We start from the raw sequence: 72089 nt of genomic DNA, 5'->3' as shown, positions 1-72089 counted from the left end.
CCGGGCCATCTGGTCGTTGACCGCCTTAATGTCACCAAGCGCGGCCTGCAGGTCCGACACATCCGTACCAAGGGTGGAGGTCCGCACATCGAGAGCCTGTACCCTCTCATTTGTTTTGGAGAGATCTGCCCGAATTAAGGTGACATCGATCGCCACCGTGTCGATTTTACGGGCCAGGGCCTCATATTGCGTGGCGATGGTTTCCCTGATGCCCTCAATGGCGCCCATGATGTCCTGCAGGGAGAGCTCCGGAGAGACGGTCGTGCCACCACCGACGGCATCCGGGGGGGGGCCGGTCGCTCCAGGGGACCCTCTGCCCTGAGTGTAACGGTCCATGTTGTTGGCCTGGACCGGTCCCCCGCGGAGGGAGGCCTTAGTCTTACGCCCCTCGGGGCCCCCCTTGCCCCCCATGTGGTCACGGACACCGAAGGGGATCGCCGATCAAGAGTCGTAGGGGGACCGGCACCGCAGACCAGCGCCTCACCATAGACCACAATATAGCGGTGCGGGGGGACCCAAGGCGACGGGCACTCTAGTGGCAGGTGGAGACAAGGCCTCGCGCAGAGGCCAGGGGAATACCCCGCCACATCAATTGCATTCGCAGGCCAGCCCCCTGAAGTACGAAAGTGAAACCGAAAGTGATAGAGCGGCCACTGGCACCGCACTGCAGCCGCTGTTGTTCAATTACGACACGGCTCCACGGTTCACCTTCGCCCCGGGCACCTCCGTCGGGTGGGTCCCAAAAGTTCGAACGACGACAACTCAGGATTCCCAGGTCCGATTCGAGTTCTGAAAAGAGATACGTGCTCAGCCGGTCTTCATCTGCCAGATTCCACAAACCACATCAGGATATTCTCAGGATAAATTCCGAGGAGCAGCAAGGGTCCGGGGAGCCCTGTGCTCACGCGACCATCTTGGATGCGCGCTAGGCTCCTCCCCCAAGCTTGATTAGTTTTAATGTGTCTGGGTAAAGAGGATATGATGAAGAATCATTGTGGCAGAAAGCAGGTTCTGTGGAGGACATGCCGGGCTGGACATTAGAGTCTTCATGAGTGTAAGATTGCTTTGATAGAATAGTCAGAGGTGATGGGAAAAGGATGATACAAGGGAGATATGGGCAGTGGAAAAGTAAGAAGTTACTTCTTGGAAAGGGATTTGAGGTGGTCTGTTCTCGTTGAGTTCGCTAAAGGATTGTACTGTGGTTTAGGTGTAGGTAAGGGGGATATTTTTGAGTGCTTTTCAGGTTACGGGGAGAGATTGGAGGAGTGGTGATTGTGGTGGAGTGGGACAAGGAGGCAAAGGCAATGCAGACAGGGTTGAGATTAGTGAGGAGAAGGAGGAAGTGGAGAGAGCAGTAAAGAAGTGGAGGAGTGACTTAATTTTGGAGCCAAAAAGTGCCAGAACTTTATCTGTGGATTGAATAATTATTTTGTGATTTTTGAAAATTGAGATTGATAGCTTATCATTGAAGAATGTTGATTGAGGAATAACTCACTTTTTTCCATGAGGATTTTTATAACCACTTCCAAAGGCATTTCTTTGAAGATAATTTCTTCCCAAAGGGAGGGGTGGTGAGTGAAGAACAAGAGGCCTGTTTTAGGCCTCTTTTATGACCAAAGTGATATTGGTCAACAAAGAGTATTTCCAGTAATTTTCTCATGAGATTATGTTTAAATTGTTTCCAGCGTTCTTTGAGAGATTGTGAGGATATTGAATTTTTTTATTAGGATTAAGCCATTTTAGAAAGTCTTAAGTGGGGGGGACAAATGGTAGCTAAACAGGCTTATTGCTCAATATTGGGGAACTGCTACTGATGCACATGAGTGTGGTTAACCTGAACCCTATTTATATTGGTGTCTTCTAAAAGCGTGATGCGTTTTTTGTAATAGGACTCTATTAGAGTAATTAAGAAATCATCCATCTCTGGTCCTGAGGAGATCCTATAATGATTGTGGTTCGAAATGTGTAGACTATTTTATTTGGGGTCTTCATGTTCAACTAACACTAATACGGAGGATGATTAAGGACTTCCTATGAAAAGCAATTAGGTCTTTCTTTGTCCTGATTGGATGCTAATGGAACCCTAAACTGACTACAAGAGTGTTCAAAAATCGCTATGGCTAAGAACTTTGGACTGGTTGAACATTGATCTGTTCTATTTTTTGATTTGTGTTCTCATGTTCACTAATGTAATTTAATTTGACTTGATTCATTTTTAATTTGTGAACATTGATTTGTTTTATTCTTTTGGTTTGTGTTTTCATGGCCACTAAAGTGATTTAATTTGCAATGAAAAAAATGTTTGTATAGGTTTGTAAGTCTTTAGGTATCACTCAATACCTCAAAATATTGAGTAACGTATGTCAGCATGTTAGAGTGTCTTAATCAATTTACAGGCCATGTTTATTAAATAGAATGATCTTGTGAAAAAAAGAACAAAAGTAAAAAACGAAAATAAATTCAGTCACATATTATTTTCGATATTTTGCTTGTAGATTGAGGCCCATGGTGGTTGCAGAGAGAGGCCCAACCCCTAATTGTTGTTCATTAACCTTTAGAAAGTTAGCATTTTCCTGCCCATAGCCCCTTGTGCCTGAAGGCTGTCTTGGGTCACATGGTATAGCTGACTGTTAGACTTTGTGAATTCCTCCCAGACAGTCACACAATACAGGGATTAGGTGTGCCCCAATAGGCCATCTGCTAGTTGGATGGGGGGGGGGGGGGGAACTGAGCATAGCAACTGAATCCCCTGTGCTCTGCCTGCACACAAAGGCCGAGCAACCCCACATGGTCACTGCAGCCAGCTTGAAGTCAGGGCAGGAAAGTCATGAATTCCGTGCAATTTGAAGAACGTTTCCAGAAACTTCTCCCATCTTCCACTTGAAAGGAATCTGAAATGTATGTGTTTATGGGCTAACCAAAATTCAAGCACATGTTCTGAGCTCATGGGAGCTTAGTAGTAAGATAGACTGCTATTGCTGATCATGGCTTTTCAAATAAAAAAATATAGTTATACAGAATTCTAACACATAGTTTATGTGCAATGAAATATCAGAAAAGTAGTCCTCTTCCAGTGACCATGACCAGTCAAGATTTACAAAGTATGCATATTTAGAATTTAGGCACAACAAGGAGTCAGCCAATGTAGGTGGGTGAGCAAGTCCTCTTTCTATTTCTAAGGATTGCCTCATCAAGAAAAAGCCCCTATGATGGATGGCCAAGCAAGTTCTCTTTTTGTTTCTAAGACTTCAAATTTCATGAAGCCTCAAGATGGCCCTAGGATTCCCAGTCATCGAGGGATATTATGCACAAGGTTGGCGAATGACCCCACAGAAGCAGCTCAACCAGCGGATGAGGCACCTTCCACTGGGGTGCTCCTTCTAGTATGCTCCCTAAAACAGGGCACAGATGATGCTGCAATCTGATTCAGTGGTGCAGTAGGTGGATTACATTAGTTGCAGTCTGTCTGTGCAGGCGGGGCAGAGTGTTGCACTCTGGGGCCCCTCAGGACAGTGGCTTGATCATTCTGTTCTGTTGTAAGGGCTGCTGAGAAGCAGTCAAGGCATCCAGGTACCCAGCTTGTAGCTTGGCCCAGACTCCATCAACTAGGCAGATCGGGACTTTGCTCTACTCGACCAAGGGAGACGGGGTCCAGATGGAAGGGCAAGGGGGTGAAGTGGAGGCCTGAAGGAAAGATTTACACCATCAGTTGATCCCCAGCCAATGGAAAACCTTGAGAAGTGCTTAGTAAGCAGCCATTTTGCCCTTGAACTATATATCATCCCTAAAACCAACATCTTCATTTTATCAGTGTGAGAAGTCATCCTTTTTGCCCTGATCACCCCCATTTATTTGCTTGTTACTGGTGGTAACTGACTCTGACTGCACCCTGTTGTTGCCAAAATCAGAAGCAAACAGCCCTGCAAAACAGAAATATACAGCAGAACCAAAGTAGAGAAAAGATTCGAAATGTGTGTAAAAATGTGCAGCTGTAACGTAACAAAAAGTATAGACATGCATTAAAACACCTAATATATTTTACATAGTTTATATACAAACTTTACATTATGGAACTCACAGATAAATGAAGCAGCAACATATGTCAACTTCCTCAAATGAAAGCTGTTAAATTATGTGGGATATACTTATAGCAAGGAGAGCAGCACAAGTGAAAATGCACAATGGAAATGTACCAAATATTATTCAAGCGCATGCTATGGCAGGACTACCACTATAAATAACATTGTAAAATGCTAGGGAACATAATCCTCCCCCTAATATTTCAGAGTTCGAAGTAGGAATGTTCTACAGGGCCTGAAAGGGCCAGTACAAGCTCTCAAGTTCAAACAAGAATAAGACTTAAAAATATTGTTCTAGACAGGTAACAGGCCAACTCCCTGGCATATATAAAGGAAAAAAGGGGAGATAGAAGGGTTTTACGGTGGCCAGATCCTCTTCCCAAAGTACATAGAAAACAATAAAGAATTGGCCCCCTGTCACTACATATTACGAACTGGAAATCTCATATGTTAGTTGTCGCTTTCATACTCTACTCATAGGTTACCTTTGGCTTGGTAAAAAGGTCCTCGCCTGCAGAAACTCGGTGGCATGCTTCATCAGGAGAAATGCTATCCCTGGATGGGCATAACCTCATGAGATGGAGCTCTTGATTTTTTGATTTATTGGACCTTGGGAAAGTAAAAATCCAAATTACTTAGTAGGATACCCCGTCTTCAATAGTTTTATTCTGGGATTCCCCTGGTAAGATTAAAAATGTACTAGGAGGAGGAGCCTAGCGCGCATCCAAGATGGTCGCGTGAGCACAGGGCTCCCCGGACCCTCGCTGCTCCTCGGAATTTATCCTGACTTTATCCTGACTTGGTTGATGGAATCTGGAAGACGAATGCTGGCTGAACACTAAACTCCTTTCGGAAATCAAATCGGACCTTGCACTCCTGAGCTATGGTGGTTTGAACTTTTGGGGCCCAACCGATGGCTGTGCCCGATGCGAGGGTGATCTGTGGAGCCGGGGCGTAGTTGAACAACAACGGCAGCGGGGCTGTGCCAGTGGCCGTCACATCACTTTCGGTTTCACTTTTGGATCTCTGAGGGGCTGGACAGTGGACTTGCTTGGTGCGACTGGGCTTTCACTTTGCCTTCGCTTGATGCCTGTGTCTTCGCCTGCTACCAGTGTGCCCATCGACGGTGGTCCCTTCGCTCCGCCACATTGCGGCCTCTGGCGCGGCCCGCGTCTGCTTGGCCTGTGCCCCCTCGACGCTTCCTTGGTGGTCCCCTTCGGTGAACGTGGTTCTCATGGGAGGCAGGGGAGACCCCGAGAGGCGTAAGACCAAGACATCCCTGCGCGGGGGACCGGTCCAGACGAACAACATGGACCGCTACACTCAGGGTAAAGGATCCCCTGGGACGGCCAGTGTCCCCCCGGAAGATGCCAGTGGTGGCCCGTCCGCTTCTCCGGATCTGTCCCTGCAGGACATCATGGGCGCCATTAATGGCATCAGGGAGACCATCGCTACGCAGTATGAGGCCTTGGCCCGTAAAATCGACACGGTGGCCATTGATGTGACGCTAATCCGGGCGGATCTCTCTAAGACCAACGAGAGGGTTCAATCGCTGGATGTGCGGACGTCCTCCCTTGGTACGGACGTGTCGGACCTGCAGACTACTCTCGGCGATCTCAAGTCGGCCAACGATCTGATGGCCCGGCGGCTGGAGGACTTCGAGGGACGGGCACGACGCAATAACATCCGCGTCATAGGCGTTCCGGAGACCTCCGACAACCGCCCGGTTGATCTCATGGTTGAGGAGCTCATCCTCGAACAGCTTGCCCCCGCTGGCCTGAGTAAGTTCTTCGCCGTGGAGCGGGCCCATCGAGTTCCAGGTGGTCGGCCGCGACCGGGGCCCCCCCCGAGGCCTATTGGTGCGAAACTTTTTCATTACAGAGACCGAGATGCGATTCTGCAGGCCTCACGGGTCCATGGCCCGGTCCGATATGAGAACTCGTCCATTAATTTTTTCCCGGACTTCACCCAACTTGTCCAGAAACAGCGGATGGGCTTCCAGGGGGTGAAGCGTCGTCTCCGGGACCTCGGTCTTAAGTACTCTATGCTTTTTCCTGCAAGGCTCCGAGTGGAATATGAAGATCGGACTACCTTTTTTGACTCTCCTGCGACTGTGAGTGACTGGCTGGATTCGCTCACGGACCGGGGTGACCGGACTGGGCCCTCTGCCGGTACCGAGGGTGGTGGGTCTCCTTCGGAGTGACTTTTGGTCCTTGACTTTGCCATTTTGTACTGTTCGGCTGGGCTCTACTTCTTTTGTGCATTTTGTTTCATTATGATCTGTGTGGGGGGCGGGCGGGGATGGGTCCCTTTCCTCCTCCGGGGTCTTTTCGTAGAATGGGGTTTGTAGGGCGACAGGCACACTGCAAGTTGGGGTGGTTTTTTGGACCGCAGGGGTGCAGGGTGGGGGGTGTTGGATTCGGGGGGGGGGTTGGTGGGTGGGTGGGGTTGTTTGGATTTGTGTTTTTTGTTTTCAAGGCGAAGTATTGGCTATGGTTCAGTTTCGGGTGTTGCGCTATTTGCTAGGGGACCTTTGATCTACTGGAGGAGATGGGGGGGACGGGTTGAGATTGATGTCTTGGAACGTCAATGGATTGGGGGACCGTATCAAACGTGGTGTTGTGCTGCAATATTTGCGTCGTCTGACTCCTGATGTGGTGTTCTTACAGGAGACGCATCTGGTTGGTAATGTTTGTCATGCCATGAACAGGGGATGATACCGACTCGTGGCCCATTCTGGTTTCACCACTGGTTCGAGAGGGGTAGGCATTCTCCTGCGATCTTCACTTCCGTTAGAGATCACCAGGGTAGTCCTAGACGATAGAGGGCGCTATGTGGCTCTGACTGGGAGGTGGGAGGGGCAGTCCCTTTCCTTGATCTCGGTCTATGTTCCCCCGGGCCTCCAGAACTCCACCTTCTCAGACTTGGGTCGTATGCTGCTTGGGCTTCCTGACAGTCTTTTGCTTATGGGTGGGGACTTTAATTCGGGTGTCTCGGGTGACCTGGATCGCCACCCGCCCAGGGCCCTCCCTGCTGCCCAGGCGTGGCTCGGCGGACTCCTGGAGACCTTCGGTCTGGTGGATTGTTGGAGGTTAATGCATCCGACACAGTGTCAGTACACATTTCACTCTGGGGCCCATGGGAGTCTCTCCAGATTGGACTATTTCCTTATGCCCGCGGTACAGGCTGCTCGGATTCGAGAGGTTAAACACCTGGCCCGGGGTATCTCTGATCATTCCCCACTGTGGTTGCTTTTTGACACTGGGACGCGGTCCGCCGGGCGGATCGCTCCTATTAACCCTTGGTACCTGCGAGACCCCAAGATCCGTGATAGCCTAATTAAGTCGATTGATCAATATTTTCTTGAGAATGAGGGGTCGGTGTTGTCCTCGGTGTCCCTGTGGGAAGCTTTTAAAGCAGTGCTCCGCGGGCATGCCCTGTCCCAGATAGTGGAGGCTAAGAGGGTTAAGAGAGAGGCGGTGGTGACGCTGGAGACTGAAATATCGGGGCTGGAGTCAGCCTTGGAGGCGGGTGTCACTCCGGATGGGCTGCATGCCCTCAGCCTGAAGCAGTTTGAATATAAGTCTCTTGTTACTGACGCTGCCAAGACCATGTATAGGGAGCAGCAGGGTAGGTTGTATGATGCCGGAGACAAGGCGGGTAAGCTGATTGCCTGGTTGGACAAGAAGGAGAGAGTGAATCGTGTGGTCCCGGAGCTTCGGGCTTCGGATGGAGTGTGTGTGACTGAGCCTGGTGAGATTGTGGAAAGTTTTGCTGACCACCTCCGGGCGGTGTACTCCCCGGTGTCTGATAGAGATGAGGACGACTCTCGTCTTCTGCTGCGGGATATTGCCCTGCCCGGCTTATCCGTCGAGGACCGCGAGCTGATGGATGCCCCTTTGTCTGTCGACGAGATTGCTACTGCGATTCGCTCCCTTCGCTCGGGCAAGGCTATGGGCCCCAACGGCCTGCCGATTGAACTGTATAAATTATGCCCGGATAAAATCGCGCCTTTCCTCCGTCATATGTTTCAGGAGTCGCTCGAGAGGGGTTCCCTTCCCGACGACCAGCGTCTGGCTACTATAGTGGTGATTCCCAAGGATGGTAAGCCACGTGACCGCTGTGCCTCATATAGGCCTATTTCCCTTCTAAATGCCGAACCCAAAATCCTTGCTAAGGTCCTCGCTAATCGCTTGCTGAGCGTTATATGTGACTTGATACATCCGGATCAATGCGGCTTCATCCCACATCGTAATACCGCTCTCAACTTACGGCGTCTGCACGGCGTTCTCGCTAGGGCGGAGTACTTCTCTGAACCGGCCATATTGGTTTCCTTAGACGCCACGATGGCCTTTGATACCATTGAGTGGCCATTCCTTTGGGCCGTCTTGGCGAAGTTTGGTTTTGGGGAGGGGTTCCTTAGCTGGGTGAAGCTCCTTTATGCTGGACCAATGGCTCAGGTTGTTGTCAATGGGCGGGTTTCTCGGCCTTTCGCTCTCGGGAGGGGAACTAGGCAGGGGTGCCCGTTGTCCCCGCTGCTCTTTGCTCTCGCCTTGGAACCGCTCGCTGCCTGGCTCCGTTGGGAGCCCTCGATTAGGGGGCTCCGGTGGGCCCCGGGCTTCGAGGATCGGGTCTCATTGTACGCGGATGATATTCTCTTGTATCTCACCTCTCCGCGGAAGTCGCTTAATGTTCTCTTTGATGTCCTTACTTCCTTTGGGAAAAATTCGGGTCTGATAATTAATTGGTCCAAATCTTGTGTGTATCCTATCTCTGGTGGCCTTCCTCTCTTGCCGCCTCGGCTTCCGCTCCAAATATCTCAGTCCGGCTTTAAATACCTGTGGGTGTACATTTCGTTGGATCCGGCGGTCCGCTATGAGCAGAATCTCCTGTCTCCACTCCGGCGTTTGAGGGCGGATACGGCTCGGTGGTGTAAGTTGCCCTTGTCTCCACTTGGTCGCGCGGCGCTGTTTAAAATGATGTCCCTTCCCAGATTTCTTTATGCACTCCAGAACTCCTTCGATGTCATTCCGGCGGCCTACTTTAGGGAAGTGGAGAGTTTGCAGAGGAGACTGGTTTGGGACGGGCGAGCGCGTATCGCTTTGGCAAAGCTGACTCTCCCCTGGTATGACAGGGGCATCGCGCTTCCTGATATTAGACGGTACTATTGGGCCTCCCAGCTGTCTGCCATTAACCATGCTACGTACGCTCCTGGTTTGAACCCGGCATATGAGATGGATAAATTCCTGCTTCCCGGCGGTAACTATAACAGAGCGCTTTATTCTCGATCCGCTGGTAGGACCCTTACGGGCCCTACTAGGATTGCGGTACGTGTGTGGAAGGCGGCGTACGTAGCGATGGGCTGGAGTGAGCGTTTAACGTGTGCCACTCCTTTATTCGCCTCAGAACGCTTGGGAAGCCTCTGGACAACGAAAGGCTTCGAGCACTGGGACACGATTGGCATCAGCAGAGTGGGGGACCTGTGGGTTAAAGGTGCGGTTAAATCCTTCGCGGTGCTCCAGAGCGAGCACGAGCTTAGTGAAAGAGAGTTCTTCCGTTATGCACAGGTTCGGCACGCCCTGCTCTCGGTCTTCGGGGAGGGGACCACGGTCCCTGCCTCTTCGCCTCTCGAGGACCGCATACTCGATGGTCACGTCCCCGACAGTACTATCTCCTTGATTTACAAAAAACTGATAAACAATCGGGCTGACCTCTTGGTGCGTCTTCGGGAGGCATGGACGGGAGATGGGGTGGAGTTGGACGACGAGGACTGGCAGACTGCACTGTCATCCCCTAAGGAGGTGGCCATCCCGGCCCGTCTCCGTCTGGTCCAGCTTAAGATTCTCCATCGTGTATATGTGACGGGCCCCCACTTGGTCTCGATGGGGTTCTCTGACGACGGACTCTGTAAGCGTGGCTGCGGGCTCAGTGCCACCTTTCTCCACATTCTATGGGAATGCCGCGAGGTGGCGGAATATTGGCGCCAGGTGCATGATATTATGAGACGAGTCACCGGGGTCGCTCTGCTGCCGGAGGTGCGTCGCTGTGTTCTGAATGTCTGGGAGCCCAATGATTATAATGCGGCTCAGGCTCGGTGGGCGGCCTTGGGGAACATGATCGCAAAGAGAGATATAGCGCAGCTTTGGGGTTCCCAACGGCCTCCCACCGTGTCCGTATGGAAGGAGAACATGGACTGGTGCATGTTCAGGGAGAAAACTGTATATGTGGCTCGTGGTAAACCGGGGGCTTGGGGTAGAATTTGGGGGCAGTGGAACGTGTATCGCGGGTCTATCTGTGCTCCCCCCCTGGTGGATACGTCTGGGGTTGCCTTGTCCCCCTGATCCTTGAGGGTTCCTTGCTTATCTCGTACTTCGGAGTAAGGATTTGGTTCTCCCGTGGCCCCCCCCTCCCTCTCAGGCCTTCTTTTATTGACCGCCCTCGGGTGGTCAGGTGTGGACTCCCCAGGCTGTGGTTCGACGCCCATTTCAAGTCGTTTCGCCTTGCTTTTTGTTTTTCTTTATTTTTGTTGTTATTTATATTAAAAGTGTGTATCCTGACTTCCCTTATGTGCAGTCTGATCTACTGTGAAATAGTGGAGCCCCTGTGGGCCAGTCATTGTTTTTTGATCTGTTTGACCACTTTAACTACTAGCGGCCGGCCCTGGCGGTTGTAGGCCCATGCTTGTAACCTTTTCTCTGCGCAATAAAACTTTTTTCAAAAAAAAAAAAAAAAAAAAATGTACTAGGAGTACGGTTCGACTCTCAGAGATAATTAGGTCCTGTAGCATCGCTACAACTACAACTACATGTAACAGCTGTCAGCTACCCTCCTGGTCTTGTGACTTTTATCAGGACCCAAAAAGAAAAGGCTCCTGGTTGGTTAACCAGTGTCAACCCAGCTGTGGTTCATGTAAATATAGACCACAGTCATACATTGCATACACAGAATCACGCATACGTACGGTTGGACTCCAATGAGTCTGACAGTTTTCTGGAGTGGCAGGGAAAGAAAAAGAACATTATATTTCAGCACAATTCCTCTAAATATGGGAAAGTATACACAAGTACCGTTGTGTACTACCCAGTACAAAAGTCATAATTCAATCCATGAAGGTGAGACAATCTGAATGGTAAAACACACACGAAAAAGCGGTTCCTTCAAATGTGGATGAATGGGTGGATGAATTCTTGGCTGTGGGTGGATGCAGGAAGACTTAAGTCACAGTGGGTGCATGGGTAAGGAGGAATGGATCCGTGCATGAGCGAAAGTGTATGATGGTTGCATTGGAATGGGATGATTGAAGCCTATGCAACGGTAGATGGACGTGAATGGGAGATGGATGTCTGTGGATGTAAGGATAAATAGCTGAGTGCATGGACAGATAATTGTGAGAACAAGGGTGAATAGATAGTTGACAAATGGGTGTGCGAATGTGGTTGCATGTGCTTCTTGATAGAATGGCTGTGTGACTGAATGCATTGATGAATGACTCAATGAGTGAATGGGTGAATGGATGGATGAATGACAAAGTGTTTTGAAGATTAAGTGCATGGATGGAAGAATAGATTAATGAATAATTTAACCAAAGGATGGATGAATAAATCGAGTGGATGAATAGGTGAGTGAGTGCAACATGGATGGATTCTAGAGTAACAAATGAGTGAATGCATGGGAGAGTGAACGGATTAGATGATAAGCAAGTGCACAAATAATTGACGTTATAATGCTATGGGTGATGTGGTACCAGTAGGGACAAAAAGCAATTCTCCCCTCCCGTTGCTGTGCTTACTCATTAATGGTCTAAATTATTCTTCAATCCATATGTTCACTCATCTATACACCCATTCATCCATTCCTTAACTTGTTTTTAAATTCACCCACACAGTAATCCACATATCAACACATTCAAATTTGCAAAAATACAAAGGCACATTTTCAGATCTAAATAAGAAATCGTACTGGATTTGTCACTGTTTGTTTTAAGGCTGGGAGAGTCTGAGCCACAGGCACCTATGTTATTTGTATATCTGACCAGAGCCACCTGCATTTGTAGCCGATTTCACGGTCATGGGCCTGATTTACAACAAATGTTTCTGATTGACTTAAAGACGTCCTAGTACTAAGGTCTAATCCTTTTTATCTCATCAATCAATATGAAGTGTTCAGTACACTTTCCTCAAAATACCTCATCCCTACTGAAATGATCCCAGAAGAAGAGACATCTGAAGCGCCTGTTATGTAAAGAGAAGCAGAGACTTCCTTATGTTGAGGGCTTGATGTTTATTTCAATATTATCAAGCACCCACAACCAGACGCTCCCGCTGCGCACCAGGACTCCAGACAACTGACTTAACGTTGTCAGAACCCTGGAACGCATCAAGCAGCGTCCGATCACGGAACATCATTTAAACAATACATTAACCTCGTGAGACATCCTCGCGCCAGAGTGCAGCGTGAGGATGAAGCACAACACACTATAACTTCTCCCTCTTCACAAGGAAGAAGAGCAATGACTTAAGGAGATAAAGACAAATAAAAATGTAACAAGAAATAATGCAGGAAGTAAAACAAGAGAAATGCAATAACATCAAATGACATAACAAATCATGATAACACGTAATCGTTCAATTTGGCAGGTCATTTTCTGCTACGAATGCCTAATTCTGGTGGTAAAGAATAGGTGTCAGCATTAACCATATCAGTGTCAGAAGTGGATGGACCAGACAAGTTGGAATGTGTACCTAAAGTACACAATGTGGAAGAACTTATCTTATCAGATGTTGGAGTTTTAAAGTTGGAATGTGTAATTGGGATGCAGGATGTGGAAGAACTTGCAAATTCAGATGTTGGAGTTTTTAACCAAAAAGACCAGTCTCAATTTTCAAACTCCTTTTTAGTCAAATTAAGTAAGGAGCGAGCCTGTGAGACAGAAAGATGTACTAAAGATCTTTTGTTCCACCATCCTTTAACACCAAGTAAGGCTGAACCTCTGCTGACACCGGTGACTTGTACTGGAGAGGAAAATTTCGACAAACCCTTGGTTACTTTTTTAGGATTTTTGATGAGAACCCAATCGCCAAATTTTAATCCGAGTAAATCCTGCAACTCAATAAGCGTTCTTGAATTTTCCTTGAGTGGCAAGCAAAAACAAATTGATCACATATGTAAATTTCTGGATTTGCTTCAAATTCGCAAGTTGAAGCTAACACTCTCAATTGTGCAATATATTCTTCTACTGTCTCATCCTCACGTTGTTTTCTCCTAAAAAAATTGTGTCTTTCTAGCATTATATTTGGCTCTTCATCATAACGATTTGCGAGACGAGATAATGCCTCATTATAAGAATTCCAGTGATCTGCATCACCAGCCTCTCCAGTCGGAGTTGGAAATTTGGGTAAATTCTCAAATACATGTTGTGCTGCAACGCCTAGGCAACCATACAAAATTGCAACTTTGCGTACAGGAGAAAACTTGACAGCATCGATAGCGACAATATGGTTTTCAAATGCCTTTACCCACTGATGCCATGGAATGCTCGGTTTTCCAGGATGCTGTAAAAAAGGAGGAGGTTGCGCAAACTGTTGTGATGACGCCATGGAAGAAAGACAAAGTATTGTATATTTTTAACCTTAAAAAGTTAACACAGCATTAAAAATCGAAAATTACACTTTCTTATGAATGCCAACGCAGTAAAATGTGAGAAGAAATAAATAAATAAGTGCAAACTGTTGATGAATAATAATCCAGAAAGGTGCAGGCTTAAAAATAAAAATTAAGGGGAAAGGTGTGCCTGTCACCGTTAGATTGTACAGACTGAATGAAGTGTCTTGGTCAAATTCCTTTGAAATATAATGTAAAAGGTGTGCCTGTCACCGCAGAAGAATGCAGGCTAGATCCTACCTTCATGTAGTTGCAAAGGAACAAAGTCGCGTATGAATGCGTGTCTCCCTGCTCCGGTGGAAGAGTATACACGAGTTGCTAAGTGACCGGGAGTATTCAAAATGGCTGCTCGACGCTTGCGCAGTGGTGTTCCCTCGACGCTCCAATCCGTGTAACGAAGTGTGGTCCCGTGGTTATGACAACCAGCAAAGGGCAGCTGACGTCATCAGGAGGTCCACGAAAGGCCAAATCAGCGCAGATCGGTGAAGGCGAAGGGGAGGAGTCGGAACCAAATCCAAGTCGAGGGTAGGAACTTGACGAAGCGGGATGAGGCCAGCAAGGCAGGAGCGAGAGTAAATCAGGAGGTGGCGAAGTGAGTACAGCTTGGCTGGTGGGGGCTAGGTTGGATTCTTCATCCGCTCGTTGCCAATGTTATGTAAAGAGAAGCGGAGACTTCTTTATGTTGAGGGCTTGACGTTTATTTCAATATTATCAAGCACCCACAACCAGACGCTCCCGCTGCGCACCAGGACTCCAGACAACTGACTTAACGTTGTCAGAACCCTGGAACACATCGAGCAGCGTCCAATCACGGAACATCATTTAAACAATACATTAACCTCGTGAGACATCCTCGCGCCAGAGTGCAGCGTGAGGATGAAGCACAACACACTATAGCGCCACACTTTGAAGCTGAGTTTTTCGCATTGTGAAAACAGTATTTACCACATCACTTTAGTTTGTAACCTATGCGTGCCAGGTGGCCCTCATGTTAGCAGTTTACATACTTGAGTGATGCCCCCATTCTTATAATGGGAAATAGAAGTGGCATATTTACAAAAAACTGGCAGAGCGCAGTGTTATGCAAAAATTGGTAACGTCGCTCTCCGCCAGTTTCAAAACACAGGGATGCACCGTATTCACAAGAATGCGGTGCACCCCTGTGTTACCCCAAGTGCTGGTGCTAAATAAGCTGCCTAGCGACAGTGCAGGCACCCTAGTGCCATTTTGCTAGAGTGCCTGCTCTGCAGGGTCAATTGTTTATGCGCAGGAAGGGCAACCTTCCTGCACATAGACAACCTTTACAGGCAATTTGCTCTATCTAATACGAGGAGTGTCGGTTGCTTAAGGCCAGGCATTCCTTGGCTGTATTTTTGGTGTTGCCCCATACCTTGTAAATATGGGGCTGAGTCAAAAAGCAATGGATGTTACGGCTGAACGCCCACTGCAACACCCATTGAATGCGCCTTTCAAGCTAAGTGCTGAGTGAATAGAGGCATTATTTACAAAGCAGAGTTAACCCACGTTAAGTGGCTAAACTCTGCCTTGTAAATAAGGCGAAGGAGTTAATGCCATCCGAACGTTGGAAAAAGGGACGTTCTGGTTGCGTTAACTCCTTGTAAATATGCCCCAAAATGTCAAGACCTGTTAGGCTACATGGAGTCAGCTACAAAGCCAGGACTGGCTGACAGGGTTGCGCATGGAGTTACTTGGCAACACTGATATTGTAATTTTGTGAAATAATGTTTACTGAATTCATACAGTCAAGCGGTGGTAAGGGTAAGTTGGCTGATTTCCTAAAATCAGGTTACCTTCCTTCCTGAGAGTACTAGTGCTAGCGAACTACAAATTTTTACTAGGTAGCAGTGCATAAAATTATCAGTGAGCCACGTAAAAACATTTTTTTAAAACATTAAAATATTTTTAAAAGCAGTGTAAGCGGGGAAAAATCCTCTGAAAATTAGTTTTGGAATTGTAAATGTAGGCAAAAATCCTAGATGAGTTTGTTTATATAAGTCGAACCAGAAGCTTTTTAGAAGGCCATGCTTTTCTAGTGAAAGTGTCAATTTTAGGAAATGTTCCAATTTTAGTTTATTTTGAAACGAAAATCCGAATTCTTTCCCAGGACACGATTATCCAATTAGAGATTAAGTGTCCTGGCTGGGAGACGCAACATTGTTGTTGTTTGCTGCGGCAGGGGACGGATCTTGTAAGACCTCGCAGAGTACGTCATTGGAGCACAGATGATATTCAGCACTGCCAATAGCTGGTGTAGATGCAGTCGGTGCTGTAATCAATATCTGGGTGCTAGTGGTGCTAATGGTGGAGCTGATGCTCAACCCAGTTGTAAAAGGTACCTACGGATTCTTGAGGAATGCAGCTATCAGGATGGGAATACGCTGGGGACATTGCCGAGCATGGGACCTCAAGGGTTCCAGCCTCGTGTTTAAGTCCGCAGCCTTGTCTGTCACAAGTGTCAGACAGAGGTCTAACATGCATACTTCTCCGCAAAACAGGCATTGAAGAACAGGTAAGATGCAATCCATCCAGACTGGTCTAAACTATAGAAACCAAGAGGCGCTCAGTTCCCGTAGGTGAGGTGTGCCCAGATGTTGTACCATGCGTTCACGGTATTTACGCTCCAGGAGAGCTTTTGCCATCTCATTGGTGATTGGGCCGTCCATTGCGTAGCAGGTAAATGACAATCAGAATTGCTACTATTGAGAGCAGAATTAGAGGAAGACCTCCAAAAATGCTTCAGAATACGGAGTGTATAAAGTTAACAATAACTCTGAGGATCGTCCGAAAGGTGCTTAGAAATCCTGACCCTATGGCCTTAAATAGGAGTACAATACCACTCGTATCAGACATGTTAAAAATACGACCCATTATTTCTACGAAATGAAAGGGGAAGTTTGTACGTATAAGTGCCTGTATCTCGGTCGAGGTTCTTGCGACTTGAAGATCAAAGGTCAGAGGTTAAGGGTACAGTTTGCTGTAAAAGCATGGCTTTCAGTCTGCTCAAAGTATCAAATTGTATAAAAGAAACTTTTAATGAAGGCCATAACTGCGCCTCCCTGACTGTACTTGTTGGGGGAAACAATACTTGCGGTCAGCAGGTAACCGTGGAGTTCACAGTGACCAGACAGGCAATGCCCAGAAGCATCCCACAGCAACCTTGATCATCCTAGCATCAAATAACTCTAATTTGAGTGCAACTTGAATACCGGTGCAACAACAGCAGTTGGACTCCCTTTCATGTGGCAAGACAAATTCGCTACTGAACCATCACATGCTCCGTGCAATGAAATGTCCTGGCAAATGAGAGAACCGCTTCAAGTGTTCTTGCAGTTTGACCCACTAAGAAACACTTTTCGATCCCCACTCCGGCATCGAAAGCTATATGGCAATTTCCAGGATTTCTTAATGTAATCCTTACCAAATTTTTCATATTTGCCTGGCTGCTTTTGCTCAAGGCAATATTGAAACTGGAAAGTAGTGACAGATAGAGTTATGTGGCCATGGATTAGCCATTCTGTAGATGGTAATTCCGCCACTTAAACAGTAGTCTATCCAGGTTTTCAATACGCAGCATTGTATATTTAGGTCCTCTTTGTGCCATTTCAACCTGTTTATCTATTGGATTATATTCAGAAAACAGAGACGTACTGTTGATAAAACGCCAAGGCACATAGCCTGCATGCAAAGAGTGCAGCGTCCAGCTCAATAACATAATAGAATGTATGTGAGATTGCCAGTGTTGTAATATGGCCAAATCTTGTTCTAGTATGTCTATCGCAGCAGACACAATATTGCCTAAAGAATATATCCTTGAGGTCAGAGTTGTTAACCCATTGTCTACCACAGCTACTGGTTTTTCTAAGTGAATACTGTCTATTTCCCGTATTCGCTCTGCGGCCTCTTGTTGGGATATTTTTCAAATGTCATTATCGGCAGCATAAATGCCAGCATATATGAAACATTTCTGATGGTGTTTCCTGGGACCTTGTAAAAAAATCCCTAAAATCCATGTCTTGTGAGAGTAAAGATAAGTGTTTTTTCACGTCTGTGAGTGTTGAGGTTTCTAGCCAATCAAGGCACAACTTCCCAACACTGTAGGATGTCACTTCCTCTGGGTGTTCCCTCTGTACATAACGTGGGTCTGGCCTATGGATATTGAACCCTTCGGTGATACCCAAGAATCTTTTTATGACATATATTCGTGTCTAAGGGCCAAACCACCCATTCTTTCCAAATAGGGTCTGATCTATTGTACTGTAAAATGTCACCTACTGTTGCCCCTTCCTTTGAATTTGAATTTTGCCACCCCTCCATCTGTGACGGTGTTGGAAATCGAGGTGTGTTCAAGTCCTTGTTCTTGGCTAGTCCAAGACAGGATGTCTGTTGCACAGTTTCATTTAGAAATATAATCTGCTATGGAATGAGGCATGCTCTAAATAGGGCTTCTGTTCCCTGGACTTGCCAGTCCCTAGATCCTCAGACCAATTTTAAGTCTATTCTGTCCTTCCATAGGTCAAAACCCTGTTCAGACAGTTGGGCAATAAAGGAAGCAGAGTAAATCTGTTTGGTGTTAGTCAGCATAATTTTCAGTGCCGATGTTGGTGTAACCTTATAAAAATAAGAGGTCAGGTCTTTGGTGTTAAACCCTGAAAAATATGAACATTTCTGTGGAGCTGTTTGTGAACTACTTTTTGGTGGTGTAGGGCAATGTTCCCACTGGTGGTACTCAAAAACATTCCTAGGTGTAATAGATTTGTGCAGGAAATTATGACAATAATGTTGGTCACAGTACAAAGTGCCATAGTCTGAAGTACCTTCTAACATTTCAGAGTTTGGAAATGCGGCAGTTTTTTCTAAATCAGACAACATGTTATTAACAGTTTCACTGTCCCAATCATCAGAAAATGTACTGGAGGTAATGATATAACTTAATGACATTTTAAATACATGAGAATTTTTTTCAGTTCAGTCCGACTGAATATATCAAAATCAACCTTGCCTCACACTATACCGTCCAGTATAGGAACTGCTGTAATGTTCACTGATGACAAGTCTCTTTTGTTCACAATGTGACAATTGATGTGGCTTCAGGATCAGGTTGACCTTTTGGGCTGTAGAGCTTTGTTGAAGGTATCTTCGATTAATGAGCATGCTAAAAGTTATAACTAAGCCTAGCCAGAAAAGAAAAAACATCATCCCAGTAATTACCCAGAGTTCAACCCAAGGTGATACCAGGTATGTCTTTTTGAGAAAGTGCAGAGAGTTCTTGATTTGTTGTTTTTATGATTTTTGGGCTGGCGTCGTTTCTGGTTCACTTAGATCTGCTTGTCTCGGGCCTTAGTACGCTCTTCTTTGTGTTCTGACCATCCTTCCCTCTCCGAGTTTTTCGTCAAGCCCTGAAAGGAACAAGAGGAACGTGTATCAGTATCCTGATACCTGTCAGGTTTCCTAATATTAACCCTAGGTTGTACCTCTTTTCAGAGTGCTCCTGTAGAGATCTACCTTGGGATTGAGATCTCTTTTCTGTAAAGTTTTGTTGTTTTTTATTATCCCACTTCTTTTTAGAAGAAGCAGGTGTCTGCTTAGAAGGGTCCTTTTCAGGACTGCCCATCAGTTGTGGTTTTAAAGCTTTCCCACCCAAACTGCCTAATTCTGCATATGCAGTTTCTAATAGATAGGGTAGTTCGTGTGGTTGGTCTAATGGACTGAACTCCCTTAGGCGTTGGCAGATTGCCACTGACGCTGCTTCCCCTTTAATATTAGCTTATATTATGTCTGATACCTGTTCATAGGTATTTTATAACTTCATCCCTAACTTCAGAGCAGGCTCTGCTCCGTACTTGTTCTGTATTTGTCTTAATACATCGGGTATCATTGCTAATGAAGGAATACCATGAGTTCTGGTATATATGGCAGCAAAGACTGTACCCCAAGTGGTACAATCCTCTAATTGTGGTGTTATCCCCATCGGCAAGTATATTGTCATCATTCTGTGTTTTTCAAATGGGGTAGTATTCGGGAATTCTGCCTCTAACTGTGTTATTTTCGGAGGTACCCAGAATGGCATTTGTTTGCGTTTCGTGGGCATTTTGCCCATTACTGCGTGTATTGTTTGTGGAGTAATTTTAGTTGCTGTACCTTGAAATTGAGTACCATTAGTTGCAACTGTTGCTGGTTGGACTGTGCAAGTCCGCATGACGAATTGTGTCATGTTTCTGTAGATTTTAATTAATTCTTTGTGTTGAGTGAGTAAGTCTGGCGGTGGCATTGTATCAATGTCAGGATGAGGTGTGTAGGCAGCTAATATCGGCCATGTTGCTCCTGGTCTTCCTAATGGACCATTCTTACTCCTCCTCTTAAGTGGGGTAGGGCGCCTTTAAACCAGTATTGCTGTTCCTGGTAAGTGAGTGGAATCTCTATGTCCTTGAACAGACGATATTCCTCTGGTGCATCTTCCACTGTATATGAGTGAAATGTCTGTGTTCGTGCATCTGCTGCTGGGAATGTAACCCACGAGTAGAATACCTCTGTTTTGTTTGATTTGTGTGCCTCAATTACCAAAGCTACTATGCCACCCCTAGCTAGTAAACCATTTTCTAATAGTTTTAGGGTGATTGTACGTCTGTATTTAGGTGCAATTAGAATTCCGCCCACCTCTTCATCTCCTGTTGACATGCGTCGAGCCATCACCGGGTTATTTTCGCTCTGTCATTTTTGTAATGAAGAAGTTTGTTCAAAGGAACTAAGATAAGATATTAGTACACAATTTAGGAATCAAGCTTGATTAACCAGCAGACAATAAATTGGATATCTTGCTGTGATATCAGCTTGGCGGTGTTTGTGCCCACTCACTCCAGAAGTCTCTGGCGTTTTGTGAGTAGGGATCTCTGAGTATAAGCATGACTGAAGTACTCAGATTCTACTGTTAAATAGGTACCCAACCAAAGTTGGTGGCGCCATGTCGTGTAGTTCCTATAGTACCCCTGCAGGACCTGTGTGTTTGGATAACATAAACTGTAGGTTTGTTGGCAGACTAACTCTGAGCACCCCCCACCACGCATGTTAGCCTGTTTGCATTAGCTAGCTCACAGTGCCACTAGAATCTCCTCTTATCTGGGATAGATTTGTTTCTGGCAACCTTAGAACTTGACAGTCCTGATACCTCAGGATCTTGGAAACAATGTACTACCTTTCGCTCAGTCACTTGTGCTCACATAGTTTCTCTCAGAGAGTTACACAGAAGAAACAGTCGGGCGTGTTACAATAAGTATTTATTGCACAGTTGTTCTTCTAGTGTAAAATGTATGTGCTGCGACAACCAGTAGACAGTAGCAGATCAGCAGTACAGTGAATATAAAAGGATAGTACATTTCTACCATTTTGCAATAGTCATGAACACATACATGGATATAAAATGCATGATAAAAGAAAGCGCGCATACTCCTACGATGCCCATCTAGATGTGCCTAAATGTACCTAGCATGTGAGTAGGTGTGAAGCCAAGAGTCCCTCTAGGTTTAGTCTAACCCCATTATCTGAAGCAAGAGAGTGTAGGACCCCATCCTGGTCTCGAGTTGGACACCCCACAATGGATGTTTAAACCACTGTCAGCTGGAGTGTCTGCATGCAGGAGCCTCAGCGTCTCTGGTCAGTGTGTCGGCCTGGAAGTCTTGGTTCCCTCTATCTATCACTAGCAAGAGGTGTTGTATTTATACAGAAAGTATCTAGGGTTTCTTTGTCCCTTGTTTCTTGTATTAGCCATTGTTGTATTTGAGGATGACATATGGGATGAACCGTGTTTGTAGATATGGGGAGGAAGGTGGTGTAGCCCCAGCCTGGTTTCCAAGAACCCTTATGAATATTCTTTCATACTGTGTGAGTCTAAAGATGAAGTCATAGAACGCCATTGTTCAGGGAAACACTCCTTCTGCGCCCAGGACTAGAACTAGGTAAAGGTTCAATCCTAAAAGGCTTGTTACTGTGTAATGTAGGGGAGGCGATGTAGGTGAAAGGGTATGATGTTACCCGGGCCTATATTAGGTTACTTATATGAAACATAACACTAAGTACTCCGAATCAGCGGCTCAATACTCAGGTGTACCAATCTTTTCACAAGTAATGTCAGCCTCCGCATTATCTGTAGGGATAGGTGCAAGAACCGAGTCACAAAGCCCAACATTCTGTTCTGGCTAGGATGCAAGGCCACTGGGTGCTGGAACACTACAACAACAGAATGGTAAAAATGATGAAAAACATAACACACGGTGCAGTGAGGGAGTGCAGTCACTACTCAGCTCCTCTACTCTGTGGTAGTACTTTTTGGGGATCCCGCATCCAGGCTCTGTTGAGATGTAGAGAGAGTTTTAAGGTGCTCTGTCCACATCTCTGGACCCCTTGTGCTGTCCGTGCCGTGGCTACCATGCAGGCCAGGGCTGGACAGGTCTTTTATTTCACCGGGCATTTCCCCAGTTGGCTAGTCATTTGAGGTGGTTATAAAAGCCTAGGTCCCCTGCGAAGCCTCTGCCCCTTTCCTCAGCTGCTCGAGGTTAATTGCAGCAGGCACTGGGGGGCTTTAAGAGAAAGAGAGAGACAGAGAGGGAGAAGCTAGGTAGAGAGAAAGCGATAGAGAGGGAGAAGAGATAGAAGAGAGAAGGAGGAAGTAAGGACGAATGGAAAGAAAGAGACTTAACTGAGGAGACAATAAGAGCGGGCCTGGTTTGTGCAATTTTGCAAGGACTGCTGCTGGTTGCCCAGTTCCGCCCTGCCATTGCATGCAAGTTTAGCAGCATCAGGACAGGCCTGTAAAGCTTTAGCAGGGTCCTTCAGGCTTATTGACCTACAAGAAACAGGAAGAAACGTTCTAGAAGCACCACAACAGCAGGGTCCAAGCAGGGACATTTACAAAGGTGTTGAACAGAGAAGTTCAGACAGCTGGGCATTGACTCAATACCATTCAAAGCAGTCACAGCCTCCAGGATTCAAAGGGTCCAGCCCGTAAGGGTAGGACACAGGAGGAGTTTCGAAGAATCTTATGCATTACGCCGCTTGCGTACTGTGCAGATACCAGCCACTCCTTCCAGGTGGGTACTCTGTAGTTTAACCTTGTGCTTTCCCTCTAGACTGCCCTGTTGCACTATATCCCGCTCACCCACCCACAAACTCACCAATGGAACTGTACTTCAGCTTATAAAAAACACACGAATAAACAAGCATGTTTGCGTGGTCAGTGCTTGTTTTTGTGGCTAGTTTAGACTGGAACAAACATGTTTACCCCAGTATAACAATTTCCTATGGGAAATGGAGTACTGCCAGTTTGCACCATGCCTCATTTAGTGATTACCAGCAATTGTGCAAACTCGAAACGTTTAATTTCTCCCAGTAAAATAGTTTTCCAAAACGTTGGTGGCGAAACTATGCAGCGTTGCCAACAAGTGATTGTCAGCGGCATCTGCTCCGCAGGCTCGCCCGTGGTGTCGGGTGAGAAGCTCCCGCCCTCAGATTTACAAGACGCTGTGAGAGAGGAGAGACATGCAGGCTCCCTCGTGTTTCTGCACAACGCCTCTGTTCCAATCGCAGGGTCAGGAGTGAAGTTCAGTGCAATCAGGCATCTGGGCTCTGCAGAATAAATATGCTATTTAAATGGAGTAAATCAGTAGTGAAAGCACGCCACTGACAGGCAGCTCGCGTCTGTGAGGGAAACAAGCTTGGCAAAGTTCAGAGGCCGAGAGGGAAATACAAGAAAGAAGAGACAAGTTGGCGAAACCATCTGTTGATTTTCATGGAGATGTGAATTTTACATGTGATGGTGCAGTGTATCATTTATTGCGATTTTTAAACATTCTTGAGGAGGTACTGAAACAAACCACTTCAAAAATCTTTGTGTTATTAGGGCTAGCATCTTACAGGCTTTTGCAAAACAGAATGAGCACCCTACGTTTAATAACACAGCGAGGAATTTCAGGAATATTGTAACGTCGACTCTGAACGCGCTGAAGATTTTCAGTCTTTCATATACAGTTTTTTCTTTTCGCTTGTTCTTAGTTCAATCATTCAAAATCACTTTATTCGGTTTTTGCATAAAACCATAAAAGTAGTCGAAAACAATACATATAGGGAAAAGTAACATGGATGGCAGCTCATACTTTAGGAAACCTTATGCAATACATACTTGGAACACAATACGATAAAATTTAAGATAAAACAGAGTCGTAAAAACAATCTCTTGGGGCCATGAACAATTAGTCGCAACAGGCTCTAAGTCTTCTGCTGATTTTTAAAAAACAAGTACAGGTAGAATAATGTCGTCGGATAACATTTGTAAAAATATAAAAGCTGGACGCACTTGCCTAAAATCCAATAATTTCAGGGTTGGAATAATGAAATTTTTCCGGGGGGATTTTATAAAAATTACAAAACATAAAAAAATTAAGCATGTCCTGTGGAGATTTATCATCGCAGCCACAGGAGTCTAAGCTCTGACCTCTACTACACCCACACGGCTGATCCAGCAGAAAGTGGAAGAGGTCAAAGCGAAACCTAGTTAGTAAAAAACGATCATGGGTACTAAAAGGCCCTAATGGATATGGCTCAGTAGATTGTACAGTTTTCAGAGTACAAACCTATGAACACTAGGTTTCCTCAGCTCGCACCCTTCCCTTTCGACAATCCCCCGAATAAAAACAGGTCTCCTATACCCAGCCCAGGTCTTTTTTGTGCACGGATTCTGGGTTGGAGAATAGTTCTACTTTTCCCAACAACTCAAAGCACTTCTTGATGTAGGTAAGCCACAGGATATAGTGGGCACGATCAAGACCCATACACTCCTTTAGAACTAATTTACTCGGGTTGGGTCCCACGTGCAACCATACCTTTAGCCAAAAAAAAAGAGATCCGACAGATAAGGGACCCCCAGCTCCTCGTCAACCATATAGCTTGAGGTACCCTGTGGCACACATAGGAGACGTTTAAGAAAATTATTTTTAACCACTTGCAATTCATCCTTGGTGATGTAGCCCCAAATTTCACTTCTATAGGAAACTTTTGCAATGCACTTCGCCTGATATATCTGCAAAAGTGCCGCAATCGGTTTCCTACCCAGTTTGGATGCAAAATTAAAACAAGGATTTGCAATGCAATAGGTCTCGCATTTGTGAGAGTTTGAGCTATTGGCATTGCAAATGACAATGCCTTTTATTTATGTGTTTTGGTAACCTGCAAGCGTAAGTAAGGAATTTAAGTACAAATTGCATGTTTACACACCGCTTGCAGGTTTTCAAAACACATCAATAAAAGCCATTATCATTTATAATGCCAATAAGTCAAACTATTGAAAATGCAAGCCAGAGCTATTGGCTTTGCCAATGTGTGTAAGCTATGTTCTAGAGCAGGGACAGCAGTACAACTGACTAATTTCGGAGTTGGGGGGTGGTTACACTGATAACTTACAGTTGCAAAGAATATAAATCACTGACGTAGTTAAAATAATTTCTAGTGATTCATCTTACTTCTAGCATTCCATCCTTTAATTTTCGTCTTGCCTAATCATGAGTGACACCAAATAAAATACTTATGGTATCGACAACCACTGGAATTCACAGTCTAAAAAAGACACTAAATCCACCCAAAAAACAACAGGCTCAGTTCAATTGTCTCAGTAGCAACTAAAACCAAATCGAAGTTGTTAAAATAATTTCTCATGATTTAGAGTTTTGGTGTGCTAGTATGCTGCAGGTGGTTGCCCTTGACATGCTGTCTACTAACTTTTAATGCAACTCAATGAGAGAAGCATATCTATTCTCAAACTGGCATTTTATCATAATTTCACGCGAGTTAAGCGTTGGGTGCTGTCATGCACAGGGAATGTACGTGAGGAAAGTAACCAGCACCAACCAAAGCAAAATAACCTTATTTCCTCTGATTCTCTACCAAATTTGGGATGGGGGATATGCCTACAAAAAAAAATTGGTCAGGGACAAAGAAGAGAGAGAGAGAGAGAAAGAAAGTCTGTAGACCTTCAGGCAGTGATGAAATCCCTCTGACCCAGAATCGACTGTTCACTACAAAATACCAATGGGTCATGCTTGCCTAACCTATGTAAATGAGTATTTGCTAGGAAAGCCAGGCTCAGTCACCCAACCAAGCATAACCAAGCAAGGATTTCGTACTGTGTTTGCATGAGATGCCTGAGGGATCGGTTTTCTATGACACTTGAGGGTAAATAGGTCGGGTTCTATGGTGCTTCATTCTCTAAACTGTTTCAATCTACAGAAACTTACCACTAGGTGATGCACAGATGAAAGCCTACAAAAGTTGACATACTGCACACATTCGCCGTTTCAGAGTCCCTCTAACTCATAATGACTGCAATAACAAGTAAAAGTCCGGAAGAAAGTCATTGTTTACCTAGATTTTGTATAGTTCTAAATGTAAGTTATGATCACTTTTTCCCGTTTTGCACAGAAATGTTTGCTGTTGCAAACCTATAGAAATATAGTACTAAAGCATCCATGCATTTTACACAGTTGGTTAGAAAATAAGACTCAAAGCAACTCTTTATTAATATGTTTTTTATAGCTTTGTTGTTGCCTGTGCCCGCCTTTCCTTTTGTGGTCCGTAAAATATCACTATGGCAAGATGGCCACAGACTTTGGCTGACCAGTCTTTCTTCAGTTCCTGTAGGCTTACAACCTGCACCAAAGTGATGCCTGTTTCAAAGTGAGGGAAGAGGGGGCACTAGTAAGGAGGGAGGGAGTGACACAGAGGGAGGGGCAGAGACGAATAGATAAGGAGAAGATTTTCACGCACATATAAAGATATTACAGCCAAGCCTTGCAGGTGGTTTTCCTCCGGGCGCTTGCTGCGGATGGGGGCTTGACAACGAGGACTTTGACTGGATTTGACTCGGGTAAATGAGTAGGGTCCCAGGAACAACTTGAGAGAACAGTACGACCCTCGGAACAACAGAAACAAGAACAGCTCGTCAGCAGAAGAGGAGCGCTCCCATTTCACCCCATGGAGCCATCGGAGGAGCGAAGGAGAAAGCTGGAGGCCGGGAGAGCCAGGCTTGCTCACTTCAGACAGAGAAAAAAAAAGTGACAGCTCGCATCCGCTGAAAAAGACGACAGAAGAGGAACGAAATTTAAAAAGAGAGCACGGCAACTGTGACGAATATCCATAATGCCTAACAGACATTGAGACATGGAGCGCGTTGGTGTCCAAGAGAAAGTGCGTTCCAGTGATGCAGGCAGAATCACAAGTCAAAATAGTGCAAAATATGAGCAGGTCAATTTACAGTAACAATAAATCTGCTTGTTTCGAAACCATGTGACTAGCGGTGTGGTAATAACATGGTGAGACGTGGAATCGAGATTCCAGCATTTTCATAGCGCTATTCAACAGCACGAAAGTGACAGCAAAACCTGCCTGCTGTCTTTGTAATGGTGACGTCAACAGGGCAGTGGCCTATAAAGAACCCCATGGGCCTAGATGTAAGCAAGGAAATGGGTCCCCAAAGTCTACTGTAAACAAGCATTGGCCGCACGCGAGCGGCCGGAGACGCAAAATGTGGTGCGGGAGGGGGAGAAGCGGGAGTTGTGTGTGCGTGTGCGTCATCGCGATCGCTCTGAAAATGAAAGTGATCGCGATGACGCACACGAGTTTTCAAAGTGCTGCTGGCGGCCGGCTGCGCTGTTAAATGGTAGCGGCAGTTTCAGTCGATAACCTTTCAAGTATTTGCCCGGCGGTAATCGCCTCTTATACCACTCGATAATTTACCAATGAAAGAGGCAGGCGCCGGAGACTGGAAGGCAGGAAACAAAGTTTTATTCCGTCGGAGCAGAACACATCAGATCAGACAGCAAGGTATCGTCACGAGGTGCTCTAACTGCATCTCTGAGACCTGGTCTCTTATACACTGGTTTATTGCTTTATTACATATAGTACATTCTTGAGATTCCCTTGATGCCTGAAAGAACATCCCCTGAAGCCCCGGCTCAGATCCGATCCCACACATAGATACAGTAGAAGTTCCCACCCTACCCGCAGTGGGAGATGGCTATCGCGCAGCAGGGAATTCCGCTAATTCCCGGGGGTGTGTGCAACTGGCCGGGTCTCAGGGGGTAGGGGCTTTGATCTACTGTAATCCCTTTGATGTGGGGTGTTTCCCTTACAGTAGGGGCCGTAAACTGCATCCGCAGGGCTAGGTGATGGCCTGGGACCAGTTCAGACAATGGGGCGCAGAGGAAGGGGGTTATCAAAGGAGAGGCATGACCATGTATGGGTTGTCGGTTGGAAGTGGTTCCGTAGCAGGGTCGCGCAGAAGGAGAGGGTTTATGGCCTGTATGAGAGAGCGGGGGTGGCCGGCGCGCGGGGGATGCTTGCAGCGCCAGGGGAAAGCGCTGGTGGTCGAGGGTGAGCGGGGAGAGAGTGGGGTGCCTAAAATGGCGGCCGTGCATTCGCTGTGCGTGGCGCTGGGGAGAGGCAAGATGGCGCAGATAATGTTCAGTTTGCACGCTAAATTTCCACAGTCCTCCCTTTTAACATGTCTCGCCAGCTTGCCTAGTTTGGATCTATCCCCATAATACCCCGTACCTCCACCTCGTTCAGAGCTTTCATCCGCTCAGTTTCAAAGTCCAAAGTCTTAGGGCAGATGCAGTCCATAAAAAGCGAACATAAAGGTGGCAGACACTGAATCCCCAAGCAACATCCACATAGTATCATGATTGGTATGAGGATGAATGAAAACAACCTCCATCCCCAACCTTTAATAGTGTCCCAAAACCAACTCCCCAGTGACCATTCCTCTTGTTCTTGATGGACCTCTGTGGACAGTCTGTGGAGGTGTTCAATTGCTTTGTAGACTGAGGGTGAGTTATCCGGTATGTAGGTACAACAGCTGGACCCAATGATGCGGCATGCTCCTAGAACAAGGCGGTTCTGGAGAGCCACCAGGCGGACGGCCTGAAGCTCAGCGGTGTTGTTGGCGAGGGCGCCAGCTGTAATGTTCATTGCCGTTTCGACTGCCTGGGTTAAGTGGCGGATGGCACGGCTGTTTGCCATTGGACCCCAGAGTGGAACAAGGCCTTTGACTGCGTCCATGAACTGTGCTCCGGTGGAGTCGGCCTGCACAATGTCTTTGGCCCGTTTCTGTCGGTGATGGTTTGCTGGAGCCACATACGTTGGAGGAAGGACAAAGGCGATGTAGCAGGTGCCTCCCCAACCTTTTGGAAGCCAGGTGTAGGCCTTAGTACCACAGACGAAGTACATATTCGGGGAGGCAACAAAGGAGGGTGGGTCAACTGAATCCAATGTCCGGGTGATGAGGCAGGAGCTGTGGCCCACCAGTTGTGCCCCCAGGCCTTCGAGGCATACAGATCCAGTGATGTTGATGACGGACAGGGCCACTGTTAGGGTGGCGGCCGTCCGTTTTCGGAGGTAAGAGAAGGTGGGTCTGGCTGGATTGTTGAACACTTGCATTTCAACTCGTTCTTTGGCAGGGATGTCCATGTGAAAGGAAGTGTTCGATCTCAGAGGGCAGAAGAGGGCGGAAGTTCTACCAGTTTTGTTCAGCCAGAACCCATGGTAGAAGTGTGACATGGTTCTGCCGGAAGTGGCATTGTCCTTGTAGCTCTCCTGCAGGAGGATCAGCCAGGCGAGGCAGGAACCATGGACAGAAAAAGGTGAAGGGATGAAAGGGATTGAGTGCCCAGTGGCATGTGGTAGCAATCCACAGATCCAGCAGTTAGTGGCGTTAGTGGCAAGATTGTGTTGGTGGAGTAACTGCACAAAAGAGTTATTCCAGAATTCCTTACGCCTTTCTCGGAGTTGGGGTGAAAGTGAGATCAGATGGTGTTCTTTCGTGGTGGTAGGTTGAACGGTAGTCAGCAATGTCTTATGAGCGGGTGTGCTCTCCTCCATGATCCAGAAGGTGACCATGAGGAGAAGGCAAAAGAGAAGGGTAATGAAAAGTGCAATAGTCTTTAAGCTGTGCATTCGGTCAGTCTTTGGGTTTCTGTAGTGGATCTTCGGACGTCCGGTTGCTTCCATCACCTTCGTGTCGGGCGCTTCCATCACCTTCATGTCGGGCGCTTCCATCACCTTCGAGAGACTCGGTAGCGGGCAGAACCACAGACTTTGCTTAGTTTCTCTCCTGGTGGCCTTTTAGGTGACTAGGCTACCGCTCTGAGATTCCCACTTAGCCTGTGGTCTGCTTAGCCGAAGTCCTCTCCTTTCGTCGCAAGTTATACCCTTCTTTGGATGGCACAGTGGGATCGGGATATTCAATCAATTCAAGTGTCTCTGTATCCGGGCAGCGGCTCAGGGATGGTCGGTCTTTGTCCAGAAGTTCTTCTCGGGCGGTGATGTTGTCCGTGGTTGTCAGGGTCGGTGATACCTTCTTGCAGTGGTGTGCATGCAGCCAATTGCGTTTCCCCTCCACTCGAAGAGCTGTTCGGGTGGTGATCAGGACTTGCAGGGGGCCCGTCCACCGGGGCTCCAGACTCTTGGTGCGCTGGAAGTTGCGCACTAAGACGAAGTCACCGGGTTGGATGTCGTGTCCCGGGCCCCTGGAAACATCTGGAATGGCGTGCAGCACCTGCTGATGGATAACAGACAACGTCTTAGTTAGGTTATACAAATAGTCAGACATGAGGACGTCCGGGACGTCGTGGATGGATGATGGTTTTGGTGCAGTCCAAAGGTTCATGGGCCGCCCGAAGACGACCTCGTAGGGGGTTAAGTGGTGTTTGGTGGGGGTGGAACGCATTGATAGCAATGCTAGTGGGAGGGCATCTGGCCATCTTAGCCCTGTGGTGGCGACTATTTTTGCTATCTTAAGCTTCAATGTGGCATTGTGTCGCTCAACCAGGCCTGCAGATTGGGGATGGAAGACCGCATGGAACTTCTGTTTTACACCCAACCCTTTTAAGATGAGTTGGATAACTTCGGCTACGAAGTGGGGGCCGTTGTCGCTCCACAAAATTCGACAAAGGCCGTATCGGGGGAAGAATTCCTTCAGTAGTACTTTTGCGGTAGTCATAGCGGTGTTGTCATGGGTTGGGTAGGCTTCCACCCACTTGCTGAAGGCACACACAACGACAAGTACGTACTTCAAATCTTGGCACCTTTCTAGCTGGACATAGTCCATTTGTAGGACTTCAAAGGGGTGATTGGGGACCCCAAACCCTCCCCGGGGTACAGCAGTTCCTTTCCCAGGGTTGTGTTGGAGGCATACTAGGCATTGTTGGACCAGACGTTTGGCTGAGTCTGGTATTCTGTCGTTGTGCCAGACTTTGGAGATGAGTTCGATCATGGGGGCAGACCCTATGTGTGCGGGGGAGTGTGCCATGGTCAGCATGGGGATCAAGTATGAGTCGGGTAGCAACCATTTGTTCGAGTCTTTAGTTCGCCAACAACCGTCATCGTCCTTCAATCCTACTCGGGCCCATTCGGTTAATTCGTGTGGTGTGCTGGCTAGTTGGATATCCCTAATCGTTTCCCTAGCATCCTTCCATTTCTCAGTTTGTGACCTGGTCACGTACATGCGGGTCGTGGACCTATTCTCGGCTGTGGTTCGGGCAGTAATGTCAGCTAGTGCATTTCCCTGACCTATAATGTCTGTCACCTTCTTATGTGCCTGGCATTTGATCACGGCTAGCCGTGTGGGGAGGAGGACTGCTTCGGTCAGGGCAGAGACTAGATCTCCATGCAGGATGGGTGTGCCATGAGAAGTCAAGAATCCCCTCTCTTTCCATAAGAGTCCGAAGTGGTGAACTACCCCAAAGGCATACTGACTGTCTGTGTAAATGTTTGCGGTCGTCCCCGCCGCCAGGATGCAGGCTCGTGTGAGGGCAATTAGTTCAGCCGCCTGTGCGGATCGCTGTGTGATGCGGGCTGTCTCAACAACTGTTCGAGCTGTGGTGACTGCATAGGCAGCTGAGGTGGTGCCATCGGGGAGCTTGATGCATGAGCCATCCACCCACAGTTCTCCGTCAGGGTCCGGGAAGGCAGTATCCCGGAGGTCAACCCTACTCTTGGTTTGTTCATCGGTGAGGGTCACGCAGTCATGTATAGGGGATGCATTGGGGTCAGTGTCAGGGAGAGGTAGTAGTGTAGCTGGATTCAGAGTGGTGCATCGTTTCAATGTGATATGGGGTGCAAGCAGAGTCAGTTCATACCCAGTCAGTCGTGCGCTAGTCAGGTGTTGAGTCTTGGTTTGGTTCAGGAGGGTATCAACAGCATGGGGTACCAATACTGTGAGGGGGTTCGAGAGCACAATCCCCTCACTTTGTCGGATAGAGACAGCAGCGGCGGCTACTGCTCGAAGGCAGGCGGGCAAGGCTCTGGCTACGGGGTCGAGAGTGGCAGAGAAGTAGGCACAAGGGCGTTGCTTAGGGCCTATGGACTGGGTTAGGACAGACAACGCACATCCCTCCCTTTCGTGGGTGTAGAGGGAGAAAGGTTTAGTGTAGTCTGGGGTTCCTAGGACTGGGGCCGAGCAGAGGGCGTCTCGTAATTCTTTGAAGGAGGATTGGCATTCGGGTGTCCAGGGGAGGGGGAAGGGGACATCCTTGGCCAGCAGGGAAAGCAGAGGCTTTACGGTGAGACTGAAGTTTGGCAACCACTGTCGACAAAAGGAGGTGAGGCCCACTAGGGATCGTACTTGCTTCTGAGTTTTGGGAACAGGGGTTTCTAGGATGGTTTGAATTCGGTCAGGGGTAAGTTTCCTCCCGTCTTTGGATAGTAGGTGGCCTAGATAAGTTACCTGGGGCTGGCAGAATTGCAATTTCTTTCTGGAGACCTTGTGACCGTTCTCCGCAAGGAAGCGGAGGAGGTGAATGGTGGCTGTGACGGCAAGAGGAGTGGTGTCGGCCGCCAAAAGAATGTCATCGACGTACTGTATCAATACCACTCCATCGGGTAGTTGGACTGCATCCAGTTGCCTCTTGAGGGCTTGGCTGTAAATACTGGGACTCTCAGTGTAGCCTTGGGGTGCCCTGCAGAATCTGTACGAACGGGCTTTTAAAGTGAAGCCGAACAGGTAGCGGCTGTCTGGGTGGATGGGAATGGAAAAGAATGCGTTTTTGAGGTCTATAACAGTAAAGACGGTGGCAGTGGATGGGATCAGGGTGAGGATGGTGGTGATGTCTGAGACTACGGGGTACTGGGGTATGACTACTTTGTTAACCTCTCGCAAGTCAACAATGAAACGGTAGGCTTTCTCATCCCCCTCGCCTTGCTTCTTTACAATGGGTAGGATGGGGCTGTTGCAAACATTACTCACTACTTCTTCTACCACTCCTGCCTCGACCAAGGACTCGATGATTTCCACCAATGCCTTCTCGCCCTCGGGTGATATCCGATACTGTGGAAGCTTTGGGAGCACTGCGTCCGGTCGGACGGTTATGTGTACCGGGTCGATCACCATGCGCCCTACATCTGAGTCGGTTTTAGCCCATAGATGTGAAGGCAATGTGTCGAGTAGGGACATATCAGCATCGGTTATAGAGAGCATACGCCGTGTGTGACAGGGTCTGGACAGATCTGGGTTATCGTGTAGGATGACTCGAACTCCGCCTGGGGAGCATCTGATAGTGGCTCGAAAATGTTTTAACAAATCAAGTCCCATAATAGCACCGGGGGTGTTGGAGGAGAGCAGAAAGGTCGTGTCAGTGGTGTTATCTTCTAAGTCAAAGGAGATTGGCGCTGATAAGGGGTTAGTGGAGGGCGTTCCGTCAAAGCCTATTGAGGTTACGTGCGAGCCAGACAAGGGTGCCCTAGGAATCAGTCGTTTAGATAACGCACTACGTGTCGCCCCAGTATCTACCAGGAATGGAGATTTTGTGCCCAAGACCTTAGCGGTGACGTAAGGACCTTGCTGGTCAACACGGAGTTCGACTGGATCCCTCCCTTGCCCCTGGCGGTCCTATGCGAAGTCATGAGTGCTCTCATAGTCGGACTGCTGACACTGGTTTTGGCGGGGGCGATCAAAGGTGTTTGGTCTGCCTGGCCTGTCGTTGATGGTGTTGTTCGTGTGCCCTCGTCCCTGTCCTCTATTTCTGGGGTCATATGCTGCGTCTCTGGGATCCCTATTCTTGTTTATTTCCAGGAGGACCGGGCACTGGGATTTCCAGTGTCCGAATCCTCTACAGAACGCACATTGGTTCCCATCTAAGTCTCTCCGTCCGTTGTAGGGTGTGGGTGTATGGTCTCTAGGCGGTAGCTTTCTAGGGGCGGTTGGTTGGTAATTCTCTTTTGGGGGTTCTCTTCCTATGGTCACCCCTTGCAACTGTGCTATCATCACCCTCTCCTTTAATTCCTTTTTCTTCTTCTCTGACGCCCTATCGTTCTCGTTCTTCTGGTTTTCGTAGTATTGGGCCATCTGGAGAATTGCTGCGGGTTTGGAGGCTGCCCAACTGCTCTCGCTGGTCTGTAGCTTCTGGGAAACTTCTTGAGACAGACCCTTTACATAATTCTGGACAAAGAGGTGGTGTCCGGTTGCGGTGGTCATGTCTTGGCCACTGTAATCGGAAAACACAGTCTCGAATCGGGAGAAGTATTCAGACACATCTTCCTGGGGTTTCTGGCGGCAAGCCGTCACTATCGACCAGTCTACCTTTCTTTCTGGGATTAGAGTCTTCAGCTTTTGTACAATCTTGTCTGGGAGCTCTAAGATGGCTTTCGGGGGTTTCTGTCCTGGTTCTCGTTGTTTATCTATGGTATCGAGTTGTACCCAGGTATATCCGAACGGCTCAGCGTGGTCAACCTTCCGGATTTGTTTCCACACATCAGCCGGCAGGCATAGCCCAAAGAACAGGTCGATATCTGCCAACGTCATTATCGTTGAGCCTAAGGCCGTACCCAATTCAGTGTAGAAGGCAGTCGGGTTCTTTCTCAAGTCGGGTAGAGTCTTTCTAAAGGTCAAAATATCTTGCCGGTCCCACGGCTGGTAGACCCAGTTATATACAACCCTTCCCTTCGCATCTTGGTGATTGATGTCGTCGTGTGTTCCCTGACCCCGTGGGGGGACCCAGTAGGGGGCAGCTTCTTTAATGGGCATCATGGCATCGGCCCTTCCTCCCTGGGGCTTAGTTGCTATGGGGGTTTCTGTTTTGGTGGTCTGTCCATGTTCTTTAAGGTGTCGGTAGACCTCGAGTGTACGAGTGAAGAGGTTCGTGATATCGCCCTCTCCTTCTTCCCCAATGTCTACCTTCCTATATAGAGCCGTTAAGCCTTCGGGACCTTTATCGTGGTATCTGTCCTCATATGCATTCAGGGCGTGATAACAGAGCCGTACGACAAAGTGTCGTCTGCGGCTGTCGGCATACGAGCTATACACGTCTGTTATATACTCCTCACTTTCCTTTCGCTCCACCAGCGTCCCTACTATCCTATCGATTCCTGCTCGTTCATCCTTAGTTAATCGATTCATTCTGGTGGGCTCTTTCTTTCCCATCTCAAGGTCGTCTAGCGCTGTAGTCGACATTGGGTTCAGTACAAGAGGCTCAGCCGGCGCTGAGGCCGTGAGGGCCGAGGCCCCTGTACTGCTTTCGCTCGTGTTCGGGGGTTGTGGGTGTTGCACTACCGATTGGGAGGGTGCATATGGAGGGGGCATGTAAATGATCGGGGGACCTAACAGTAATTCGTCATTTGTTCGCTGCTTGGAGGACAGCTCAGGGTAGAGCAAAGAAGGGGTCCTAACAGCGTACTGGCCCGAGGTTTCGGGCTCCTGTCTTAGTTTAGTTTCCCTTCTCTCCTTTATGTCTTCTTCTAACTTTTTAGCGGCAAGGTGAGCTGCCTTTCGTAATTCCTTTTCTGCTTTTACTTCTTCCCTCTTTTTCCGTTGCGTCGCTTCTTTGCGCCACATGCCAATACTGTCAAGCATAGTAGGCGTCGTCTTATTGCTACGCAGAGCTACTTCTAGCGCTTCTATCTTGCGGTCGTCGAAGGATCCCATCAGTGGCCACTGACTTTCGGGGTCCTTCTTGGTATATTTATGCCACAGCTTGCTATAAGCTACGGCGACTAGTCCATATTTAGTGAACATGTCCTTATTAGGGGTGCCTTCCAGTGGAGCCGGATGGTTCACCTCTAATAAGCGGTCCGGGCAGAACCAACTACCAATCAGTGGGGAGAAGATAGGCATGACGGGTTTCAACGGGGACAAAAGTCAGCACTACCTATCTTTTCACTGCTTGTAAAGACTAGACAGAATATCTCTATTCTTCGTTATTTGTAAGCAGAGAATACCTCCAAAGAACCAATATCGAACAACTAGTGTTCGGACAATCAATCAATCAATCAATGGGGAGATAAAGATAGGCACGACGGGTTTCAACGGGGACAAAAGTCTGCGTTACCTACCCTTCACTATTTGCAAAGACTAGACAGAATATTCCTATTCTACGTTATTTGCAAACAGAGAATATCTCAAAAGCACTATTCTTCAAAACAATCAATGTTCGGACAATCAATCAATGGGGAGATAAAGATAGGCACGACGGGTTTCAACGGGGACAAAAGTCTGCGTTACCTACCCTTCACTATCTGCAAAGGGAGAGAGAGAGAGAGTATTTCTACTCCTCCCCGTTTGTAGACAGCGAATATCTCAAAGAGAACAATCAATGAGCACAATCAATGAGCAATACTAGTATTCAAACAATCAATCAATTATTTCGCACTTTTGTCGTATTTCACGACCTTACCCGGACCGCGTGGACAGTTTCTCGTCTTCCGCCTCCAGCGCCCGATCGTCCTCTATTCTCCGTATTTGCCGCGGCACTCCTGATGGTTCCCAGTCAGGACCGTAGATCACTCGAGAGAGGTCTGCTCGGAACCAGTGAAGTTCGGATGATCGGCTGCCAGACGAGGGTCTATTGGGCAGGAGCTCTCCCGATCGTTGCAGTCGTTCACTCTGTCGTCGGGACCTCTCCCACTGGATCCACGTGTCGCTGATGGGCCCCACGTTTGGGACGCCAATTGTTAAATGGTAGCGGCAGTTTCAGTCGATAACCTTTCAAGTATTTGCCCGGCGGTAATCGCCTCTTATACCACTCGATAATTTACCAATGAAAGAGGCAGGCGCCGGAGACTGGAAGGCAGGAAACAAAGTTTTATTCCGTCGGAGCAGAACACATCAGATCAGACAGCAAGGTATCGTCACGAGGTGCTCTAACTGCATCTCTGAGACCTGGTCTCTTATACACTGGTTTATTGCTTTATTACATATAGTACATTCTTGAGATTCCCTTGATGCCTGAAAGAACATCCCCTGAAGCCCCGGCTCAGATCCGATCCCACACATAGATACAGTAGAAGTTCCCACCCTACCCGCAGTGGGAGATGGCTATCGCGCAGCAGGGAATTCCGCTAATTCCCGGGGGTGTGTGCAACTGGCCGGGTCTCAGGGGGTAGGGGCTTTGATCTACTGTAATCCCTTTGATGTGGGGTGTTTCCCTTACAGTAGGGGCCGTAAACTGCATCCGCAGGGCTAGGTGATGGCCTGGGACCAGTTCAGACAATGGGGCGCAGAGGAAGGGGGTTATCAAAGGAGAGGCATGACCATGTATGGGTTGTCGGTTGGAAGTGGTTCCGTAGCAGGGTCGCGCAGAAGGAGAGGGTTTATGGCCTGTATGAGAGAGCGGGGGTGGCCGGCGCGCGGGGGATGCTTGCAGCGCCAGGGGAAAGCGCTGGTGGTCGAGGGTGAGCGGGGAGAGAGTGGGGTGCCTAAAATGGCGGCCGTGCATTCGCTGTGCGTGGCGCTGGGGAGAGGCAAGATGGCGCAGATAATGTTCAGTTTGCACGCTAAATTTCCACAGCGCGCGTGCACGATCGCGTGAACGCAAGCGTTAGGCCAGCCAGCAGCACTTTGAAAATCCCACATACAAAATGTCTCTTCGAACCAGCGCAAGCGCTGGGGCTCAGCGAGACCTAAACAGGGGTGTTAGCATGTACTAAATCTCCCTTCTTACTCCATTTTAAAGGCCACCATTTAATGTTATCATCTATCAGAACCCCAAGGTAAGAGAAAACCTCTGAGCGGGGAACCAGGGCCGCACCAACCCTAAACTGGTACCACTTTTTTGTACGAGGTCCCAGCTGCATCACATAAGATTTGGAGTAGTTTATAGACAAATCCAAATCTTCCATGAAAGAAGAAAAAGATTTAAGCAGAGATTGTAACCCTCTGGCAAAACCAGCAGGCCACACCGTTGCACTTGGGGGTAATCTATCTTAGTCTCCAATAAGATCTGCTCTAATTTATCAATATATAAATTAAACAAAAAGGGAGCCAGGATACACCCTTGGCACACTCCTCTTTTAATTGGGATCTGGCGAGATACCTTAAGGTCTTGTGAGGAACGAACCTCAGCCTTGGTATCGTTGTGGAGATTATCAAGAAAATTAACAATATGGCTGTCCACCCCCATGGACAGCATGGTCTGCCAGAGCTTAGTTCTATTCACTCTTGTTCTTAGCTACGGATTTAAGATGCTCATCTTAATTAAACACAGAGATAATAGTACTGCATTGGATCAGCCCAACTAAGTGTGAGCGCAAGCGGCTTGTAAATCAGCCTCACCTTTTGTCCCAATTCATATTTTCACTTTTGAGATAGATTGTGCGTGTCCGTCTTTGACAGTTTGTAAGCTTACCTTGCCTTAGAGTTCCCTGTTTTCCAAGTAGGGGTGGGCGATAAATTCCGCTCCACCGGCAGAGTTGATGGAATATTGGCCACTCCGTGTTACGCTTGTAACATGGAGTTCCAGCTAAATTCTGCTTGGCAGAGTGCTTTCATACGTTGCAAGAATTGGCGCCCCTTAATTTGATTTTCAGTCACTAGGACAGTTACCGGTGAGAGTTTGCGGTCAGAAAGCTTCCACTCAAGTAGGAAATTGTTAGGCCACTCACTTGGTGAATTTGTCCATAGAGACAATGTTGGATTCTACTCAATCTCAGAACAACGCCCTACCAAGGAATGATAACCTCAAATAATGCGCTGTCCTAGGAGGGAAGGGGGTCAGGACAAAATAATAAAAGAGACAAAGACTTGCACCCTCTGAGTGGCATCTAGCTCCTATCCTGCTCAGGAACACCCTAAGGGGTCGATTATGATGCCCGCCATCGCCCCGGGAAATGGGACCACCCGCTAAGGTTGCGGTGGTCCTGCATGGGCAATTAGGATGCGCCCACCACACTGGCGCATCCCGCATTTTTTGCATTGCGGCGGGCGGTGCTGTCAGCAGCACCCGCCGCAATACAAAAAAGGCATGCGCAAATTTGCATGCACAACGTGGCAGTCACTGCGCAGTGCCTGCCACGTCGTCCATGCAAATGCATGGGGGTACCATAGGTACCCCCCATGTCACTTCCACTCCCCCAACATCCTGGGGGCCTGCAACGGGCCCCCAACTGAGGAAACCGCATGCCTTTCCGTGGTGGCAACGCCACCACCACCATATCAGGCCCCTTTTCCGCCTGGTCACCTGTGTGACTGGGGGAAAACCGCCCCCGCCATAATAATATGGCAGGGGGAAATGGCATTCCAACCTCCGTTTTATGATATGAAACGTTGCCAGAAAGAAAAAAGAAACAAACATGAAGCTATTTTATAGAACCTAATTATCATGCCTTTAAACTAGCTTTGCTTAAAATCTCTGAGCGAGAGCGCTCAACCATTCCCCAAGCGGAATGCCTCTGCCAGCCTTGAATGAGCAAGAAAAGGCTTACTGCGAAGACCGGGCCGGTCTTACCTTGCCTCGCGGGAAAGGATCAAGATGTGGGACTCTGCCAGAGGCATAGTAGAGCCACCACGAGCTCCGCGCTGCCAAGCCATCAGCCAACACTGGAACACGTCCTCTCGGCTGAAGTGATTCTGAATAGTGAGTACTGATGTATGTGCTGACTCTCACTCATGGATTCAGCCTGCAACCAAGATGGCTGCCACCTAAGGCTTCTGGGACTTGTAGTTCCTTCAAGAAAAGGAGGGACAAAAACATACAAGGGCTACAAAAGAAAACAAAGAGGTCTTATAAACACAATATAGTGTCCTGCCCCTCATGAACATAAACAGTGACAGGTTGAAAAAATCCCTGGGCATCGCAGATTATAACCCCAAGCTATTGGTACAGCACCACCACCAGCGTGACTGTGAGAAGGGGGAGAGGGTCTTCCCACACGGTACATTCAGCAACTGGCATATAGTGCACATCAGAATCTGTGGCCTAACGGAAACCCAGGGTGCTGGGTACCGAGGAGCAAAGGAGGTTGGGGCAGGCCCTAGAGCAAGAACCACCACATTAACATGCCGTCAGCAAATTTGTCATATGCTTTTGTTATGTGACTGTTGTTCCTTGTTTTAATTCTCCGTTTCTCTTTTTCAAAAGTTCTCAAACTGTCTCTTGAACTTCCAGTAGATAGCGTGGAGTTCTTATGTTGAGATTATTCACAAGTCTTTAAGTTTTTAGTTTGTAAAATTGTAATGGATGAGTTTTTGGAAAGAAACAAAGAATAGTACACTAACCTTGTTTTCTCTTATTTTGCTTTGCCCTTCCTTTCATTGCAGAGAATGCCGTCACAATACCGAGATGACCAATGGGTTGGCTACTGAACAGTTGCAGCCGCAGAGTGGATTTGCCGCAGTCGCTCAATGGTAGGTCTTTTCTGGAATGTGAGGATCGGAGAAATCCGATGACCCACTCCGGGATGTCTGCAGGAGCGCAGATGTCATGGAGCCAGGTGACAAAGCTTGGATAGGGTACAAAGGGGGCAATGATCCAGGAGAGCGGGAGGAAGGAAAACAATTCTCTTTTTAGGAAACAAAGTCAAGTGCCCGACTTGGGTTTGAATGAGTATTTATAGGTGCTGCGGCAACAAATGATGAACGGAATGCTAAATGAATCAAAAATTCACTCCCAGTCAAGACATCTGGGTAAAATCTATTGCTCTTTTGCTCACTGCACTACACCAGATTGGACTCAGTCTTGACCCTGCTCATCATGGGAACATTCCAGCCCAAACTGCAAAGCCGGATCCTCCCTAAACTGGACAGAAGCATCCGGGGGGTGGTTTCGGGATAATACCCCTCATCAGCCAGGCTAGCTTGAATCCAGTCGCACAGTGAGCAAGGGACCCACATCTGGACATACCCATCCCACTTAGGGCGAAAAGTGCGGTAGCAACAAATGATGGACAAAATGTTGAATTAATCAAACATTCACCCCAAGTCAAAAGATCTAGGTTAAACCCATCGTTCTTTTGCTCACCACACCACCCGCGCTTTTTACTTTTTACTTAGTTGCTGTGTGTGAAACGCTTTGGTGATTACTAATGTTAAATGCTATGTGCTGCTACATCTGTCTACAAAAACGAGATATTTTAGAACAATTTTATAGGGACTAGAACTGTATACTGTCATTGTACTGTGCAGCTACAATTTTAAATAACGTTTTAGAATCATTTGATATGCTGCTACAATTTTTTTTTTCTTAGAAGAACTTTGTTAACACTGGTTTAAAATTTCTTTTACCAGTTAGTACCTTGGGGCTTTTCTGATTATTAGTTCAGGAGCTGTTTCAAGCTCCAGGGGGGTCCGGTCCGACTTCCTCCGATTTCCAGAAGTGAGGACCTTAGTGTACGCGATTGTTGGTGCTCTAGTCTTTTCGACTTCGCGCCCGCCCGGCCCCATAAGGAGCCGATGACTCAACCGCGCAGCGGCGCGCTTTTTACTTTTTACTTAGTTGCTGTGTGTGAAACGCTTTGGTGATTCCAAATGTTAAATGCTATGTGCTGTTACATCTGTCTATAAAAACGAGATATTTTAGAACAATTTTATAGGGACTAGAACTGTATACTGTCATTGTACTGTGCTGCTACAATTTTAAATAACGTTTTAGAATCATTTGATGTGCTGCTACAATTTTTTTTTTCTTAGAAGAACTTCGTTAACACTGGTTTAAAATTTCTTTTACCAGTTAGTACCTTGGGGCTTTTCTGATTATTAGTTCAGGAGCTTTTTCAAGCTCCAGGGGGGTCCGGTCCGACTTCCTCCGATTTCCGGAAGTGAGGACCTTAGTGTACGCTATTGTTGGCGCTCTAGTCTTTTCGACTTCGCGCCTGTCCAGACGCATTAGGAGCCGATGACGCGACCGCGCCGCTGGCGCGCCGAAGGCGCGCCTAAGGCAAGCCCGTCTGCGCCCGTCCGCGGCCGGCAGGGGCCGAGGACCGGTTCCCCTGTGAAAACCACTAAAGACAGATGTGTATTCAGCACCGAATCACTGAATGAGTATAGGACCCTGGTTAGAGGCAAGTGTCTCCATTCTATGCCTCCGGATGGCCCCACGATCTACTGTTCTGCATGTCCATACAATTTCCTCCCGGGTCCTGTGGGTCCCACAAGCAGTAAGGCTTTTAACATGTGTCTGCTTAATTGTCACTCTCTTCCCAAACATGCTTTAGAAATTCGTCTTTTTTTAGAATTAGAAAATCCTGATGTGCTATTTTTAACTGAGACCTGGCTTAATGAGGATTCTAACCCCGATATTGTCCAGGCGCTTCCACCTGGTTATGTTATACAGAGACTGGACCGTGGTTTGGGACGTGGAGGGGGGATTGCGATTGTATATAAGTCGGACTTTGAATGTCGGGTCACCTCTAACCCTCTATCTGATTGTGAAAGCATGTTCTTTACCATTAATGTCTCTCCTGTAAACACCTTCTCAGGCATCTTAATATATCGCCCACCTGGCCCACTGGGGTCTTTCTGCCAGAACCTCTTGGACATCGTTGCTAGTCTGGCAGCCCCTCTCCCAAATTTTACATTATTAGGAAACCTTAACCTTCATTTTGATCTGCTATCTCCCTCACCCACTTTAAATTTGGCTGAGGGTCTGCGGACTTTTCAACTGAATCAAAAAGTGACTAGGGCCACTCATTCTAAACGTCATCTACTGGATCCGATATTTTCGAATATTGACAACATGCAGGTTGGTGAGCCTGTTCCCATACCTTGGACAGACCACCTGCTTATTTGGTTCTCTTGGGCTTTACAAGATTCCATTACTCCTGCTGTAACATCAAAAAAACGTACTCGACCCTGGTCCAAACTTCCCCTGAGTTCATGGGCGCCTACCCTTGAAGATAGTGTGCCCTTGCCAGAGTCGGATCCTGTTATAGCCAATGATAATTTTAATATTTGGCTTGAGTCATCTCTTAACTCTGTCCTCCCGAAATCACTTATCCATAAGAAAACAGGAGTCAATAAAAATGTATGGTATTCGCCGAAAGTCCGGCAGCTTAAACAGGCCTGTAAGAGACTCGAAAGGAGTTGGAGGAAAGACTATTCGGTCTCGAAAAAAATCGAATATAGAGCAGCAATTAAACTCTACAAACTGGAAATAAAAAGCGCTCAAACGCTATATTACCAAGATAGAATTGTTTCTGCTGTAAATTCCCCTCGTGAAGTATTTCGGATTGCTAAAGCTCTGGTTACCCCTCACACCGCCCCTAATATCATAGCGGATACTCAATTTCGTTGTAATCAATTAGCTGATTTCTTTTTAAATAAAATACAAGTGATCTATAAATCTTTTCCAGAGAATATAATCCCTCAAATGGACTCCACGATGGGCTTTACTTCCCCTAGCCACTTAGGTCATCTGGAAGAATTCCCACCTTTGGATATGCCGTCCTTCCACAGGATTTTAGATCGTTTAAAATCAGGTTCCCCATTAGATCCTGCTCCACCTTCCATATTAAAACAAGTTAAAATGGTGATATCCCCAGTGATGCTGGATTTAATTAACGCTTCATTGAGGACGGGAATCGCCCCCCCTGTGTGGAAATTAGCGATGGTTAAAGCCCTCCTAAAGAAACCTAACTTGGACTCAGAGGAGTTGGCACACTATCGCCCTATATCCTTGTTACTGGGGGTTGGTAAAATAGCTGAGAGGTATGTTAATTCCATCTTTTCTGCTTTTTTGGAAACCAACAATTGCTTCCATCCTACCCAGACAGGATTTAGAGAGCAGCAGGGTATGGAAACTGCATTGATCAGTGTGATGGAAGAAACAAAACGTATCCTTGATGGCGGAGGCTGCGCTGCCCTTATTCTCTTAGATCTCAGCGCAGCCTTCGATACGGTGAACCATCAGTTACTGATTCAACGACTTTGTAAGGTGGGAGTGTCAGGAAATGCACTAAAATGGCTGCAGTCTTTTCTTGAAGACAGATCCTTCGCAGTCCGAGAAGATGACACTATGTCAAATCTGTTGCCATTGAACTGTGGGGTTCCTCTGGGGTCTTCCCTGAGCCCCACGTTGTTCAATATTTATTTGGGCCTGTTGGCGGAAATAGTACTGCCTTTTGGGGTTCAAATAATTACTTACGCCAATGACACCCAGTTGGTGGTTTCCATCAACCAGCAAGACAGTTCTTCGTCTGGTTTGTCCTCATGTCTTGCAGCCGTCTCTAAGTGGATGGATGCATCATACTTAAAGCTTAATGGGACCAAGACAGAGCTTATGTTATTGGGTAATTCGGCTCCATCTAATATTGATCATCTTTGGCCCAGTTGTCTGGGCCCTGCTCCTATTCCCAAAGATCATATTAAGAGCCTTGGGGTGTGGCTGGACCGTAAGTTAGATTTTAAAGAACAAGCCCGCAAGGTTGCTGCCAGCTGCTATGGACTGTTAAGGCTGCTTAGAAAGATCTTGCCTCTTATACCTTTTGGTGCTAATAGGTTGTTGGTTCAGGCACTGATTCTTTCTCGGTTAGACTATTCCAACGCTTTATATTTGGGAGCCCCGTCTTCCTCGATTAGACGTCTTCAGATTGCCCAGAACTGCGCAGCCCGCCTGTTGATGAATACCCCTAAGCGGTTCTCTGCAAAACCGGCCCTTGCTGCCCTCCATTGGCTCCCCATCAATGAACGGGTCCAGTTTAAGGCTCTATGTATTGCCCATAAAGCAATTTCTGGCAAAGGATCTCCTTTGATGCGTTCTCTCATTCAGCCCTACTCTCCTAATAGAATGCTGAGGTCTGGAAACAAACGCTTACTTATGGTCCCAAAAATCAGAAGAGTTCGTAGTGGGGGGCGACTCTTCTCGTATAACATAACAACGCTCTGGAACCTTCTGCCTCTTCATGTCCGCCTAGAGGACGATCATTTATCCTTCCGGAAGGAATTAAAAACCCATCTTTTCCCTTGAGGATTGTTCTAAGTCGGAAGTGCTGCTAATAGCGCTGGGATGCCTTAGGGTGAGCACGCGCTTTATAAATGTTATTTTCATTCATTCATTCATTCACCACCCCAGTTTGGGTCCAGACAAATGCAAATCAGTTTTGACGCTGCTCCTCATTGGAACAGTCCAGCCCGAAGTGTCAAGACAGGCCCTCCCTAGACCGGAAACAAGCATCCAAGGACCGGTTTTGGGGTAACACCCCATATCAGCCAGGCTAGCTTGAATTCAGTGGCACAGTGAGCAAGAGACCTACATCTGGGCATACCCATACCACTTTGAGTGAAAAGTGCTGCGGCAACAAATGATGGACGGACTGCTGAATGAATCAAACATTCACCCCCAGTCAAGAGATCTGGGATAAATCCATCCTTCTTCTGCTCACGACACCACCAAAGTTGATACCCAGCCAAATGCAAATCAGCCTTGACCTTGCTCTTCTTGGGAACAGTCCTGCCTGAACTGCCAAGTCAGGCCCTCCCTGGACTGGAAACAAGCATGCTTGTACCAGATACGGAGTAACACCCCTATTCAGCTAGTCTATCTTGAATCCAGTGGCACAGTGAGGAAGGGATCCACATCTGGGTACACCCATCCCACTAAGGACGAAAAATGCTGCAGCAACAAATGATGGTCAGAATGCTGAACAAATCAAACATTCACCCCCAGTCAAGAAATCTGGGTTAAATCCATCATTCTTTTGCATACTAAACCACCCCAGTTTGGACCCAGCCATATGAAAATCAGTCTTGGCCCTGCTCCTCTCAGGAACTGGCCAGGCCAAACTGCTAAGTGGGGTTCTACCTGGACTGGAAACAAGCATCCTGGGACCGGTTTTGTTGTACTGCCTATCATCAGCCAGGCTAGCTTGACTCAGGCGAATGTTTGATTGATTCAGCATTCCATCTACCATTTATTGCCGGAGTATTTATAGGTGGGCTGTTCTTTCTGGAGGGGCGTGTTTATTTATTGTTCAATGGCTCTGGAATGTCCCTAACTGCAGGTTCATGGATAATTACCATGTATAATTGGAGGCAAGTGAATCACTCTGGAAAGTACCTGACTGGAAAGTCCCTGAGTGCAGGCACATGGATAATTATCAAGCATGTGAATAATTACAGCAACTGATAAAGGTATTCAGAGAAGCAGACTTGTATGAACAAGTGGAACAAAAACATGAGGCATTTAGTCTGCGGAATCTCTGAGTTTTCCTGTAACTCCACAGAATTCTGTGGAGTGAAACTCTGAGAGATCCGTTCCCACCTAGTTCTAAGGTCCATGGTGGTATGGCCCTCAAGGAACACATTGTCAAAAAACAAAGATGGCCTGGTACTAACTCGCTCTACTAAAGAACTTCAAACCATTTCTTCAACAGAGCAACTTCAGAACTTCTATTCAAGCCCTTGTACTCTTGCATATGGACGTTGGTAATATCCTAGCCCATGGCCTCACTAACTCCACACTGGCACCCCTTTCAGGTATCCTACACACCCCAGCATACCTCATGCAGGGTCTGAAGAAATATGATCATATCACCCTTATCCTGCATCATCTTCAAGACTTGCTGCATCATTTACAAAGCCATGACAACCAGCACCCCAACTTATCTGGCAGATAACAAGGTCACCATCTCTAGTGGTTCTCGGCACACCTGGACTCAGAACACCATCAAACTACAAACTAATCAATCATTCAATCAGGATTTGTAAAGCGTGGCTGCAACACCTGTGAGCATCTCGAGGCGTGACGGGATCATGCATTTGCTTCATGTTATCCTATTGTTCGAACATTCTGGTCTTGAGGTCCTTCCTGAACTGCTGGAGTGATAGTGAGGCTCTGTGGTGCAGGGGGAGGTTATTCCAGGCCTTCGCTGTCAGGTGGGAGAAGGAGCGGCCTCCACTGTTTGTCCGGCGGAAGCATCAGGTGGCTGCTAGAGAGAGGAAATTCATTTGATTGTTGAGATATGCTAGTCTTTCGCTGTGTAGTGCCTTGTAAGCGTGGGTGAGCACCTTGAACTGGCATCTCTTTGTGACTGGTAGCCAGTGGAGTTTCCAGAGGTGAGTGATGATGTGCATCTGTCTGGGGAGGTCGAGAATTAATCTGGCTGCTGTGTTCTGGATAGTTTGGAGTTTCATCATGAGTTGAGCGATAATTCCTGCATAGAGCGATTTGCCGTAGTGTAATCTGCTGGTGACGAGAGCTTGCGTGAATGTTCACCTGGGGTTGGATGGGAGCCATCTGAAGACCTTCCTGAGCATTCGGAAGGTGAGGACGAAAGGGAAGGAGACAACACTGACATGTTTCTTCATGGATAGCTGGCTATCGAGGATGGTGCCAAGGTTGTGGGTGTGTTCGGTGGGTTTGGAGGTTGGGGCCAACTCAAGTGGTCACCATTCGTTGTTCCAGGGGGTATCCTTGCCTTTTTTTCTTTTCTTTCTTTTTAGAGTTTTATATAGCTTGAACTTGACCCAAGAAATCGGGTATCAGAGCGTTTTACATGAGCACCAGTTTCATTACAGATGGACACATTAATTTTCATTAGGCACGGGGAGATTAAGTGATTTGCCAAGAATAGCAGGACGTTGAGTGTCGTTGCTGTTTCCCAAAGTGGGGTACTTCTGTCTTGTCAGTGTTGAGTTTGAGGCAGTTGTTGTCTTTCATACATCTTTGGAATTGTCCTTGGTGCTCATTGGGTCATTGGTCAGGGAGAGGATGAGCTGGGTGTAGCCCACGAAGGAGATGATGTTGACTCCATGTCTCTTGACGATGTTGGCCAGGGGTGTTATGTAAATGCTGAAGAGGGTTGGGCTGAAGGATGAGCCTTGAGGTACATAGCAGCTGATGTTCTTAGGGTGCGAGGCGTAGAGTGGGAGGATGATTTTCTGCGTTCTTTCTGTAAGGTAGGATGCAATCCACTTGAGGACTGCTCCTTGGAATCTAATCTGGTGGAGTTTGTTGATCAGTGTGTGGTGGGATTCAGTGTTGAAAGCTGCACAGAGGCTTAGGGGGATCAGGGGAGCTTTTTCACCATGGTCTAGCAGCATTCTGATGTTGTCCGTGGCTGCAACTAGGGCTGTCTCTGTGCTGTGGTTTGCTTTGAAGCTGGATTGGGAGGGTTCCAGAAGGTTGTGGTTCTCCAGATGTCCAGTGAGCTGGGGGTTGATGTCTTACTCGATGCCCTTAGCTAGGAAAGGGGGCTGGGATATGTGTTGGTAGTTCTTAGGTTCTCCTGGGCCCCAGATGGCTTCTTACTTAGCGGCTTCACATCGGCATGTTTCCATTTCTGGGGGTTGTGGGCCGTGGTAATGGAGGAGTTGAGGGCCTTGGTGAGTTCTTTGCTGATGGGTTGATTGTGGAAGTTGAAAGTATGGTGTGGGCAGGAGTCTGCTGGGGTTCCGGTGTGGATGGATCTCATAATGGATGCTGTTTCGTTCCAGGTGAGGGCATTTCACGAGGTCAGCTGGTGTGGGTGGGTGTCGGTTGGTATGATGCGGTTGATGCTGTCCTTGACGGGGGTCTTGGTAGATGGTGTTGCTTTTGTTGTGAAAAGAGCCCAAGAGGGTGTCGCAGAGAGCTTGTGAGGGTGTGATGTTTTTTTTTGGTTGCTGAGGGGTTAGTGAACTCCTTCACTATGTTGAAAAGTTCCTTGCTGTTGTTGGAGCTGTCCTTGATGTGGGTAGCTAGGGTGGTCTTCTTGGTGTTCTTCAAGAGGTGGTGGTATCAATTGAGGGCAACTTTCAAGTGTTTTTGGACCTCAGGGGTCTGGCTGCCATGCCATCTTCTTTCCTTCTCTCTATAGCCACGTTTATGGTTTTCCAATTCTGCTCTGTACCAGTTGGGGTGTTGTGTTCATTTCTTGGGGTTGCCGTGATCCACTTTGTGAAATTGTCCGCCACTTGTTCTGTGTCTTTGGTGATGTTGAGTAGGTGGGAGTTGAGGGCATTGGTCCATCGCTGCTCTGATACATTCGCCCAGCTGCACCGTGTCTCGCTGGCAGTGGAGGCGGGCTTTTTGGGGGGTTCCGAGATGGCGACGTGGATGCAGGGGTGGTCAGTCCAGGTGAGCTCCTCGGTGTGGGTGTATTTTACTCGTTGCTGTCTGAGAAGATAGGGTCGAGCGTGTGGGTGGGGTCAGTGACCAGCTGTTTGAGTCCGAGATTGGTCATACTTTCTAAGAGGTTGGGCTGTTGACGTCATCAGTGTTGTCAAGGTGGAAGTTGAGGTCTCCTAGGAAGATGTAAAGATTCGAATCAATGCCGATAGAGGTTGATGAAGTCGGGAATGGCTTTACAGAAGGCAGAGCAGTGTTCCAGTGGTCTGTAGGCGAGGGTGTCTCTGATTGTGATTTCGCTGTTTGTTCGGAGTTGGAAATTGAGCTGCTCCATGAAGGGGGTGGAGTATTCTGTGGTAGAAGAACATTCAAGGTACTCTTTGTAGGTTATGGTGATGCTGCCACCGTTTCTGTTGGATTGGTCCTGTTGGAGGTGGCTGTGGCAATGTCTGGAGGGGATGCAGGGTTCAGTCAAGTCTGAAGTAATGAAGACGGTGTCCAGGGCGCAGGTCATGATGGTGTTCTAGATTTACATAACATGTTTTCTGAGTGAGCGAGCATTCATCAGCAAGCAGGGGATCTTTCCGGAGGTGTTGTTTTTGGCCATTGTAGGTGTGTGTGTGTGACATAACATGACTGGTGGGCGTGGCGTGGGTGGTATCCAGTTGTTGTCCTGGTGTCCAGGATTCAGAGCTCAAAGTTAGTCCAAGGTGAAGCAGAGGCAGTCTGTGGGGGTAGGGATCCTGGTGTGTGTGCGGCATTCCTCTGTGTCTGTCTGCTGAGTGGTCCCGCTGTGGTCTCCATGACGAATGGAACCGGGGCACTAGGGGGAGGGAATTGCCGTGGACCTCAACGGGCAAGGTACCTGGCACAGCCGAGGGATGGGCAGGAGGCGAGAGTGAGGGGGAATGACTTGTGGGGTCAGATGGAGGGGGCACTGGTTGTTGGGCGGGGTAGCAGAGCACGAGTTAGGACAGGGGCAAAGCAAGCAAGATTGGACTGGAGGAAGGGCAGGCAGATAGAGTAGGGCCTGTGTATCTGGCCGTGGCTGCCAGGGGCTGGGGTGAGCACTGCAGGCTGCTAGATGCATAGAAATCACTGATGCCGGACAGCCAGAGGGGTGGAAACTGGGGGCAGATGAATGGGAGGGTGAGACAATTTACCTGGAAATTTTGGTGAAAGGTGGGGCAGGCATGGACGGGCCCACCCTTGGCAGGGGGCCACACACCTGTGTCCTGTGATGCTGGAGTCTGCTTCAGAATATAATGCCGGCAATGGCGGGAAAATGAGGCAGCAAGTGTCCTCCCAGTGGTGGAGGCTTCTGGGAGGTGCAGTGTGCAGGAGGGAAGAGGTGCAAGCCCCCTAAGAAGTGTAAAAAAAAAACAAGGCAGGAAGCCTTTTCCATCTATGCACCCTGGATCTGAAACAGCATTCCGGTATCGATTAGGACCGCCCCAACACTGCTCAAATTTAGGAAAGAGTTGAAGACTCAACTATTTAAAAAACACTACATTACAGTGCATTACATGTACATAACTCAGCTTCCTCTCCTATCACTCACTGACTTTAAGCTTTCCTTTGACCAGTTACAGCATTCAGCAGCCTTATGGATAGGTTTCTGCTACAGAAATAACATTTACATACATACATTCTTGTCTATCAAATCTCCACCTCTTACCACCAAGGCAGCAGATTCCACTAAGGATTATGGTGGTACAAATGAGACTACAACCAGGATTCACTTGTCTACACAATGTGTAACAACCTGGACCACACAGGTTGTTATGTTTTTTAAACCACAACTTTATTTATTCGGTTGAAGTGTTAATATGAGAAGCAAGTCTTTCAAAAAACAGAACAGAAGTGATGCATTGTGCCAAAGATGGGAAAACAACAGTGATTATATAAGTGTTGCATAGGCACGCTACTTAAAACAGATTGTCTGTACCAAAAATGACAGTCGCCACTCTTACTTCAGATACTTAACACAGTTATCTAACAACTAAGGTGACATTATAGCATTATTGTTGGTTGCTACAGGATCCCAGGCACATACAAAGTGTCTGATCCATGCTCAGCTTTTTTAGAAGAAAGGCCTATTACACCTCCTTTCTTAGTTGTCAATACCATCTTACAGGGGCCAAAATGTCTCTTGGTCATGATGAAATTAGCAAAATCGACGCAGTATTGGATGAATCATTTTAACAAATAATGGCGCCTATTTACAAGCCACTTCCGCCACCTGTGCGTCACGTTGTTTGGCACAATGGTGGCGCAGTGTGGTCCTCCATATTTACAAAGCCACGTAAAGCCACCCTACGTGGCTTTTCGTGGCCTTGTAAATGCAGCCCCTGTTCACGCAGCACTGTGCATGAAAGGGGCATTTCATGGGTGTTGCTGAGGGTGTTCCCACGTAACACCAATGGATTCTGCCGCATTCCCACATTTACGTTTCATAAACCTGGGAATGCGTCAGATGAGCAACGAGAAGAAATACTTTTATTTTTCATTGTTTTTTCCTCTTTCTATGGGTGCTGCATTCTGCAGCACGTATAGTAAGAGCAAAACACCTCTCGAGATTGTTTTTGCGCAGGAAGGTGTCCCTTCTTGCCCAAAAACGATCATCCCTGCAACGCAGGCACCTTTGGTCACAGGGTCATCTGGGAGTGTTGTGACTGTTTTGGAGAGTGCATCCTTACAGATAAGTGATATTAAGGGGCCGATTCCGATCCTGTAAAAAGGCTGTACGAATTGTTGTACGGAGCGTTTTCTCCGTACGACTCATCTTACAACCTAGGAAGTACGATTTGTACAGAAAGCCTTTTTCTGTACGAATCGTACAAAAGACCATACGGCTAAACAAAAACAACGATTCTGATCCGGAACTGCTTGTACGTGACATCCGGAAGTATTTAAGCAGCGGTTTCCGGCCCAGCAAGTACGAATCGTCCCTACGGCACTACGTACGTCTCTTTGATTACGGGAGCGAAAAACAGCCAGGAAAGCAGAATCCTACAAACGGAGCTCTGGTACGCGATGTACACGCCATGAACCCCGTCGTACGTGTCATCCCGGTCCTCTTGGCCTACGACCTGGTGCGCCGCACCCACGCACACGCCGCAGAAGGTGAGAACAACACCCAGGGGCCAGGGTGAGGGTGAGGGGCAGGAAACATACCCCATACTCAAAGCCAAACCTATAATATGGAGGCCATACATTGCCACCAGGGTCTGGTCACTTGGGGGGGCGTGTCCAGCAACCCCTGCGTACGGCAACAACGGAAGTGGACGTGTACGGTGCGTTTCACACGTACCCCTACGGCACCATTGGAACAGTGATACAGACCGTACACACGCAATAAATGCGTGGGTACGGTGCGTGTCACACGTACCCCTACGGCACAGTAGAACTGTGATACGGACCGTACACACGCAATGAATGCGTGGGTACGGTGTGTACCACATGTACCCCTACTGCACAGTAGAAATGTGATATGGACCGTACACACGCAATGAATGCATGGGTATGGTGCATACCACACGTACCCCTACGGCACATTAGAACTGTGATACGGACCGGACCATACACACGCAATGAATGCGTGGGTACGGTGAGTACCACTCGTACCCCTACGGCACAGTAGAACTGTGATACGGATCGTACATACGCAATGAATGCGTGGGTACGGTGCGTACCACCCATACCCCTACGGCACATTAGAACAGTGATACGGATCGTACACACGTAATGAATGCGTGGGTACGGTGCGTGTCACACGTACCCCGTTACGGCACCAGTACATTTGGGATACGAGGCGTACACACGCCAGGAATGTGGGCTTAGAGGACTGGCCCAGCATGTTACCTTCATATTGGTGTGTGTGTGTAGGTCCAGGCCAGCAGTGTACTGCTCCAAGGGGGTGCGTGGGTGGGTGCAGAGGACTCCCAGCAGTGTCCAGACATATGAGGGGTGGGTGCATATGACTACCAGCAGTGGACAGAGATATGGTGGTTCGTGCATATGACTCCCAGCAGTGGCCTGCAATATGAGGGGTGGGGGGTGGGTGCAGAGGACTCCCAGCAGTGTCCAGACATATGAGGGGTGGGTGCATATGAACACCAGCAGTGGACAGAGATATGGGGGTGGGTGCATATGACTCCCAGCAGTGGACATATATATGAGGGGTGGGTGCAGAGGACTCCCAGCAGTGGACAGAGATATGGGGGGTGTACATCATTATCAGATGACCACACCTACATGGTGGTATGGATGCATCCCTAACTTTGGACTATGATTTTAGTGCTATTACAACACATCACTGACAGCAGTGTCCCACTCCCAGGAGGATGGATGTCTTTCACATACTGCATGACACACCACATGTGGGTGTGAGGACATATAACACATGCATACATACCCATGGCAGATGCAGCACAATACACACCCTGATTTCATGCCAACAGACTGTATAGTCATGTAACTGCATACAAAACTAAGATAGCCAAAGGGCACACACACTGTCACGCACATCCCAGGAGTAATAGGAATGTTCAGGTGCTGGTCCAGCCACCAAGATGTTGTCTCTCATGGAAGGAATAGGGTTCAATTCCACTAGATACAATGCCCACAATTGTGAGTCAGGTGCCCAAATACCCTGCATAACAAGTACCATTTGTGTGGTAGACCGTGATTACACACATGCATAGTGCTGAAAAGGGCCAATTTGTCCCTAAAGGTATTCCTACATACCCAAAACACAAGTACAGTGACTAGCAAGGATGGCACAGACGATTCAGCAGGAGACATCGGTGAGCAGGCATGGCCATTGTTGAAGGGATCCGTCACCAACAAAGAAAATGTTGACACAGGTCAGCACAACAATTGTGCAACTGTTTGCAGGGAAGATGTCAGGTGCAACAGAGGAAGGAACACTCCTTGGGACAATGTCTCCAAACAAAATGAACACACACTACCAATGTTTCTTTGCAGAGACATTGTGATGGCACACAGATACCATGGTCCACCTCATGACCATCATACAAAAACATTTCTCAGAACCCTAACACATTACCAGAACACCAACTCCAGGAGCCTCATCACCGACATCAAGTACCTGAAATGCAATAGTGTTGAAAGTAAAAGAAAAGGCTTTAGTCAGCACCAAAAAAAAAAAAAATTAAAAAGAGACTATGTACAAAGGCCAATGGCCAGTCCATTTCTCAAGTCCAAGGGTGGACGTAGGGGACCGCGTCCACCCCTACCTTGCCTGCACAAAGGAACCTCAAGGTTTGTCAACCGGGGGGGGGCATCATCTGTGACAGTACCAGGCACCGCAGGGACAGGAGGGGTATGGGTAGGTGTGGTGGGTGCAGGGGTGGACGTCTCCACCACAGGGGGTGGGGCAGCGCCAAAGTTGGAGGTGAGCTCGGCGCTGCACACTGCTGCTAGGACGTCCATCCTAACCCCTGCACCTGAAGATACCCCAGGGCCAACGGAGGATGTTGTGGGCGAGGGATGGGGTGCAGCACTCTTGGGGGAGGGGGTGGACATGGTGGAGGACTCAACTCCCATGCCCGGGGACTTCCTCGCCCGCTTGTGGGGTGGTGGCTCAGTGGGGGTGAGGTCCAGCTCACCCATATAGATCTCCTTGGGTGAGAGTTTGGCATGGGAGCTAAGGGGAGTGGTTTTGGAGGAACAGGGTTGTGAGGACTGCAGACTGTGACTGTGGCTGCGTGCATGTCGTCTGCCCCCAGACCCTGTGGGTGTGCCTACATCCCCCTGAGTGTGCGTGCCAGGAGGTGTGCGCTGTGCCTTACTTGGGGGTGTGCTGGATGTGTCTGGTGGGGTGCGTGCCCGTGACTGTCTGGGTGTGCATTGGGCAGGCATGGGAGAGGGCAGTGTGGATGGGTCCGGGGTAGGGGGGGATGGAGCGCTGCAGGAGAGAAACTGCTGCCGTCAGGGAAGAGTCCATGGACCGCATAAACCTGCGTTGGTCAGACATCGTTGCTGACATGCCCCCCATGAACGACACCATCTGTGTGAGCAGTTTAGTGTGTCCATGGAGGACATTCAGCACCGATGCCTGCCCAACCTGCAACTGCCACAGTATATCCACAGACTCTTCACTGAGGGCAGCAGGGGTGACAGGGGCAGGGGGTGTGGTGCCTGGGCCGAAGGAGACATGGTGGGCTTCTGCACGGACAGAAGGAATGGGAGCAACTGGGAGGGCGGAGATGGTAATGGAGGTGGCGGGGACAGATGTGGGGACGCTGCCAGTTGGTGTTGCAGCCTCCGCCTCCTCAAGGAGGTCAGCCTCAGACCCGTCGGTGTCGTAGCTGCTCTCGCCTCCAGACAGGTCCTCCGACTGACTCCTCTCGCCCTCCATGCCACTGGCTCCTTCTGACTCCACAGCACTGGTGGCACTGTCGCTGGGTCCCTCCTCCAGGTCCATGCAGGTGTCTCCCTCGGTTGCGGATGATGATGCTGTGGGGAAGGAGAAGAAACCGAAATGCATCAGTCACCTGTATACATCTGACACATGAGCACAAGAACAATTGGTCACAGTGCATATCAGTCAATGCATCATGAGTAACAGCTAGATTACTCCGCACATATGTAAGCCCTGTACTGCCCAGTTGGTAGACCCACTATGCCACTTGGACACCAGGAAAAAAAGAACACAAAAGGCCACAACTTGAATGAGAAATACAATGAGAAGCTAGTGTCTGTGAACTGGTGAGCACAGCAATACAATGAAGTCATGCCACCTCTTGTTTACCCTGAAAGAAACAGTAGTGGTGCACCCAAGGTAAAATAACACACCTCAATTCTCAAGGTGTCACCACACTCAGAGACCTGTAAGTACTTTGGAACACAAAACGAAAAAATGTTGCTACCTTGGGACTCACAATACTTTACACAATCGACATGTTTTGAATGTGCCAATTCGCCATTTCGTGAAAAAACACTCATGTGCCTGCATGAAATATGTCGCACAAGGCAGTGCACACAAAAGTACATTTACACTGTTATTGAAGAAGCTGGCACCTTTTCTAAGAAGCCACTGTTAGAAATAAACGGTGTTGCAGAAAGTACATATACATGGGCCCACGGAGGTCTTGATGTCTTGAGACTCGTTAGTTTGTATCACCAACAACAAAGGAGTCTCACAAAATCAAGACCACTGTGGGAACATGTATATGGAGAATCTGGAACACCATTTAATTCTAACAGTGGCTTCTTTGAAAAGGTGCCAGCGTGTTCCATGAAAGTGGAAATGTCGTTTGGTGTGCACTTCCTTGGGAGACTTTTTTCATGCAGGCACATCAGTATTCTTAACACAAATCATCAAATTTCAACATTTAAAACATGAAGAACTGTTGACAAGTGCTGTGAGTGCCAAGGTACAATTTTTTTAGAGTAACAACTTGAATTATGTCAGTTGTCACATGGCCATCCGTCACCTGATTACACAGTTGGCTACACATATGACCTACTGCCTGTCATCTGGAGTGACACACATGTCCACACCCAGGACAATGCATAAGCTAATGAGCCTGCAATTGGGTTGAAAAAAAGCCTAGCTGTACTGTGGGGACACCCTCATGGCAAGCCAGAATGTACACACAGATGTCAGCACTGTGTTGCATCTGAACCACACACAGGTGCCAAAAATGTATGAGCAGGATTCATGTTTTTAAAAAACTGACACAGGCTGCAAAGCACGAACATTAAGCACTGGCCAGCATCACAGGGGCACTGCACAGTGATTCTTTGTACAGCCAAGTCTCACACACAAGTCAGACCTGGCAATGAAAAATCAGGGTTGCACATGTATGCCTCTCCCGCACCCCCCATACCTGAGTCAATGTGATTGACACCTCTTGTACGGCTCTACGGTGGAGTTCCACGCCTCCACGTAGCACCTGCACCTGGTTCCTTTGCCCCTCCCTCTCCTGCCATGCGGCTGATGGCGGCGGCGGCGGCAGCTAGAGGACGCGCTCTGGAGGAATTTTGAAGGTCCGGCGTGTTCTACGGGCTCACCGGCGGATTCTGGGCTGAAGCTGCAGCATCACGGCTTTGCTTGGTCTTTTGCAGGGTGCTTTAGCGTTCTAAATGGGAGGACTCGTCTGAAGTGAGTCCCCGTTTATTTCTTATCACCGGGCTTCAGTATTGCTCTGCCCAGGAAGGAGGTCTGAGAGCTGATTTACTGAGAGTGGATTTTCTGGATTTATCGGCGATTCCAGGTAATTCTGGCATCTCGACAGGATTGGCTCTATTAATGGGCAAACAATTGACGGCCAGGGCCAAGGCGAGAATACGACGCCAGCAACTGAAAGAGAATTCAGAAAGGGCTAAGCGGGCTGGGTCAGCAGCAGAGAGAGAAACCTCTTCTGTTGAAAATTCGGAGAGCTCCGGGGAAGGCAAGGGCGATTTCTCGGGTGGCTGCTCGATACAGGTTCATCAACAGAATCCTCGCAAATCCGTTATTAGTGAGGGGCAGGAGGTACTGGAGTGGAGGGGGGGAATGGATATGGCTTTACTGGGTTCAGAAGTCAAATTACCTGAAATAGCTCAGTGTTTGAATCCAGCGGCCTCACTTGATTTACAGGCGTCTAAAGAGGTTACGACAGTCTGTGTTCCTAAAATCTCTAAACAATTTCCGTTATTTGAGCAAAAGGGCGCAATACATCTCTCTGCTAACACAGCTGGTATTCGTGCAGTGCTACCAGGGACTCTAACCCTTCCAATTCCGCCAACAGTTATTCCTCCTTTGACAGATTCTGAGAACTTAGGCTCAACGATGTTGACTGGCGACTTAGTTGAGTTAACAGACGCTCCACTTTTAAACACAAGAGCCACTTTTCTCAGTGATAAAGAACTTTCTACCTTTTCTACCAGTACTTCTACGATTGCCTCTACGGATGCCTCTACTTTATTGTCGCAATCTAACTTAGATTCCATTGGTGTTACTATGCCTCAGAAATCGATTATGGGGATGGATACCGAGACGACTGGGGATTTTCAGATTTCAGTGAAGGACATGCTGAATTTGATTCTGGGAGAAATAAGAGAGATGAAGCAATTTCAAAAGGTGGAATTGGAGGTGATTAGCAAGCGTTTGGATAAAATTGAAGATTCGATGGCTTCATTTCCAAATCGACTTCAAGAATCTGAGACTAGAATTTTGGGGCTGGAGGACAATTTGACCATTGTGTAGAAAGAGATGGCTAGTGTATCCAAATCTTCGAAGGTTTTTGAATTTAAACTGGACGAATTAGAAAAGTATAATAGTAGGTTAAACCTTCGAATAGTGGGCGTACCAGAGAATATTGAGGGGTCTGATATGATGCAATGGATTACTTCTTTTTTTTCTCGAGAGGTTGTTCCTGAGTTTAAGGGAGATTTAACAATCACGCGGGCGCATCAAGTTCCAGCTCGCCCATTTCCCAATTCTCCGTTTCCCCGGACTATTATTGTTAATTTTGCTGATGTTCGTGTTAAAGAAATAATCCTATCACAGGCTTTCAAGCAAAGACAATTCCATGCTAATCCTACTACTAAGTGCCGGATTTTTTCTGACATGTCGGCTGCCGCTGCTAGACGGAGAAAAATCTTTGTAAAGATTCTTCAGTTATTTAAGGACAAAGGCGCTCAAGCATCGATTGCACAGCAATCAAAGCTAAAAGTTTTGATTAAGGGCAAATTCTATTTGTTTACTGATGTTGAGGAGGCACGTGAGATGCTTGACCAGTTGGTGTAGGGTTAGGATTTGATTTAATCTGGTCTGATGGTTACTGGAAGTTTTCCCTTTTTTTTTTTTTGCTTCTGCAAATTTGGACGATATCGTGTGGGGGGAGGGGCAGGAGAGGAACTGGGGGGTCATGGGAACAGGGGCGCAACACCAAGGCGCCCTTATGAGAGGGGTCAGCGCCATGTGGCCAGCGTGGGAGGGAGGCGAAGGTGAAGTACAGGGCCACGGGGCTAGGTGCAGGGGGGGAGCACCTGGGTGGGGGAATGGGTTGGGTGGGGGAAAAAATGGAAAATTGAAGTTCTTGTTGGGCGGTGATGGGAAAATATGTTGGCAAGAAGTTAATTTCAATGATTTAAATATATGTCTATTGGGGGGCTTAGAGTGATTTCCTTTAATGTTAATGGGCTGAATAATAGGGAAACAATGCGAGCCATCGAGCTATGGATTAAAACAGAGTGCCCAGCAGTTGTGATGTTGCAAGAAACTCATATTCCTGCGGATAAAATTAATTATTTTTATATGTTTAAAACTTGGTCCTCATATTGTGGGTTTTCTTGCGCTCAAGAATCTCAAAAGGGGGTCGCGCTTTTCTTAAATCGGAATTTAGATGCGGAAATTATCCAGTTGGAAGATGGGGGGGGCAGGGCGGTGGTGTTGGGCCACGTGTGTAATAAAAGATAGGAATAGGCCAATCACTTTTGTTAGTTTTTATGCCCCAATGGAAGACCGTGCCCCCAACTATGAGGAGTTATTTCAATCATTGCTGACGGTTAGGGGGGATATAGTTATAGGCGGGGATTTTAATATTCTTATGGATATAAAATTAGATTCCACTGGTGCTTCGAAGAAACAATCTAAACCAAAGTCAAGAAGGTCTATTATGCAGAATATATCCTTACTGGATCTTTGTGACCCATGGCGATTAAAATTCCCACAAAAAAAAGAATGTACTTGTTGGTCGGGAAGACACAGATCCTCTTCTCGTATAGATTTTTTCTTGGTCTCTAGGTTATTAAAATTTTCTCATCAAAAATGTTTGCATAATGGCTTCTCAGACCACGCAATGCTGGTAATTGAATTCGAAGTAGGGGAAGAAATTAGGCCCCCTAAGAGATGGATATTTAATAAGGTATATCTACAAGATAGTAACTGGGTCTCGTTTTTAAAATTGGAGATTGTCGAGTTTATTGCTCGTAATTCGGATACGGCTCCGTTGCACATTATTTGGGACTCATTAAAAGCCTTATTTCGAGGCATCATAATCGGTAAAGACGCAGAAGAATGGCGCGCTATCAAACAAGCTAGGACTTTACTTTATCAAAAAATCCGTACGTTTACTCTGCTTCGACATTCTAACTTTTCTAGTGTTGCGCAAAACAAATTAAATGAGGCCAAACGTGAACTTAGTACGCTCCTTTCTACACAGAGTGAACAGCAATTTCTGGTACAATCTCAGAGGATTTATGAGGAGAGTAATTTCTCTGGTAAACTCCTTGCGTGGCAGGCAAAAGAGCAAGCTGCCGCAAATTTGATCCGTATTCTAAAGTGTTCTGCTACTCAGATAGAAACATCACAGTCTGATGTTATTGGCACTATAATTTTGTCCCATTATAAACAGATATACAGCCAACATCAAGAGATAGGTCATTCTAGGCTTTCCAATTTTTTAGCTAGATATGATATGCCTTTTCTATCTCAGGCAGATAGTGGAGCAATGATGCGTTTATTTTCTAAGGCAGAATTAGAATCAGTGGTTAAGAACTTGCCAATTGGCAAGGTTTGTGGCCCGGATGGCCTCCCAGCTGAATTTTTTAAGGTTTTCTTTAGCGCCTTTTCTGATTTACTATTACAATTAGTTAATTATATGCTAGTGGGCGGGCAAATTCCAGATTCTTTTCGGGAGGGGACAGTTGTTAGTTTCCCGAAAAAAGCTAAAGATCCTAAAGACCCTAACTCATATAGGCCTATCACATTACTGAATACTGATTATAAGATTCTTACTAAACTATTATCAATACGTTTTAATTCTATTGCAACAGATCTTATTCATCTGGATCAGAATGGTTTTGTGGTAGGCCGGCAAATAGTTACCAACACACATTTTCTCACTGAGGCTTTAGATTACTTTCAGACAAAAAAAATCCCTGCTTTAATTTTATTATTAGATGCGGAAAAAGCGTTTGACTTGGTGGTGTGGACAACTTTATTTGTTATTTTAAAGCACTTTGGAATTCCGCCACAAATCATTAGTTTAATCCAAAATTTGTATACGGGTGCCAAAGCCAATATAATTATTAATTCTGTTATGGTCGGTACAGTATCGGTCCAACGGGGCACCAGGCAGGGTTGCCCCTTGTCCCCTATTCTTTTTGCTTTTTTTATTGAACCGTTAGCTACAGCAATTCGTGAATCTGTGAATATTCCTCCTCCGATCCCTTCTATGGCAAAAATTAAACTGTATGCCGATGACATCATGTTGTTGATTAAGACGGATATTAAATCTCAAACTGCTGCTTTACAGCTTTTTGAAGAATTCGAAGCTTTGGGAGGTTATCGAATTAATAAAAAAAAAACAAGAAATACTAGTTTGTGGTGGGGGTGAGGTGGATTTACATGTTGATTTACTTGGATGCACTAATTTAAGACCGAAGAGGTATTTGGGGGTTATGTTTTCTACTCTGGTTTCCGATTTAGTCATGTTGAATTTTGATCCTCTTCTACGTAAGGTTCAATCCTTGTTTCCCAGATGGAATTCGCTGCCATTCTCCATCTTGGGGCGGGTGGCACTTATAAAAATGTCTATTCTCCCGCTCTTCAATTTTTTATTTTCTGCCATTCCTTGCTTTTTGCCCAGTGGCTTTTTTCAAACGTGGAATCGTTATTTTCAGGGTTTATATGGGCAAAAAAAGTCCCAGGATAGCAATGGGGACTCTTTATGTGGAAACTGAATTGGGAGGTCTATCCGTACCTAATGTCAGAGATTATTATAGCGCATATTTTGCCCAATATTTAGAGCGATTTAAATCTGCAATCCAGAGTCCAAATGTCTTTATTAATTTCTTTTTTGATCAAATTTGTCGTGAGGCTCAGACCCCATTTCCACTGCATATCCCTAAATCACTGAAACTTAGTCGATACAAGATGATGCTTTGGTTTTTTAAGCGTCGTAACGTTTTTCTTAAAAGATATTCTCTCCCGCAGTTTAATATTAGAACATCCTTAAGAAATGCTCTCATTTTTATGGGAATGAAAATCGGAGTGGATACTGTACTGCAATGTGAACGAGTTGGGTTTTATACTTTATCAGACTTTTTAAGGGAGGGGGCTTGGCTGTTACCAGGAGAGATGCATCTATTAATTTCGGGGAATTTTATGTTATTGGGTTCCTATGTTTCGATCTTTAAAATGTTGGAACAAGTGGAGCCAAGACTTATTGGCTCCTCTAGTCAGTTATGGGACAATTTGTTCTTGACTCCTCGGACGCGGAAGCCAGGGGCATGGAAACGTTGTTTAGCTCAACATATCAAGGTAGATCTCAGCCAGAAAGCCATTAAAAAAAGGCAAGAACAGGAGAATCATGCACTTACTATTAACACTTGGAAAAGCATAAATAAGCTGAATTTTAGTGTTCTTCGAGGATCTAATTGGAGAAGAATGCTATTTTTCAGTAAATGGCTCCTGTATCGCACTCCTGCCGCCATTGCTAAAATGTACGTTAATACCAGTGCCACCTGTTTTAGATGTCAGCAATATACTCCTGCTAACTGGTCTCACATTATAGCTCACTGCTTTAAAATTGTGTCCTTTTGGAATGAGATTTTCGAATATTTGCAAAAGTATTGTGGGATCCAGATCACTTATAACGTTAAATTAATACTGTATGGATATGACTCCGATCTCGGTTTGACAGAACAGATGGTTAAACTATTATTTATTGCAATGGCAGTGGCAAGGTCTCTGGTGCTCCAGAACTGGAAGTCAATACAAGTTCATTTGTTTAATGTCTGGCTTCAAAAAATGAGGAATGTTAGAAAGAGTGAACTGCTATATGCACAGCGAATTGGTGGGACGAGGAAGTTTGAAATTTGGAGTTTTTATTTCGAGTAATGTTGGACTTAGGAATTCCGTAAATCATTTTCCTTATTTCTGTATTTTCTTGTTCGTTGTGTTGCCAATTTATGTTATTTTTATACTGAAATTATGATACAAGAACTTCAATAAAAAAAATTCAATAAAAAAAAAAGAATGACACCTCTTATTCAGGGTTACAATGACTGTGCAGGAAAAATTGCTTCATTTACACAACATCACCTCGTGGGGCTGGCAACACATATTTGTGACAAACAACCATCAACAGATTGTTGTGAATAGCCACACAGGCACTGCCCAGTGTGAGTATGCACAAGCAAAATGGTTTATCCCTGTCCAGTGGACACATGTAGCACACATTTGCAAAATAAAAATACAAACTAGGCCAGGGAACAATGCCACAGAGGCAGACCTATGCTGAACCCACAGAGAATGTGCACAGTGTTGGATGACACACATGATTAGGTGGCCAGGGTGTCTCAGGGGACTGTAGTGGGCACACTGCTCCGTGGCCCTGGAATGAGCTGACTGTACCATGTTCAACCGTCATGGCACTATGCATATCTTCCACTCATGCACATCATGTCTGTGGCCACAACATTGGTCATGCATGCTGCAAGGGTGTTCAGTTGAAAGCTCACACTCCTATGTTGAGAATCATCATCAGTGACAACAAATATGGACCCCCAACATAGTGAACAGGTCATGGCACAGGCAAGGTACCAACACAAGTCACGGACCACCCTCCCACATGATGCAGAAAGCAATGTGCACTTAGATTTACTGGCACCCTAGATGACCATGTGCAAATGTGATTACACACAGACCAGGGGACACATGTCAAGGAGGGGAAGGGATGAAAAAGAGCACCAGGTGACATTGGGGAACAGAAAATGAACTGCACATATAAACTCTGGGAGTGTATCCAGGCTACAGAGCACTTACAAAAACTGGCGACACATAACACGACAAACAGCCATGTACCAACACCCTCCTTGCTGCAGTCTCTTCTGTAACTGCCTATCAAGCTCAGGGAAGACTACCGCCAGGACACGTCTCCTGTGGGGGGTCAGGCGTCGGAGGCCGCCGTGGGGGCCAGGACTGTTGAGCCCCAGCTGGACCCGGGCGATCCGCCGGGTCCAGCACCGGATGTCCTGCCACCTCTTGCGGACCTGTGGCAGCTGCCGACTACGCTCCCCCTCAGATCTCACGGCCCTGACGATGTTGTTCCAGATCACCCCCTTCTGGTAGGCAGTTACCTGTCAGGATGACAAAGTGACACAACATCAATACACCTGCTCCATGTCCCAGGGACACACATTTGAACATCATTGAAATGTTGAACAGGGCATAGGATGCAGACAGGAATATCATCATACACAATAAGAAATTTGCCTGTGTGCAAGCCCCAATGCACTACATGGCATTGAAAGTCAACAGGTTGGCATGAGGGGTGCGACACACTGATCATGCCACACACTGTGCAGCACATGCAACAGCAGGCTGATGGCCAGCACGTGCCAAGCAGTCACATGTCCCACTCCACTGACGCACCCTCAGCATATTAGACAGACACACCCAAGCACAGATCACTCGCCTGTCATTGACAACAGCGGATACAACCCTCACTCTGCACATGTGCCACTTGCCAGTGGGGTGTCACAGGTGTCATGCTAGCTCTGCAAGTCAGACACACAGCACGGCTTACTTGTCACATCAGATGCGTTGATCTGTTGCCAGCTCCATGCAGCTGTGGTGCAACACTTCACATAGACACTCACCCACATGTAAAGGAACATTCACACACATCAATGTCCATGAGGTCGTACAGATCATTTGGACACTCTCACCACAGGTCCACTCAACTCATACACATCGGTGGGTACAGTCAGCATGTCCCCCCTGGGACCCACTCTAAACAACATTGCATGTCTGTCCCACCTGGACACAATATTGACAGTCACACAACAGGTGCATAGGCAAAGGTAGTGGACTCAGCACTCACCTGCTCCCCTGGTCTCCCATACAGGCTGGGGTACTTTGGGAGGATGCAGTCCAGCAAGGCCTCATTCTCCTCCTGGGTGAATGGCTGGGCCCTCTCCACAGTACGTGACATGGTCCAGAGGAAGCAGAGACAGCAGCAGTGTGGTCGACTGGAAAGTTGTGCAGGCAAGTGCCCTCTCATGGGTTCTGGCTGCCTTATATCTGTCTTGCTGAGGGGCATTCATTTTGAGGAGTACATAGTGATTGGTCAGACTCATTAGCATCGTACGTTTACTCCAATCCCTTTAAACATACACCAATGACAGCATTTGCATCGTTCAAATTTTAAGCATCATGTCAAGTCAACAACCACTTTGCAACATTGTATTTTGTGGCCAACTGACTGTTCCGGGGACAACTGATCAACACTTTTCAACTGAAAACTCTGTCTCCATAACAACCAGCATTCATTTAGGGCCTAATACTTGTCCCTTATGTGTCCCCTATGTAATTTTGAAATCCACACACACGTATGGTGCGTTTCACACGTACCCCTACGGCACCAGTACAATGGTGAAACGAACCGTACACACGCAATGATTGCGGGTGTACAGTGCGTTTCACACGTACCTCTTCGGCACTAGTAGTAAAGTACGTTTGACACGTATGGGTACGCACTAGTAGTATAGTGCGTTTGACATGTATGGGTACACACTAGTTCACATGTATGGGTACGCACTAGTAGTAAAGTGCGTTTGACACGTACGGGTACGCACTAGTAGTACAGTGCGTTTGACACGTATGGGTACGCACTAGTTCACACATACGGGTACGCACTAGTAGTAAAGTGTGATTGACACGTACGGGTACGCACTAGTAGTAAAGTGCGTTTGACACGTACGGGTACGCACTAGTAGTACAGTGTGTTTGACACGTACGGGTACGCACTAGTTCACACGTACGGTACGCACTAGTAGTAAAGTGCGTTTGACATGTATGGGTACGCACTAGTAGTACAGTGCGTTTGACACGTACGGGTACGCACTAGTTCACACATACAGGTACGCACTAGTAGTAAAGTGCGTTTGACACATACGGGTACGCACTAGTAGTACAGTGCATTTGACACGTACGGGTACGCACTAGTAGTAAAGTGTGTTTGACACGTACGGGTACGCACTAGTTCACACGTACAGGTACGCATTTCACACGCTTACAATGGTAATACAGGCATACACATGCCAGGAATGGAGGGCTACTAGTCGCACAAGGATGTCCATCAAGTACTTGTCATTGCATACTTTCATGTGCAGGCCCTAGGTGTGGCAGCCAGTGATATTGCACAGGTCATCTCATCTAGTTGCACAATTGATTTGTGATGACCTGTGGACACATGTCATGTGTGATGGGGCACTATGTGGCACACATCACCTTGCCACTTGCCACATGTGTGTCTGTAGTCCAACTGTGTCATGCACAGCAGCAGTGGGGTGGCACAGTCATCAACACCCGCACATGTCTCCTGATGCCAGGGACAGGGACACTCTATCAACTGACATGTCACGATCAGCGTGCCCCTTTGTGACTATGTCAGGTGTGTGTCATGTGTTCCCATGAGCTTGATATCAGTGTTCCGTCAACTGCATCTGCTGTTGGTGCATCCAACATTGGTCTGTGTGGAGATGGGCATGGAACACATCTACGCACACCATGCCACATGTGGATTCCCACAGCTGTAGGGTCTGTGTGCATCGGACATCATATTTTCCCAGTCATACATGTCTGCGTTGTCTCAATGGCTGTGTCTTTCTGTTGTCACGTGTACCCCTTCATCGCAATGTGTTTGATATGTACATTTGACATTCCATGTGACCTGTGCGTGTGCCTTGCAGTCAGCTGTGTGGATCAGATGACATCCTTCCAATGCAGATGTGGTTGCGTGTCACTCCGGTGATATCTGTGGCTCTTCACTCACACTGGCCACCAGCTCATTTCAGGGCATGTCATGTAGACTTGACAATCAACAGGTGTATCTGGCTTTTTGTAGGAGTGCCAGCAAGCTGGCATATGTGTCCTGTATGTATTGCACACACCCGAATCCATAGTTACCTGATGTGTATTAGCAGTGTAGCATGTGCTATGTTCATTGACATTGATATTGGCAGACTCTCAATCTTCATTCTTACAAACAATGTCTTGCAGGGCACAGCCTGTCCCAAGAACAATGCCAGACTTGGGTGCCATGAGGGAACGTGCCTGCATCCGCCGATACAGATTCACTCGCCAGTTGATTGAGGACTTGACAGGCAAGCTGGCACCACACCTGCAACCGTGACACAGGTATCCTACTGCGCTGACCCCCAAGATGAAGGTGATGGCAGCCCTACATTTTTTTGCCACAGGTACGTTTCAATTCACCATGGCTGATGTTGGTGGGATGTCACAGACAATGTTCAGCCGTGTCCTGCGTGATGTTTTAGCAGCCATGTTGGAGCACCTTTATGAATTCATCCAATTTCCTACTCTTGAGGAGTTGACAGATGTCAAGGGTGATTTCTATGCCCTGGGAGGGATGCCCCATGTAATTGGGTCCATTGATGGTACACATGTGGCTTTGGTACCACCACAGGAACAGGAACAAGCCTATCGCAATAGAAAACATTACCACTCGATAAATGCCCTTGTGGTGTGTCTTGCTAACATGCTGATTTCCCATGTCTGTGCACGTTGTCCAGGATCAGCACACGATGCCTACATCATGAGGTGTAGCAGGGTGCCACAAATGATGCTGCGGCTGCACAACGAACGAGCATGTCTTGTTAGTGGGTATACTCTGTTTGTCCTGTGTGTTGCGGTATCTTTGGCTCTTACGGCATCTCCTGACCCACTTATTTACATGATGTTTCCATGTAGGGGACTCTGGCTATCCCAACATGCCATGGCTGCTGACACCTCTCCGCAACCCAAGAACAGCTGCAGATCACAGGTACAACAATGCACACGGGCAGACCAGGCGAGTGATTGAGAGGATGTTTGGACTCCTGAAGAGCCGATTCCAGTGCCTGGACAAGACAGGCGGGTTCCTCCCTTATGCCCCGGAGAAGGTCTGCCAAATCTTCCTTGTGTGATGCATGCTGCACAACATGGCAGTTGAGAAGGCAGTGCCACTCATCCTGGATCCGGATGAGCAGGAACATCCACCCGTGGAGGATCAAGGGCTTGCTCACGAGGCTAGTGATGAGGAGGAGGAGGAGGAGGATGATATCTGGAGTCAGCTCATACGCATCTTCTTCTCATAATGGTGAGTCACTCGGTATGAGTGTGCAAGCTTGTAGCATTGAGTGGCATGTGTTGCAATGTGTGTGTCCAGCTGACTGAATGCAAAGTGACTTTGATGTGTGTTCTGATGTGTCACTCGAGTGATGATGTCATGCCACACAGTTTTGCGGAGAGACTTTCTTTGAAATTTACATGTGTCCAACATTGTTCATGTTTTGTAAATGTCCATGTGTGCGGCGAGAATTGTTTTAGGTGACTTCTCGTGTGTCTGTCATTCCCAGGTTTTTGTGCCTGTTGTCTGCTCGTGTCATTGTTGTCCTGCTATTCCTCATGAGGATTGCAACGTGTGTTCAATCAGCATTACATGCATGGACATGTGGAAATGTCAGTTTGGGTAAGGATTGCAGCAAGGCTTTTTGGTGGTGGTACGGGTTAGGAATGTGTGAGCCTGCTTCTGTGCATGTTGTGGTAACTTGCATACGTGTCTTCTCACCATGGAGCATATAACATGTAGCATCACTCCCATGACATGATAGTCACCCTTCTTGACAGTCATCTGTAGTGGAGTGTGGCGTCTGATGAAGGCATCAATGTGTGTAAACCTAACCTCTGAAACATTGCGGACGCTACGCGTGGACATAGTGTTGGACATCACAACAACAGGCTCTATGGGGAATTGCAGCCTCTCCGTGTGCAGCAGGATGTGTTTGGCTCATCCCCTTAACTTGTGTGCCAGTTCATTGGGATTGACATCATCCGTGTCGTGAAGGGGGGGTCCAGCGTATGTCCCACATGTTCTGTCAATTGACCTGTGAGTCTGTTTATATGGATGCATTTCCCTTTGTGTGTGTATATGGAATAAAGGTGTTCAGCACAATCCAAAGTGCCTCATCTCTGCCACTGCAGCTCTCTTGCCAGTTTGCATGCGCCATCTATGGCATAATTGTCAAATATTGAGCATATGTGTGTACGTGTACTTTGGCAACATGCATGCAGTTCTTCATGGCTAATAATATCTATTGTGCATGAAGTCCCTGGTTGTTTATGTATTTGTGCAGGTTGCTCCCCACAACAGGACGTGAACGCATGCTGATGGTGTGTCTCCTGTGCGCAGCTCCGCATTTTGTTGCCTGATCCCGTGGCCATCATTTTTGGTGATTGTTCATACATTTTCTTGGAGTGACCCATGAGTAACCTGACACTCCTTCATTTACATACACCTGTTGCACTGTGCCTTTCTGACCTCCTTGTCTTTGTGTGCTACTTTTTGCCTAATTTCTCATCCCTTCCACCTGCTGCTGCCTCACCTGCGGCACCGCCCCACCGAGTGCCCTGATTCTGCAACCCACATGCCTCCAAAATGCTCAGCCCTTCCCCCTCCACCCATTCTAAATGCAGCCAGCAGCTTTTCTGTGCCACTGTTGCACCAACGCCGTGCCAAAGGCAGGACCATCTGCGCCTGCAACGTGCACAGTGCACGAGCCTCTGGTCTTTGCATTACCCACGTCACACAACAGGATCATGCTGCAGCCAACCTCCAAGCACTGTCCTCCAGACAATCATCCGCCTGCTATCAGGCAACCCCTAAGCGCACACACTAAACCTTCGCATGCTGAGTGTGCAACTCCAACTGCCTACACAGCGCTGCCCAGCCTAACAGACCCTGTCAGAACAACCAGGTCATGTGCCTCCTACTCCACACCCGCTCCATCCACCAGCACGACATTGGACTCTGTTACCTCCTCAACACAACAGCCCCACACATCACCTTCATGACAGTAACCTGGACAAAGGGATCCTCAGCACACGACTTCTTCATTGCCATCTCAGACGGATACAAGATTTCCCGCAGGGACGGCACCAACAATCCCGGAGGATGAATTGCAACCATTCACAAGTACACCCTCAGAGTCACAAATCCGGGTTTGCTGCAACTCCCTGGCAACCCTCAGAGTAACACTCATCTACAGATCTCCAGGCCTACACCCACAGTTCCGCTAAGCCATCAACACGTACATCTGCACGCACGCCCTCACCTCCACAGGCTACATGTTGCTGGGGGCCATTAGCTTCTTGCTGGAAGAGAGCCACTCCACCATCCATCATTGGTCCATCAACATTTGAATCCACGTCACCGACAAGCAACACACTGCCCCATAGCCCGCTACCGATACCCCAAAGATGCTTAATGTAAGTCACCACAGACAAGCTGTGTGGGACACTCAAAACAACACCACCGCCACACCCTGCAACCTCACGCACTGGATCAGCAACTGATCCAACAATCTTGCCACATTGACGGACTTTCCTGTGAAGCACAACAACAGTTAAGGCACCTGGGACAAGGCAGACCTACTGGACTCCTACAGACCTAGCCGGACTCTTGTGCAAACCTTGAAACCCAAAGAGCCATCATTTACCTTACAGACCTGGAAAACACCACACACAGACATCACCATATCATCAGCAAGGACAAGTGGAGATCCTTCAGATAGTGCGGAGACACCAAAACATACGACATCAAGGAGCTCATCAGCATTGTGAGTGAACTGACAGCAGATCTCCATCCAAGACACCACACCCTTGCAAGGCAGATCACATCCCTTGCAACTTTGTACCACTGCAAGCTCATGGCCTTACACAACAGCCTTGGCACACAGAGGCAGTCAGCACTATTATCCGCAGGACAAACCCCCCTCAGGTTCTGGACTCCCGTCAGCAGCAAGTACACAACCTGGCTCATGTGCACCATCCACTCTGGCTCTCCATCAGCCCCCTTCCCACACAACATCTCAACCACATCATTCCCCATCCTTGAAGCCCACGTCCAGTGCGGCATGAATGTCTCCTTTGAGTTTGCGTATATCAAAAAGAAGGGGGAAGGAGAGGTTTTTTAACGGTTAGGTTCACCCTCCCATTGTGTACATGACTAAATAAATAATCCGAGTCTTCAGATTATGAGAACCTAACCAAAAGTTTGGTTAGGTTCTCATAATCTGAAGACTCGGATTATTTATTTAGTCCTTTGAGTTTGCCACATTCCATGGGTGCTGGAGGCATGCAGAGAACCAGGCCCTTCTTAAACAACGGACGGCAGTACCGCAGGATCTCCTGGTACATCACCCTGCTTCCCTACCCAGCAAATGTCATCAGGAAGACACTCAACAAGCAACTGACAAATTTCCTCCACGCAACCAGCTCCAGGCAACCGGCACCAGACCATCTTCCACAGTAATCACACCACTGCAACCGTCATCATTGCCACCACCAACGACAACTTTGCCCTGCTCAACAATGGTGAGACCACCCCCCCTTGACCTCTCCACGGCATTCTACACCATGTGCTAACACACTGTCATCTCACACATCTCCAACACTGGTATCCAGAGGAGGGCCCAGGATTAAATCAGAAAGTAGCTCACCAGCAAGGCCCAGGGATTCTGCCTCCGCCCTGCAGCATGTAATACAGTGGGGTCATCTGGCCCATGCCCCAGGTCTCTTCTCTCAGCGTGACCATCTTCAATGTCTCCATGACCCCCCTCTCCACCATCACATGCGCACACGACCTCATCATCAGTATCTCATATGCCATTGACACCCAGCTGCTCCTCAAACTCACCAAAGACCCAGCCATTGCCAGATCCAAACTTCAAGAAGGTATGAGATCCGTTGACGAATGGCTGAACATCAGCCACCTGAGGCTGGACTTGGACAGGACTGAGGTCATCATCTATGGATTGTCCCCTTACAGTTGGGTCAACTCCTTGTGTCCCACTGGTCTGGGCACCACACCAGCACCCAGTGGCCACGCACGCAAGCTGGTGTTCATCATGGACCCATCGCTCACAATTACTATGCAACTCACCACCATCTGTACCTCATGCTGCAACACCCTCCACATACTGCAAAGGATCTACCGATAGATCCACTCCAAGGCAGGAC

The sequence above is a fragment of the Triturus cristatus genome, chromosome 6 (genome assembly GCF_964204655.1).
Source record: "Triturus cristatus chromosome 6, aTriCri1.1, whole genome shotgun sequence".
NCBI lineage: Eukaryota > Metazoa > Chordata > Amphibia > Caudata > Salamandridae > Triturus > Triturus cristatus.
Note: the sequence above shows the minus strand (reverse complement) of the source record.